The sequence below is a fragment of the Schistocerca americana genome, chromosome 2, assembly GCF_021461395.2.
Source record: "Schistocerca americana isolate TAMUIC-IGC-003095 chromosome 2, iqSchAmer2.1, whole genome shotgun sequence".
Taxonomy (NCBI): Eukaryota; Metazoa; Arthropoda; class Insecta; order Orthoptera; family Acrididae; genus Schistocerca; species Schistocerca americana.
Window position 1 is genome coordinate 1,071,685,838 of NC_060120.1, and position 72,089 is coordinate 1,071,757,926.

The 72,089-nt window shown below is 39.2% G+C and overlaps 1 protein-coding gene across 1 annotated transcript; it reads left to right on the top strand.

Annotated features, from left to right (window-relative positions):
* Positions 1-9,064: 9,064 nt before the first annotated feature.
* On the top strand, positions 9,065-43,118 carry LOC124594678 (piggyBac transposable element-derived protein 4-like). Its single transcript, XM_047133045.1, has 3 exons — positions 9,065-9,366; positions 41,206-41,399; positions 41,503-43,118. The coding sequence occupies exons 1-3, from the start codon at positions 9,065-9,067 to the stop codon at positions 43,116-43,118; spliced, it is 2,112 nt and encodes a 703-aa protein (XP_046989001.1).
* Positions 43,119-72,089: the final 28,971 nt, after the last annotated feature.

Below are 72,089 nucleotides of genomic sequence, written 5' to 3' on the forward strand. Positions count from 1 at the left end.
CCTCTCCTGTGAGTCCAGTTTTAGATTCCGATGCTTCACTTCAGGTTTACTGTATCCCTTGGACATTCTTATTGACGATGAAACACAGAAATTGCATCCGAATTTAATACAAAAGTCACAATGCCGACTTAAGTAAAAGAGGACTGACACTCCAACTTTCTATGATTATAAACTCTCCTGTGAGTCCAGTTTTAGATTCCGATGCTTCACTTCAGATTTACAGTACACCTTGGACCTTCTTATTGACGATGAAACACAGAAATTGCATCAGAATTGAAAACAAAAGGCACAATGCCGAATTAAATTCAAGAGGACTGACACTCTTACTTTCTATGATTTGAACCTGTCCTGTGAGTCCAGTTTTAGCTTCTGATGCTTCACTTCAGGTTTACTGAATCCCTTGGACCTGCTTATTGACGATGAAACACAGAAATTCCATCCGAATTCAATAAAAATGGCACAATTCCGACTTAAGTACAACAGGACTGATACTCTAATTTTCTATGATTTGATCCTCTCCTGTGACTCCAGTTTTAGATTACGATGCTTCACTTCAGGTTTACTGTACACCTTGGACCTTCTTATTGACGATGAAACACAGAAATTGCATCAGAATTTAATACAAAAGGCACAATGCCGACTTAAGTACAATAGGACTGACACTCTACTTTCTATGATTTGAACCTCTCCTATGAGTCCAGTTATTGATTCCGATGCTTCACTTAAGGTTTACTGTATCCCTTGGACATTCTTATTGACGATGAAACACAGAAATTGCATCCGAATTTAATACAAAAGGCTCAATGCCAACTTAAGTACAAGAGGACTGACACTCTAACTTTCTATGTTTTGAACCTCTCCTGTGAGTCCAGTTTTAGATTCCAATGCTTCACTTCAGGTTTACTGTATCCCTTGGACCATCTTATTGACGATGAAGTACAGAAATTGCATCCGAATTTAATACAAAATGCACAATGCCGACTTAAGTCCTAGGGGACAGACACTCTAACTTTCTATGATTTGAACCTCTCCTGTGAGTCCAGTTTTAGATCCGATGCTTCACTTCAGGTTTACTGTATTCCTAGGACCATCTTATTGACGATGAAACACAGAAATTGCATCTGAATTTAATACAAAAGGCACAACGCCGACTTATGTACAAGAGGACTGACACTCTAAATTTCTATGATTTGAACCTCTGCTGTGGGTTGAGTTTTAGATTTCGATGCTTTACTTCAGGTTTACTGTAAACCTTCGAACTTCTTATTGACGATGAAACACAGAAATTGCATCCGAATTTAATACAAAAGGCACAATGCCGACTTAAGTACAAGAGGACTGACACTCTAACTTTCTATGATTTGAACCTCTCCTGTGAGTCAGTTTTAGATTCCGATGCTTCACTTCAGGTTTACTGTATACCTTGGACCTTCTTATTGACGATGAAACACAGAAATTGCTTCCGAATTTAATACAAAAGGGACAATGCCGACTTAAGTACAAGAGTACGGACGCTCTAACTTTCTATGATTTGAACCTCTCCTGTGAGTTGAGTTGTAGATTCCGATGCTTCACTTCAGGTTTACTGTATACCTTAAACATTCTTATTGACGATGAAACACAGAAATTGCATCCGAATTTAATACAAAAGCCCAATGCTGACTTATGTGCAAGACGACTGACACTCTAACTTTCTATGATTTGAACCTTTCCTGTGAGACCAGTTTTAGATTCCGATGCATCACTTCAGGTTTACTGTATTCCTTGGAGCTTCTTGTTGACGATGAAACACAGAAATTGCATCCGAATTTAATACAGAAGGCACAATGCCGACTTAAGTCCTAGGGGACAGACACTCTAACTTTCTATGATTTGAACCTCTCCTGTGAGTCCAGTTTTAGATCCGATGCTTCACTTCAGGTTTACTGTATTCCTAGGACCATCTTATTGACGATGAAACACAGAAATTGCATCTGAATTTAATACAAAAGGCACAACGCCGACTTATGTACAAGAGGACTGACACTCTAAATTTCTATGATTTGAACCTCTGCTGTGGGTTGAGTTTTAGATTTCGATGCTTTACTTCAGGTTTACTGTAAACCTTCGAACTTCTTATTGACGATGAAACACAGAAATTGCATCCGAATTTAATACAAAAGGCACAATGCCGACTTAAGTACAAGAGGACTGACACTCTAACTTTCTATGATTTGAACCTCTCCTGTGAGTCAGTTTTAGATTCCGATGCTTCACTTCAGGTTTACTGTATACCTTGGACCTTCTTATTGACGATGAAACACAGAAATTGCTTCCGAATTTAATACAAAAGGGACAATGCCGACTTAAGTACAAGAGTACGGACGCTCTAACTTTCTATGATTTGAACCTCTCCTGTGAGTTGAGTTGTAGATTCCGATGCTTCACTTCAGGTTTACTGTATACCTTAAACATTCTTATTGACGATGAAACACAGAAATTGCATCCGAATTTAATACAAAAGGCACAATGCCAACTTAAGTACAAGAGGACTGACACTCTAACTTTCTATGATTTAAACATCTCCTGTGAGTTCAGTTTTGGATTCTGATGCTTCACTTTAGGTTTACTGTATCCCTTGGACCATCTTATTGACGATGAAGCACAGAAATTACATCTGAATTTAATACAAAAGGCACAATGCCGATTAAAGTACAAGAGGACTGACACTCTAACCTCCTATGAGTTGAACGTCTCCTCCGAGTACAGTTTTAGATTGCGATGTTTTACTTCAGGTTTACTGTATCCCTTGGACATTCTTATTGACGATGAAACACAGAAATTGCATCCGCATTTAAATCAAAAGGCACAATGGCGACTTAAGTACACGAGTACTGACAATCTAACTTTCTATGATTTGAACCTCTCCTGTAAGTCCATTTATAGATTCCGATGCTTCACTTCAGTTTACCTGTATTCCTTGAACCTTCTTATTGACGATGAAACACAGAAATTGCATCCAAATTTAATACAAAAGGCAGAATGCCGACTTAAGTTCAAGAGGACTGAGACTCTAACTTTCTATGATTTGAACCTCTCCAGTGAGCCCAGTTTTAGATTCCCATGCTTCACTTCAGGTTTACTGTAGAAATTGGATCTTCTTATTGACGATGAAACACAGATATAGCATCTGACTTTAATACAAAAGGCACAATGCAGACTTAAGTACAAGAGGACTGACACGCTAACTTTCTATGATTTGAACCTCTCCTGTGAGTCCAGTTTTAGATTTCGATTCTTCACTTCAGGTTTCCAGTAAACATTTTACCTTTTTATTGACGATGAAACACAGAAATTGCATCCGAATTTAATACAAAAGGCAAAATGCCGACTTAAGTACAATATGACTGACACTCTAACTTTCTATGATTTGAACCTCTCCTGTGAGTCTAGTTACAGTTTCCGATGCTTCGCGTCAGGTTCACTGTACCCCTTGGACCATTTTATTGACGATGAAACACAGAAATTGCATCTGAATTTAATACAAAAGGCACAATGCCGACTTATGTACAAGAGGACTGACACTCTAACTTTCTAAGATTTGAACGTCTCCTGTGAGTTTAGTTTTAGATTCCGATGCTTCACTTTAGGTTTACTTCATACCTTGGACCTTCTTATTTACGATGAAACACAGAAATTGCATCCGAAATTAATACAAAAGGCACAATGCCGACTTATGTACAAGAGGACTGACACTCTAACATTCTATGATTTGAACCTCTCCTGTGAGTCCAGTTTTAGATTCCGATGCTTCACTTCAGGTTTACTGTATCCCTTGGACATTCTTATTGACGATGAAACACAGAAATTGCATCCGAATTTAATACAAAAGTCACAATGCCGACTTAAGTAAAAGAGGACTGACACTCCAACTTTCTATGATTTTAACCTCTCCTGTGAGTCCAGTTTTAGATTCCGATGCTTCACTTCAGATTTACAGTATACATTGGACCTTCTTATTGACGATGAAACACAGAAATTGCATCCGAATTGTAAACAAAAGGCACAATGCCGACTTAAGTACAAGAGGACTGACACTCTCACTTTCTATGATTTGAACCTCTTCTGTGAGTCCAGTTTTTGATTCCGATGCCTCACTTCAGGTTTACTGTATCCTGTGGACCTTCTTGTTGACGATGAAACACAGAAATTGTATCGGAATTATATACTAAAGGCACAATGCCGACTTAAGTACAAGAGGGTGATACTCTAACTTTCTATGATTTGAACCTGTCCTGTGAGTCCAGTTTTAGCTTCCGATGCTTCACTTCAGGTTTACTGAATCCCTTGGACCTGCTTATTGACGATGAAACACAGAAATTGCATCCGAATTTAATAAAAATGGCTTAATTCCGACTTAAGTACAACAGGACTGATACTCTAACTTTCTATGATTTGAACCCCTCCTGTGACTCCAGTTTTAGATTCCGATGCTTCACTTCAGGTTTACTGTATCCCTTGGACCATCTTATTGACGATGAAACACAGAAATTGAATCAGAATTTAATACAAAAGGCACAATGCCGACTCAAGTACAATAGGACTGACACTCTAACTTTCTATGATTTGAACCTCTACTATGAGTCCAGTTATAGATTCCGATGCTTCACTTCAGGTATACTGTATCCTGCGATATTCGCTATTTTTGACTTCATTAAAACAGCAAATACGAGTAGTTAATACTTTCAGCCAGAAGGCAAATACTTGTCTATAAATAATGATTAATGTATAATGAGGAGTCGCATGGCGACTGTGGAATTTTCTAAATAATGTAATTCGTCGTCTTTGGGCGGCAAACAGAAAAATACGGATAGATATACGATCCTTCACTATTTTGTTCGAGGGAGAACAAATGAAGCCTTGAGCGCTAAGAAGACTTTTACTGTTTTTCTCGAGTAAGACGGACGCAGATTTGTGGCGGTCTGATCTAATTATTTTTACTAAATAAATAAAAACGTGTTCCGTCTAAGTTTTGAGTGAAGTGTAGGAAGAAGAACTGTTGTAACTTACCGTGACGAAGCACGAGCGACTCAAGAGGACAATGGCTATATAAAAGAGCGCTCAATGGACATGATACGGACATAAAAAATCTACCGTCATTGTAGTATTGAGCTTAAGGTACGATATATGTTTTAGTTATAATAAATATTTGTTCTGGGAATACTGAATCATTTAGCAGTGCTCATTCCTATTATCTCCTCAGTATTATTTTCATTTTAATTATGCATTTTGCTAATATTACAGACTCCAAGATCAGCAGTCCAATGTGCGTGTTACATTGATAAAAAGAAAACTGTTTTATCGTCTTCTTGCATCAGCTTTAATATTGAATTTCTCTTTTGTGTGATGTTACAGTTGTTTTTGTGCCCTTAAGAACTTTCTGGTCCCTTAGGAAATTGTTTTGTCATAACAATAACTTCACAACCGGGTATGATCGCATCTACGATCATGAAGTAATTAGAAAGACGATAACGCAATTTCTTATTCAACAGCACGCTAGTTGTGACTGCCTCAAGCCACGGGAAACCGCAAGTAAAAACTATTCACATCTCATAATGCAATATTTTATGACAATGGTCAATCCATGATTCTTACGCCAATTGTGATTGATAAAACAGTTAGTTAAATCTCAATTTCCAACTTTCCATTGAATAGCAACATCACTTCTATTTTGTAACATCACACTTGGCGCCCGAACAGGGACTTGACCAAAAATTAGTTCAAATTCTTGGAAAATTTTCTATGTGCTTGTGTTAATAAATGTTCTGTCGTTTCATGTACACATCGTATCTCTGTGAGAATAACGGTCAATAATGCAGTTTAATTACCGAGAGAAAAGAAAAGAAAAGAGACGTGAATTTGCTGAGACAACATAGCGGTATTCAAGCCATCAAAAAGTAAGTCAGAATTTTGCATACGCAGTGTAGTGCTTCAGTAGCAACGTTGCTTTTCCAAGTCGATCCACATCCTTTCTATCTCCTTCCCGCTATAGAAAATCTGCTTTATTTTATCTTTCAAAGTAAAATTCTTCGTAGTCTGATAATAGAAATTATTTCTCCCCATTGTTAGTATAGCTGTATTACATTTTCAACATGGTGGATAGTGTGTGCGATTTGCAGTGAAGAGCATCTTCATTCATTTGTCTGAAACGTTTAGGTTCCATCTTGTCTTCTCGCCAGATAGAATTTCATTTGTTGCTCACGCGAGAGCGGTGCTCTTAGCAGACTCACCACGTCACTGACAAACGACGAAAGCCTTGCGTAGGACGAGGTTTACTGACGAAAATGGCAGATAGTAAACAGAGACAGGTGACAGCAGAAGACGGGAGTGAAGACGTTAATAGTATTCCATACCCTTTACGATCGCGAACGGTAGGTTCCCGTGTGGAAACTGAACTAACCATGTCTGTAACAGGGGAAAGTGACCCTAAAGTCCAAATTCTTCCCGCTGCAGCTACAAATGACCTCGGTGCGTTAATGGAAATGCTGAAACAACAGTTTGACGCAGTAAATGAGACTATAAAAACACAAAATGAGACTGTTAACGCCCGATTAGATGCTGTAAGCGAATCAGTAAAAACACAAAATGAGACTGTTAACGCCCGATTAGATGCTGTAAGCGAATCAGTAAAAACACAAAATGAGACTATACAAACACAAAATGAGACTGTCAACGCCCGATTAAATGCTGTAAGCGAATCATTAAAAACACAGCTAGGCACAATCAAAACGGATCTGCATAATGAAATAACGGCTGAATTAAATACCCATTTGGGTGAGCTGCAAACTAAGATCAGTGATCAAATTCAGAAAATGCAGAAACAGGTGAAAAGTGAAATAGCTGAAGTATGTGAAACATTAAACACAAAAATTCAGGCAGCTACCAAAGAAATAAACTCAGTTAGAAATGCAGTATCTGACATTGAAGGTGTAGTGGAGGATCTGTCGAGGCAGATAGACTCAATCAATATTGAAGAACAGGTTAAGAGCACCGTGAAAGCACACGCGGAGGCATTGTCGGAACACTACAGTGAATGGATAAAGGGTAAAGATATTTTTATCGAAAAGAAGGTCAGGGAGGAGCTTAGGGAGACTGTCAAGGATGTAACTTACGAAATCTTAGCTGCTCCTGGTAAGTCGGGAGACACAGTAGTTTCTGAATTGGGACAGATTCGGAGGACACTCACACGGGATCTTCCCGAGTGGAAGCAGCAAGTAGTGGACGAAGTCAGAATGCTGAGAAACTGGGTAGAAAATCCGCACACGCATACGCAAACTATAGGGAACAACTATTTAGACGGTGACGAATGTCAGTCAACTCCTTATTGTTCACCGCCTGATTACATGCAAAGCAACAGTCCTGTTGAGTCCCGAGTAGGGAAACTAAATGATCCGCCCACAATTGTGAGTTTAATGCAAGAGGAAAGTGTGATTAAGCATCGCACTTTTCCTCTTTTTCATCCGCAGAAGCGAGAAATACACCCCATCGTGTTCCTAAAGAATTTTTCCGGCATATTTCCCAGGAGCTGGACAGACAGACTGCGTATTCAGTTCGTCACTGGCTTTATTTCTGGTGATGCAGCATTATGGGGAACGGAAATGGTAGACACGTGTAGGAATTATGAAGAGTTTGAGAAAATGTTCTTGGCAAAATTTTGGAGTAATGGGGTACAGCAAAGATTAAGGAAGGAGGTGTATGGTGCGGAAATTTTCAATGAGAAGCATGGAAGTCTCCGGCGATACTTCGAGAAGTATCTAGCAAAAATTAAATTCTGGGATTCTCCGATTTCTTCCAAGGACGTAATTATGATTCTCAAAAGCAAACTCCCTGTGTCTATTAGTGAGAAACTAGTAAATGTGTCCGAAGAAGACACTGATGCATTCCTTTCTGTGCTGGATTCCGTAGATTTAATTAGCGACGACGTGCGCTCCAAGGTTGGCAGCGGCAAATTCTTCCCTGGCAGCCAGCAGAATGCATCGCACGCGGACAACAATGCGCCGAAGGAGAGAGCGAGCTACTGCGACCGCTGTTGCCAACCTGCCAGCCGTTATGAAAACGCAAACGGCAATAACTTTAAATGGAAGCAGAAAACCAATTACAGTAATCAGCAGAGATACCACCCAATTTACAACCACCAGGTACAACATCAGTACGGAAACCCACCCTTTAATTCTGCGCCTGAGCAGTATGGAAATTCTCCACAAACGATTGGTAATTTTTCAAATGGGCCAGTGTACAATCAAAGTTATAGGTCGAAAAATAGCAAGTGGCATGGGCAAGGCGGAGGCCACCCAACACATCAGAACAACTTTTCACAGAATAGAGGACCGCGGAACAATTTTCAAACGGTACCAAATGCGAACTTTCCTTCACAAGGAAATGGTTCTGCCGGCAACCAAAAGATCGGGCGACAGCAGCCGTCTCAAGTATTTTATTCACAAGTGAATGCACCCAGTGGATTTTACCCCTCTACACCGGCATTTGTACCACATAACCAGCACCAATATGAAACGGAACAAACACTTAAGGCCATGAATGACAAACAGGTTAAACATCCTGCGGAAAATTAGAGGCAGCGCCTTTCAGCCTCCTAGAGGTCGCTGCCGGTTCCAGTGGGGGTACTAACGAATACTCTGATTCTGAGTATGTTAATGCGATACGGTACGACCATGAGACCGACTTACGAGATGACCTTGCCCCTGACCTAGAAGCTCAAGACATTAATGACATTTGTGATGAACAGGTCCAGGCTTCGATTAAGATTTCTATTGCCAACATTCCTGTCACAGCCATTGTTGATACAGGAGCAAACATCAATGTGATGTCATCATGTCTCTTCAGACAGGTGTCTTCTGTTTCAAAAGTTTTATCATTGCCGATTCAAGGTTGCTCCATATCGGGAGCGATTGGTCCATTGAAACAGAGAGTTAGTTTACAGATGCAGCTTCAACTGCAGATAGAATCTGTTTTGGTTTTTTGCCACTTTCTAATAGTAAAGAACTTGTCAGTTCCATGTCTCCTGGGGATGGAGTTTCTTCGACAAACAAAAGCAGTGATAGATATTGAATCTGGAATGTGTACCTTTATCGTAAATCAACAACAAGTTGTTGTTAACTTGTTAAGGAGTAAAGTGAAGGCAGTGTTGACATTGCATCAGGTTTGGAGACGACAGAGGACCGCCAAACCGTGCTTTGATCAGACAAATGACCTGAGTAAATGGGATGACATAAATGACAATAAGTATGAAGACTTACTTCCTGACACAGACGAGATCGATGCTAAAGCCAAGGAATCGACTGAACTCAGGGGGGAGCAGAAATATGAGTTGTTCCATTTATTAGTAAGTTACAAGAAAATCTTTTCAAAGAAACCAGGAGTAATAAAAGGGTTCGAGTATAAAATGGAAGTGCTTCCCCACTCAACGTTCTGCAAAGCAAGCTATTCAGTACCCTACGCCCGACGAGAAGCTGTAAAGCATGAGATTAGGAAAATGCTGTGTTGGGATGTTATCGAGTTATCGAATTCGCCGTACTCAAGTCCCTTGTTGTCCGTACTTAAACAGGACGGTAGTGTGAGACTAGTACTGGACGCCAGATCAATAAACAAAATAATTGTACCGATAAGGACTCGGCCTGAAGCACTTGAGGAGCACTTGCAAAAATTTCATGGCATTAGATTTTTGAGTACACTCGATTTAAGAAGTAGCTATTGGCAGGTGAAATTGGCCAAGGAATCCAGAAAATATACTGCTTTTATATTTGCCGGCCGCTCATATCAGTTTAAGGTCATGCCTTTTGGTTTAAATGTAAGCTCGGGAATATTTATTTCTGCTCTCGATTTTGTGTTAGGACCTGAACTTCTGGATGAGGTAACTGTTTATGTAGATGACGTGTTGATAGCCACTAAGAACTGGGAAGATCATTTAGCTATTCTACGAAAGGTGTTTCAGAGATTTCAAGAACATGGTGTTACAGCGAATCTGAAAAAGTCAAAATTTGGAAAACGTGAGGTAAAGTTTTTAGGTCATGTGATTACACCTGAAGGGATTAAACCCGACCCGGAAAAGTTGTCTGCGATTAAGAATTTCCCTACGCCGGTAACTAAGAGGCAACTAAGAGGATTTCTCGGTCTTTCGTCTTTCTTTCGACGATTTCTGTCTGGTCAAGTAATGAACAATCCCGCTTTGCACAATCTTCTGAAGAAAAGTACGCATTGGATTTGGACACCAGAGTGTCAGAAAGCTTTTCAGGCAATTAAAGATGGTCTTGTAAACAATAACATTCTCTGTCATCCACAAATGGACAAAGAATTTTGTATCACCTCAGACGCTTCGTTTGTTGGAATTGGATCTTGTTTGTTTCAGATTGAATTAGTAGACGAAACAGAGCAGATCAGAGTGATTAGTTTTGCGAGTAGGGTCTTAACAGAATGTGAAAAGTCCTATTCAGTTACTGAGCTGTAGGCACTTGCAGTTATTTGGTCCTTCAAGAGGTTTAATTATTACATTTTTGGCAGAAAGATAAAAGTGTTTACGGACCATCAAGCACTTTCGTATCTTTTGACCTGTAAATTACAACATCCGCGTCTGACCAGGTGGTGTTTATTTCTGCAAGAATACGATTTTGATATTGTGTATATAAAGGGCAAGGATAACATTATTGCAGACGCACTTTCTCGTTCACCAGAAGGTCTGCCTGAGACAAGTGAGTTGGTAGAACAGATGTCGAATTACAAAGTTCTTCTTATGCAGGATCCCATTCATAGAAAATATTTCTTGGAACTGTGCAAGCAAATCCAGACACTACAGACCACAGATCCTAAGTGGGGAAAAGTAATCAGACTTCTTCAAGAAAATCCAAACCATAAGTTGTCCAAATTCTTCAAGATTCATAATCAGGTATTATTTCATCGTACCTCTGTGTCATCAGACAACTGGCTTGTTTGTATACCTAGCAGTTTTGTCGAACGTCTTTTGTGGTATACCCACATTTCTTGGGGCCACTATGGTCCAGAGAAGTGTAAAAAGAAGATTGCTACTTACTGTTATGTGCCCAACCTACATCGTCGGATACACAAGTTGCTAAAATTCTGTGTCCTCTGCCAAAAGGCGAAAGCTCTGAATATTCCTACTTTAATTCCATTGAATCCGATCATCGCAGAAAGACCTAATCAGCTCATTAGCATTGACCTGGCTGGCCCTCTACCGATGGGTAGGGGAGGTGTCAAATACCTCGTTGCTGTTCTCGACAACTTCACTAAATACGTTCGAATGTATGTTATGAAGACATCTTGTGCTCCGCCTATTATACGCTGTCTTGAAAATGACTATTTCCCTCGATTCGGAGTCCCCGAATCTATACTTTCAGATAATGCATCCAACTTTACTTGCCGCAAATGGTGTGAGTTTTTGGCCCATCACAATGTCAAGCAGATCTTAATATCACGTTTTAGGCCTCAGTCGAATTTGACTGAGCGGATCTTCAAGGAGTTTAACAGATTTGTTCGGACGTACATTCCAGACAAGCAAACTCGTTGGGTTGATTTTGTGACACCTTTTGAGGAGATAGTTAATAATTTGCCACACACTTCCACAGGTTTTACTCCACACGAGTTGATGTCTCGAAAAAAGGAACAGAATGAGTGGGTTGATCCTCTTCCCAAGATACCTAGCCCTGAGGTAGATCTAGATGTCAAAATTCGAGAAGCTTTAAGTTCCATTACCACCAATGCTCAATTAAGGAAGAAAGGCTATGATAAAAAAGTAAACAAAGTTGTAAGTTACCATGTAGGTGAAAAGGTATTACTTAAGACTCATTTCAAGCCATCCTTAATATGTAAGAAAAATCGCAAGTGGCAACATATGTACCAAGGTCCTTACCTTATTTTAAGGAAACCGCACATAGGGAGTTATTTATTAACTGACCCGGCTACGGGGAGAGTAAAAGGCTTATTTCACCACCAAGACTTAAAGAAATTTTATAATGGTAGTGGTTAAATACTGTCGTGGAAATGAATTCTTGCTTACTGGAAATTTCCTTGTGTGAACTGTTAATGATAAGTATTGTGTTGAACAGCGCACTAACTACATGGTAACGGCTATTACATGTAAACTTTAAGTATTAAATGCTATGTATGAAAAAATTGTTTATAGTGATGGACATGAACCGATATTTCTTCAACAAGCTGAAGCAGGAAACTGGGGTTGCACCAAGAATTTCAATTTAATTTTAAGTTAGTATTAAAAAAAAAAAAATGCTTGCGAGGCGATTGCCCGGAGCTATATAAATATGTAAAGGTGAGAAATGGAGAAGGATGCGTAAATAAGCACTTCTCTCAAGGTACAAGAATATTTATAGATTTATTTTTAGTAATGTAAGTACTTGAAGTTCTGTAGTAAAAGCCCAAATTACCTGCTTAAAAAAAAAAAGGTACATGGTCAAACAGTCCAGACAGTGGACAGGAGTAGAAGAAATAGCTTAAAGTTCAGTTAAAGCGTGCTGTTAAATGGAAAAAACAAGTGGTAACCCGCATGTGTTCACGCAAGGAGACAAAAAGCTGTAGTAAACTAAGTAAGGTGAAATACAGTACAAATGGAGGCAAACCATGAAGCATCAATAATGTAGCGTAAGTACTCCACGAGGCCATTAATTGCTATGAAAGTAAACTATTTCCCTGTGATCTGAGCCCAATGTAAAGAGTATATGAGGAATGTTAGCTGACGAATTGATTTCAGTAGAATCAAGTTACTAAATAACCACACAGCAAGCCCCCTGTATCATAAATAAGTCCAAGTAAAGATCTTCAGAAGATTTGTAGTGTAATCTAGCGACCATTCAATACCCTAATTGAAGGGTAATCTAAAGAACAAGCAATGCAGTGATATTTAAACTTAATACTGACTATAACCAGAGTAAGACGTAGAAGTAGCAAAGCATGCTGTAATGAAAGAGGTTGAAATTTACATATGTGCCTATGTTCATTATGATAATTTTATTTACATGCAGATTTTATTGCAAAAATGTATCCTGAGACACTCCTCTTATGAAATCCATTTTCCTTGTGCCCGTTCCTTTCGATCCTGGTTCATTAACCCAGACCAAGGGTCGACTTGTAAAAGGCACGTGTGCTGCGAAGCAAAGCAGTGCTTATGAGAAATGAGACACGTAGCGTGATGAACTTCGCTAGCTTTGGTAATGTTTGTTATGGACCGGTTGCGTAAACCCAGTGAACTGTCGGTAATTCCATTCATGCAAAAAAAAATAGTAGACACGCGTTACCCTATTTTTTTTTTTAACAGAGAACGATTGCTGAGTACATGAAGCGAAGAGGGAGACCTATTGTTATCCAGTCTGCCCTCAAATATAAAAACAAATTTGGCAAGCAAAAAAAAAAAAGATTCAGCGTTAAATGCATACTCGTTAAGTAGTAGATATGCTGCGTGGCAGTAGAAAATGATCTTGGGTGCACTAAAGAATAAATGCAACGAGTGTTGCGAAACCTGTAGTTTTCATAATGAGGAGATGAGCACTTAAAAGAAAGTTTGAAAGAATATTTTTAGGTTCACTAGTGAAAGCAAATCTTGAGATATAAAGAGTCCATTCATAAAGCAGTTGTTCACTGGACTTAACAAAAGGAGTGACCATTAATTGTAAATATTAGCTCGTAAGTGATATTTTGTAAATAGTAGAATATAAGTCTTTCTATACCAGTGGAGGAAACGTGCAAAATTGATTGTTTTGTAAATGAACTCCATCGGCGAAGGAACTAAGCACGAATGCTGTGTGAAGATGCACACTAAAGTGCGACGTGCATAATAAAAATAACTGTTCACTGTATACTAGTGGTAGTGTTGTACGGCAAGTGTAAAAAAGAAGTCAAGGCTACGACAACAGGTGCAACGCAAAGTTCAGTGTTGTTCTAAGTGCAGCGACAGCTAAAACATTCGTCGTCACTTACCTGTGAGCCTCATGGGAGGCAGTTGACAGAGAAGTATGGAGGCTGCTTCAGTGTCTGGCTCCTCCGATGGAAAACGCGCGCGAGGTGTTTGTATCGATGCACTCGTGTGATACGAAGTTCACAAAAAAAAAGGAGCACTCGACGACCACCAGCTCTGTTACAGCCTGAGCGCGAACGGATACTGAGTGTTGGAGCTCACGCAACACTGTGCAGCCGCTGTGAGTGGCTGACGTGTGGGTGACGAAACAATCCAAACTTTAAACTGCTAACCGCCATGACTTCCATCGTACATACTGGAGGAAAGACATTTGTACACTTGTGTGACTACATTTTCATATGTAAATTATGCAATTTTCTTGAGTTAAAGTTAAGATGAGTGAGAAGTAGATTGTTAGATTACTCAGACCTTAAAGCCATTAATACCGGCACTCCTGAACACTGCTAAAATGAATTATAATCCTGTCTCTTGATGGACAAAGAAAATGAATGTGCACTATAGGAAGACCCTAAACTCCAGACCAGTCCCGATCCTTAATAAATGTATCCAATAGGTTATAAGTTATACTAATAATTTTCCACTTCTTCTGTTTCATATTGTAAATAAAAACCCGGGAAGCCACTTGAATTCCTGGCACCACAGTGGAAAGGACAGATGTACTGCATGATGAGCGCCGTAGACAGCTAACACAGAAAGTGAAAGCATCACGAAGTGTAGTGCTACGTTATTAAACTGTAATTGAACCACAATGAGTCAACAGATGCTCGAACATTGTCCACTCTAGTTTAGTGAAAATAAGCACTCACTGTACTCATGTATTAGTTGTTAAGCTCAAGAGAAAGTAATTTCTGAATTCTATCCCCTGAAGTGCGAAATGAACGTTCACTTATTGTTATAAGCAAATATGGACCAAACTTAAATATGCACATAAATGTTAATCTTGGTATTATGGAATGATGTGACTGACGAACAAAGAATGAAAAACTTTATTTTGAAAAATGATAAATATCTCATATATGTTTATAAATGTAATTTCAATTTATGTACATAGTACGCCAGTAACATTATGTAAATGTCACACCAAAAATCACGAATATCTCATGAGGACATGAGGATCGAGGTAATCCTTCGGCATTCCCTCTCTCCTCATGGGAGGCAATGCGATATTCGCTATTTTTGACTTCATTAAAACAGCAAATACGAGTAGTTAATACTTTCAGCCAGAAGGCAAATACTTGTCTATAAATAATGATTAATGTATAATGAGGAGTCGCATGGCGACTGTGGAATTTTCTAAATAATGTAATTCGTCGTCTTTGGGCGGCAAACAGAAAAATACGGATAGATATACGATCCTTCACTATTTTGTTCGAGGGAGAACAAATGAAGCCTTGAGCGCTAAGAAGACTTTTACTGTTTTTCTCGAGTAAGACGGACGCAGATTTGTGGCGGTCTTATCTAATTATTTTTACTAAATAAATAAAAACGTGTTCCGTCTAAGTTTTGAGTGAAGTGTAGGAAGAAGAACTGTTGTAACTTACCGTGACGAAGCACGAGCGACTCAAGAGGACAATGGCTATATAAAAGAGCGCTCAATGGACATGATACGGACATAAAAAATCTACCGTCATTGTAGTATTAAGCTTAAGGTACGATATATGTTTTAGTTATAATAAATATTTGTTCTGGGAATACTGAATCATTTAGCAGTGATCATTCCTATTATCTCCTCAGTATTATTTTCATTTTAATTATGCATTTTGCTAATATTACAGACTCCAAGATCAGCAGTCCAATGTGCGTGTTACATTGATAAAAAGAAAACTGTTTTATCGTCTTCTTGCATCAGCTTTAATATTGAATTTCTCTTTTGTGTGATGTTACAGTTGTTTTTGTGCCCTTCAGAACTTTCTGGTCCCTTAGGAAATTGTTTTGTCATAACAATAACTTCACAACCGGGTATGATCGCATCTACGATCATGAAGTAATTAGAAAGACGATAACGCAATTTCTTATTCAACAGCACGCTAGTTGTGACTGCCTCAAGCCACGCGAAACCGCAAGTAAAAACTATTCACATCTCATAATGCAATATTTTATGACAATGGTCAATCCATGATTCTTACGCCAATTGTGATTGATAAAACAGTTAGTTAAATCTCAATTTCCAACTTTCTATTGAATAGCAACATCACTTCTATTTTGTAACATCACAATCCCTTGGACATTCTTATTGACGATGAAACACAGAAATTGCATCCGAATTTAATACAAAAGGCACAATGCCGACTTAAGTACAAGTGGACTGACCCTCTAACTTTCTATGATTTGAACATCTCCTGTGAGTCCAGTCTTAGATCCGATGCTTCACTTCAGTTTTACTGTATTCCTAGGACCATCTTATTGACGATGAAATACAGAAATTGCATCCAAATCTAATACAAAAGGCACAATGCCGACTTAAGTACAAGAGGACTGACACTCTAACATTCTATGATTTGATCCTCTCCTGTGAGTCCAGTTTTAGATTCTGATGCTTCACTTCAGGTTTACTGTATCCCTTGGACCTTCTTATTGACGGTGAAACACAGATATTGCATCTGAATTTAATACAAAAGGCACAATGCCGGCTTAAGTACAAGAGGACTGACACTCTAACTTTCTATGATTTGAACCTCGCCTATGAGTCCAGTTTTAGATTCCGATGTTGCACTTCAAGTTTACTGTATCCCTTGGACCTTCTTATTGACGATGAAACACAGAAATTGCATCCGAATTTAATACAAATAGCACAATGCCGACTTAAGTACAAGAGGACTGACACTCTAACTTTCTATGATTTGAACCTTACCTGTGAGTCCAGTTTTAGATTCCGATGCTTCATTTCAGGTTTACTGTATCCCTTGGACCTTCTAATTGACGATGAAACACAGAAATTGCATCCGAATTTAATACAAAAGGCACAATGCCAACTTAAGTAAGCTGGAAGAACGTAAAGTACCTAGCGACTGGAAGAAAGCGCAGGTCGTTCCCATTTTCAAGAAGGGTCATAAATCAGATGCGAATAATTATAGGCCTATTTCGCTTACGTCAATCTGTTGTAGAATAATGGAACATGTTTTGTGTTCTCGTATCATGACGTTCTTAGATAATACAAATCTCCTTCATCATAACCAACATGGATTCCGCAAACAGAGATCATGTGAAACTCAGCTCGCCCTATTTGTCCAAGAAATTCACAGTGCCGTAGACACTGGCGAGCAGATTGATGCCGTATTCCTAGACTTCAGGAAGGCATTTGATACGGTTCCGCACTTACGTTTAGTGAAAAAAATACGAGCTTACGGAATATCGGACCAGGTTTGTGATTGGATTCAGGATTTCCTAGAAGAAAGAACACAACATGTCATTCTTAACGGTTCAAAATCTGCAGATGTAGAGGTAATTTCGGGAGTACCGCAGGGAAGCGTGATAGGACCTTTATTGTTTACAATATACATAAATGACTTAGTTGACAACATCGGTAGCTCCGTGAGGCTATTTGCAGATGACACGGTTGTCTACAAGAAAGTAGCAACATCAGAAGACTCGTACGTACTCCAGGAGGACCTGCAGAGGATTAATGCATGGTGCGACAGCTGGCAGCTTTCCCTAAACGTAGATAAATGTAATATAATGCGCATACATAGGGGCAGAAATCCATTCCGGTACGATTATGCCATAGGTGGTAAATCATTGGAAGCGGTAACGACCGTAAAATACTTAGGAGTTGGCCGTGCGGTTAAAGGCACTGCAGTCTGGAACCGCAAGACCGCTACGGTCGCAGGTTCGAATCCTGCCTCGGGCTTGGATGTTTGTGATGTCCTTAGGTTAGTTAGGTTTAACTAGTTCTAAGTTCTAGGGGACTAATGACCTCAGCAGTTGAGTCCCATAGTGCTCAGAGCCATTTGAACCATTTGAACTTAGGAGTTACTATCCGGAGCGATCTGAAGTGGAAAGATCACATAAAACAAATAGTGGGAAAAGCAGGCGCCAGGTTGAGATTCATAGGAAGAATTCTAAGAAAATGTGACTCATCGACGAAAGAAGTAGCTTACAAAACGCTTGTTCGTCCGATTCTTGAGTATTGCTCATCAGTATGGGACCCTTACCAGGTTGGATTAATAGAAGAGATAGACATGATCCAGCGAAAAGCAGCGCGATTCGTCATGGGGACATTTAGTCAGCGCGAGAGCGTTACGGAGATGCTGAACAAGCTCCAGTGGCGGACACTTCAAGAAAGGCGTTACGCAATACGGAGAGGTTTATTATCGAAATTACGAGAGAGCACATTCCGGGAAGAGATGGGCAACATATTACTACCGCCCACATATATCTCGCGTAGTGATCACAACGAAAAGATCCGAGAAATTAGAGCAAATACGGAGACTTACAAGCAGTCGTTCTTTCCACGCACAATTCGTGAATGGAACAGGGAAGGGGGGATCAGATAGTGGTACAATAAGTACCCTCCGCCACACACCGTAAGGTGGCTCGCGGAGTATAGATGTAGATGTAGATGTAGAAGTACAAGAGGACTGACACTCTAATTTTCTATGACGTGAACTTCTCCTGTCAGTACAGTTTTAGATTCCGATGCTTCACTTCAGGTTTACTGTATCCCTTGGACCTTCTTATTGACGATGAAACACTGAAATTGCATCCGAATTTGATACAAAAGGCACAAAGCCGACTTAAGTACAAGAGGACTGACACTCTAACTTTCTATGATTTGAACCCCTCCTGTGAGTTCACATTTAGACTCCGATGCTTCACTTCAGGTTTAGTGTATCCCTTGGACATTCCTATTGACGATGAAACACAGAAATTGCAACCGAATTTAATACAAAAGGCACAATGCTGACTTAAGTGCAAGAGGACTGACACTCTAACTTTCTATGATTTAAACCCCTCCTGTGAGTCCAGTTTGAGATTCCAAAGCTTCACTTCAGGTTTACTGTATCCCTTGGACCTTCTTATCGACGATAAAACACGGAAATTGCATCCGAATTTAATCCAAAGGCACAATGCCGACTTAAGTGCAAGAGGACTGACACTCTAAATTTCTATGATTTGTACCTCTCCTGTGAGTCCAGTTTTAGATTCCTATGCTTCACTTCAGGTTTACTGTATCCCTTGGACCTTCTTATTGATGATGAAACACAGAAATTGCATCCGAATTTAATACAAGAGAAACAATGCCGACTTAAGTACAAGAGGACTGACACTCCAACTTTCTATGATTTGAACCTCTCCTGTGAGTTCAGTTATAGATTCTGATTCTTCACTTCAGGTTTAATGTATCCCTTGGACATTCCTATTGACGATGAAACACAGAAATTGCATCCGAATTTAATACAAAAGGCACAATGCTGACTTAAGTGCAAGAGGACTGACACTCTAACTTTCTATGATTTGAACCTCTCCTGTGAGTCCTGTTTTAGATTCCGATGCTTCACTTCAGGTTTACTGTATACCTTGGACCTTCTTGTTGACGATGAAACACAGAAATTGCATCCGCATTTAATACAAAGGGCACAATGCCGACTTAAGTCCAAGAGGACACACACTCTAATTTTCTATGATTTGAACCTCTCCTGTGAGTCCAGTTTTAGATCCGATGCCTCCCTTTAGGTTTACTGTATTCCTAGGACCATCTTATTGACGATGAAACACAGAAATTGCATCTGACTTTAATACAAAAGGCACAATGCCGACTTAAGTACAAGAGGACTGACTCTCTAACTTTCTATGATTTAAACCTCTCCTGTGAGTCCAGTTTTTGATTCTGATGCTTCACTTCAAGTGAACTGTATACCTTGGTCCTTCTTATTGACGATGAAACACAGAAATTCCATCCGAATTTAATACAAAAGGCACAATGCCGACTTAAGTGCAAGAGAACTGACACTCAAACTTTCTATGATTTGAACCTCTCCTGTGGGTTGAGTTTTAGATTTCGATGCATCACTTCAGGTTTACTGTACACCTTGGACCTTCTTATTGACGATGAAACACAAAAATTGCATCCGAATTCAATACAAAAGGCACAATGCCGACTTAAGTACAAGAGGACTGCCACTCTAACTATCTATGATTTGAACCTCTCCTGTGGGTTGAGTTTTAGATTTCGATGCTTCACTTCAGGATTACTGTAAACCTTGGACCTTCTTATTGACGATGAAGCACAGAAATTGCATCCGAATTTAATACAAAATGCACAACGTCGACTTAAGTACAAGAGGACTGACACTCTAACTTTCTATGATTTAAACATCTCCTGTGAGTTCAGTTATGGATTCCGATGCTTCATTTAGGTTTACTGTATCCCTTGGACATTCCTATTGACGATGAAACACAGAAATTGCATCCGAATTTAATACAAAAGGCCCAATGCTGACTTATGTGCAAGACGACTGACACTCTAACTTTCTATGATTTGAACCTCTCCTGTGAGACCAGTTTTCGATTCCGATGCATCACTTCAGGTTTACTGTATTCCTTGGAGCTTCTTGTTGACGATGAAACACAGAAATTGCATCCGAATTTAATACAAAAGGCACAATGCCGACTTAAGTCCTAGAGGACAGACACTCTAACTTTCTATGATTTGAACCTCTCCTGTGAGTCCACTTTTAGATTCCGATGCTTCACTACCTTGGACCCTCTTATTGACGATGAAACACAGAAATTGCATCAGAATTTAATACAAAAGGCACAATGCCGACTTAAGTAAAGTGGACTGACACTCTAACTTTCTATGATTTGAACCTCTCCTGTGAGTCCAGTTTTTGATTCCGATGCTTCACTTCTGGTTTACTGTATATCTTGGACCTTCTTATTGACGATGAAACACAGAAATTGCATCCGAATTTAATTCAAAAGGCACAATGCTGACTTAAGTACAAGAGGACTGACACTCTAACTTTCTATGATTTGAACCTCTCCTGTGAGTCCAGATTTAGATTCCGTTGCTTCATTACAGGTTTACTGTATACCTTGGGCCTTCTTATTGACGTTGAAACACAGAAATTGCATCCGAATTTAATACAAAAGGCACAATGCCGACTTAAGTACAAATGGACTGACACTCTAACTTTCTATGATTTGAGACTCTCCTGTGAGTCCAGTTTTAGATCCGATGCTTCACTTCAGATTTACTGTATTCCTAGGACCATCTTATTGACGATGAAATACAGAAATTGCATCCAAATCTAATACAAAAGTCACAATGCCGACTTAAGTAGAAGAGGACTGACACTCTAACATTCTATGATTTGATCCTCTCCTGTGAGTCCAGTTTTAGATTCTGATGCTTCACTTCAGGTTTACTGTATCCCTCTGACCTTCTAATTGACGATGAAACACAGAAATTGCATCCGAATTTAATACAAAAGGCACAATGCCAACTTAAGTACAAGAGGACTGACACTCTAATTTTCTATGACGTGAACCTCTCCTGTCAGTACAGTTTTAGATTCCGATGCTTCACTTCAGGTTTATTGTATCCCTTGGACCTTCTTATTGACGATGAAACATTGAAATTGCATCCGAATTTAATACAAAAGGCACAAAGCCGACTTAAGTACAAGAGGAGTGACACTCTAACTTTCTATGATTCGAACCTCTCCTGTGAGTCCAGTTTTAGATTCCGATGGTTCACTTCAGGTTTGCTGTATCCCTTGGACCTTCTTATTGACGATGAAGCACAGAAATTGCATCCGAATTTAATACAAAAAGCACAATGCCGACTTAAGTTCAAGAGGACTGACACTCTAACTATCTATGTTTTTAACCTCTCCTGTGAGTTCAGTTATAGGTTCCGATTCTTCACTTCAGGTTCACTGTATCCCTTGGACATTCCTATTGACGATGAAACACAGAAATTGCAGCCGAATTTAATAGAGAAGGCACAATGCTGACTTAAGTGCAAGAGGACTGACACTCTAACTTTCTATGATTTGAACCTCTCCTGTGAGTCCTGTTTTAGATTCCGATGCTTCACTTCAGGTTTACAGTATACCTTGGACCTTCTTGTTGACGATGAAACACAGAAATTGCATCCGAATTTATTACAAAAGGCACAATGCCGACATAAGTCCAAGAAAACACACACTCTAACTTTCTATGATTTGAACCTCTCCTCTGAGTCCAGTTTTAGATCCGATGCTTCCCTTTAGGTTTACTGTATTCCTAGGACCATCTTATTGACGATGAAACACAGAAATTGCATCTGACTTTAATACAAAAGGCACAATACCGACTTAAGTACAAGAGGACTGATACTCTAACTTTCTATGAATTGAACCTGTCCTGTGAGTCCAGTTTTAGATTTCGATGCTTCACTTCAGGTTTACTGTATCCCTTGGACCTTCTTATTGAAGACGAAACACAGAAATTGCTTCCGAATTTAATACAAAAACACAATGCCGACCTAAGTACAAGAATACTGACACTCTAAATTTCTATGATATGAACCTCTCCTGTGCGTCCAGATTTAGATTCCGATGCTTCACTTCAGGTTTACTGTATACCTTGGACCTTCTTATTGACGATGAAACACAGAAATTGCATCCGAATTTAATACAAAAGGCACAATGCCGACTTAAGTACAGGAGGACTGACACTCTAACTTTCTATGATTTAAACTTCTCCTGTGAGTTGAGTTGTAGATTCCGATGCTTCACTTCAGGTGTACTGTATACCTTGGTCATTCTTATTGACGATGAAACACAGAAATTGCATCCAATTTAATACAAAAGGCACAATGCCGACTTAAGCACAAGAGGACTGACACTCTAACGTTCTATGATTTGATCCTCTACTGTGAGTCCAGTTTTAGATACCGATGCTTCACTTCAGGTTTACTGTATCCCTTGGATCTTATTGACGATGAAACACAGTAATTGCATCCGAATTTAATAAAAAAGGCACAATGCCGTCTTATGTACAAGAAGACTGACACTCTAACTTTCTATGATTTAAACCTCTCGTGTGAATCCAGTTTTAGATTCCGATGCTTCACTACAGGTTTACTGTATACCATGGACCTTCTTGTTGACGATGAAACACAGATATTGCATCCGAATTCAATACAAAAGTGACAATGCCGACTTAAGTACAAGAGGACGGATGCTCTAACTTTCTATGATTTTAACCTCTCCTGTGAGTTGAGTTGTAGATTCCGATGCTTCACTTCAGGTTTACTGTATACCTTAAACATTCTTATTGACGATGAAACACAGAAATTGCATCCGAATTTAATACAAAAGGCACAATGCCAACTTAAGTACAAGAGGACTGACACTAACTTTCTATGATTTGAACCTCTCCTGTGAGTCCAGATTTAGATTCCGTTGCTTCATTACAGGTTTACTGTATACCTTGGGCCTTCTTATTGACGTTGAAACACAGAAATTGCATCCGAATTTAATACAAAAGGCACAATGCCGACTTAAGTACAAGTGGACTGACACTCTAACTTTCTATGATTTGAACCTCTCCTGTGATACCACTTTTAGATTCCGATGCTTCACTACCTTGGACCCTCTTATTGACGTTGAAACACAGAAATTGCATCAGAATTTAATACAAAAGGCACAATGCCGACTTAAGTACAAGTGGACTGACACTCTTACTTTCTATGATTTGAACCACTCCTGTGAGTCCAGTTTTTGATTCCGATGCTTCACTTCAGGTTTACTGTATCCCTTGGACCTTCTTATTGACGATGAAACACAGAAATTGCATCCGAATTTAATACAAAAGGCACAATGCTGACTTAAGTACAAGGGGACTGACACTCTAACTTCCTTTGATTAGAACCTCTCCTGTGAGTCCAGTTTTAGATTCCGATGCTTCGCTTCAGGTTTACTGTATCCCTTGGACCATCTTATTGACGATGAAGCACAGAAATTGCATCTGAATTTAATACAAAAGGCACAATGCCGACTTAAGTACAAGAGGACTGACACTCTAACCTCCTATGAGTTGAACCTCTCCTCCGAGTACAGTTTTAGATTGCGATGTTTCACTTCAGGTTTACTGTATCCCTTGGACATTCTTATTGACGATGAAACACAGAAATTGCATCCGCATTTAATTCCAAAGGCACAATGGCGACTTAAGTACAAGAGGACTGACACTCTAAATTTCTATGATTTGAACCTCTCCTGTGAGTCCAGTTTTAGATTTCGATGCTTCACTTCAGGTTTACTGTATCCCTTGGACCTTCTTATTGAAGACGAAACACAGAAATTGCTTCCGAATTTAATACAAAAGGGACAATGCCGACTTAAGTACAGGAGGACTGACAATCTAACTTTCTATGATTTGAACCTCTCCTTTAAGTCCATTTATAGATTCCGATGCTTCACTTCAGTTTTCCTGTATTCCTTGAACCTTCTGATTGACGATGAAACACAGAAATTGCATCCAAATTTAATTCAAAAGGCAGAATGCCGACTTAAGTTCAAGAGGACTGAGACTCTAACTTTCTATGATTTGAACCTCTCCAGTGAGTCCAGTTTTAGATTCCCATGCTACACTTCAGGTTTACTGTATAAATTGGATCTTCTTATTGACGATGAAACACAGATATAGCATCTGACTTTAATACAAAAGGCACAATGCAGACTTAAGTACAAGAGGACTGACACGCTAACTTTCTATGATTTGAACCTCTCCTGTGAGTCCAGTTTTAGATTTCGATTCTTCACTTCAGGTTTCCAGTAAACCTTTTACCTTTTTATTGACGATGAAACACAGAAATTGCATCCGACTTTAATACAAAAGGCAAAATGCCGACTTAAGTACAATATGACTGACACTCTAACTTTCTATGATTTGAACCTCTCCTGTGAGTCTAGTTACAGTTTCCGATGCTTCGCGTCAGGTTTACTGTACCCCTTGGACCATCTTATTGACGATGAAACACAGAAATTGCATCTGAATTTAATACAAAAGGCACAATGCCGACTTAAGTACAAGAGGACTGACACTCTCACTTTCTATGATTTGAACCTCTTCTGTGAGTCCAGTTTTTGATTCCGATGCTTCACTTCAGGTTTACTGTATCCCTTGGACCTTCTTGTTGACGATGAAACACAGAAATTGCATCGGAATTATATACTAAAGGCACAATGCCGACTTAAGTACAAGAGGGTGATACTCTAACATTCTATGATTTGAACCTGTCCTGTGAGTCCAGTTATAGCTTCCGATGCTTCACTTCAGGTTTACTGAATCCCTTGGACCTGCTTATTGACGATGAAACACAGAAATTGCATCCGAATATAATTTAAAAAATGGCACAATTCCGACTTAAGTACAACAGGACTGATACTCTAACTTCCTATGATTTGAACCCCTCCTGTGAGTCCAGTTTTAGATTCCGATGCTTCACTTCAGGCTTACTGTATCCCTTGGACCATCTTATTGACGATGAAACACAGAAATTGCATCAGAAGTTAATACAAAAGGCACAATGTCGACTTAAGTACAATAGGACTGACACTCTAACTTTCTATGATTTGAACCTCTACTATGAGTCCAGTTATAGATTCCGATGCTTCACTTCAGGTTTACTGTATCCCTTGGACATTCTTATTGACGATGAAACACAGAAAATGCATCCGAATTTAATACAAAAGGCACAATGCCGACTTAAGTACAAGTGGACTGACACTCTAACTTTCTATGATTTGAACTTCTCCTGTGAGTCCAGTTTTAGATCCGATGCTTCACTTCAGTTTTACTCTATTCCTAGGACCATCTTATTGACGATGAAATACAGAAATTGCATCCAAATCTAATACAAAAGGCACAATGCCGACTTAAGTACAAGAGGACTGACACTCTAACATTCTATGATTTGATCCTCTCCTGTGAGTCCAGTTTTAGATTCTGATGCTTCACTTCAGGTTTACTGTATCCCTTGGACCTTCTTATTGACGGTGAAACACAGATATTGCCTCTGAATTTAATACAAAAGGCACAATGCCGGCTTAAGTACAAGAGGACTGACACTTTAACTTTCTATGATTTGAACCTCGCCTTTGAGTCCAGTTTTAGATTCCGATGTTGCACTTCACGTTTACTGTATCCCTTGGACCTTCTTATTGACGATGAAACACAGAAATTGCATCCGAATTTAATACAAATAGCACAATGCCGACTTAAGTACAAGAGGACTGACACTCTAACTTTCTATGATTTGAACCTTACCTGTGAGTCCAGTTTTAGATTCCGATGCTTCATTTCAGGTTTACTGTATCCCTTGGACCTTCTAATTGACGATGAAACACAGAAATTGCATCCGAATTTAATACAAAAGGCACAATGCCAACTTAAGTACAAGAGGACTGACACTCTAATTTTCTATGACGTGAACTTCTCCTGTCAGTACAGTTTTATTTTCCGTTGCTTCACTTCAGGTTTACTGTATCCCTTGGATCTTCTTATTGACGATGAAACACTGAAATTGCATCCGAATTTGATACAAAAGGCACAAAGCCGACTTTAGTACAAGAGGACTGACACTCTAACTTTCTATGAATTGAACCCCTCCTGTGAGTTCAGTTTTAGACTCCGATGCTTCACTTCAGGTTTAGTGTATCCCTTGGACATACCTATTGACGATGAAACACAGAAATTGCATCCGAATTTCATACAAAAGGCACAATGCTGACTTAAGTGCAAGAGGACTGACACTCTAACTTTCTATGATTTAAACCCCTCCTGTGAGTCCAGTTTGAGATTCCAAAGCTTCACTTCAGGTTTACTGTATCCCTTGGACCTTCTTATCGACGATGAAACACGGAAATTGCATCCGAATTTAATCCAAAGGCACAATGCCGACTTAAGTACAAGAGGACTGACACTCTAAATTTCTATGATTTGAACCTCTCCTGTGAGTCCAGTTTTAGATTCCTATGCTTCACTTCAGGTTTACTGTATCCCTTGGACCTTCTTATTGATGATGAAACACAGAAATTGCATCCGAATTTAATACAAGAGAAACAATGCCGACTTAAGTACAAGAGGACTGACACTCCATCTTTCTATGATTTGAACCTCTCCTGTGACTTCAGTTATAGATTCCGATTCTTCAGTTCAGGTTTGATGTATCCCTTGGACATTCCTATTGACGATGAAACACAGAAATTGCATCCGAATTTAATACAAAAGGCACAATGCTGACTTAAGTGCAAGACGACTGACACTCTAACTTTCTATGATTTGAACCTCTCCTGTGAGTCCTGTTTTAGATTCCGATTCTTCACTTCAGGTTTACTGTATACCTTGGACCTTCTTGATGACGATGAAACACAGAAATTGCATCCGAATTTAATACAAAAGGCACAATGCCGACTTAAGTCCAAGAGGACACACACTCTAACTTACTATGATTTGAACCTCTCCTGTGAGTCCAGTTTTAGATCCGATGCTTCCCTTAAGGTTTACTGTATTCCTAGGACCATCTTATTGACGATGAAACACAGAAATTGCATCTGACTTTAATACAAAAGGCACAATGCCGACTTAAGTACAAGAGGACTGACACTCTAACTTTCATTGATTTAAACCTCTCCTGTGAGTCCGGTTTTTGATTCTGATGCTTCACTTCAAGTGAACTGTATACCTTGGTCTTTCTTATTGACGATGAAACACAGATATTCCATCCGAATTTAATACAAAAGGCACAATGCCGACTTAAGTACAAGAGAACTGACACTCAAACTTTCTATGATTTGAACCTCTCCTGTGGGTGGAGTTTTAGATTTCGATGCATCCCTTCAGGTTTACTGTAAACCTTGGACCTTCTAATTGACGATGAAACACAGAAATTGCATCCGAATTCAATACAAAAGGCACAATGCCGACTTAAGTACAAAAGGACTGCCACTCTGACTATCTATGATTTGAACCTCTCCTGTGGGTTGAGTTTTAGATTTCGGTGCTTCACTTCAGGTTTACTGTAAACCTTGGACCTTCTTATTGACGATGAAGCACAGAAATTGCATCCGAATTTAATACAAAATGCACAATGCCGACTTAAGTACAAGAGGACTGACACTCTAACTTTCTATGATTTAAACATCTCCTGTGAGTTCAGGTTTGGATTCCGATGCTTCATTTAGGTTTACTGTATCCCTTGGACATTCCTATTGACGATGAAACACAGAAATTGCATCCGAATTTAATACAAAAGGCCCAATGCTGACTTATGTGCAAGACGACTGACACTCTAACTTTCTATGTTTTGAACCTCTCCTGTGAGACCAGTTTTAGATTCCGATGCATCACTTCAGGTTTACTGTATACCTTGGAGCTTCTTGTTTACGATGAAACACAGAAATTGCATCCGAATTTAATACAAAAGGCACAATTCCGACTTAAGTCCTAGAGGTCAGACACTCTAACTTTCTATGATTTGAACCTTTCCTGTGAGTCCAGTATTTGATTCCGATGCTTCACTTCTGGTTTACTGTATATCTTGGACCTTCTTATTGACGATGAAACACAGAAATTGCATCCGAATATAATTCAAAAGGCACAATGCTGACTTAAGTACAAGAGGACTGACACTCTAACTTTCTATGATTTGAACCTCTCCTGAGAGTCCAGATTTAGATTCCGTTGCTTCATTACAGGTTTACTGTATACCTTGGGCCTTCTTATTGACGTTGAAACACAGAAATTGCATCCGAATTTAATACAAAAGGCACAATGCCGACTTAAGTACAAGTGGACTGACACTCTAACTTTCTATGATTTGAGACTCTCCTGTGAGTCCAGTTTTAGATCCGATGCTTCACTTCAGATTTACTGTATTCCTAGGACCATCTTATTGACGATGAAATACAGAAAGTGCATCCAAATCTAATACAAAAGTCACAATGCCGACTTAAGTAGAAGAGGACTGACACTCTAACATTCTATGATTTGATCCTCTCCTGTGAGTCCAGTTTTGGATTCTGATGCTTCACTTCAGGTTTACTGTATCCCTTGGACCTTCTAATTGACGATGAAACACAGAAATTGCAACCGAAATTAATACAAAAGGCACAATGCCAACTTAAGTACAAGAGGACTGACACTCTAATTTTCTATGACGTGAACCTCTCCTGTCAGTGCAGTTTTAGATTCCGATGCTTCACTTCAGGTTTATTGTATCCCTTGGACCTTCCTATTGACGATGAAACACTGAAATTGCATCCGAATTTAATACAAAAGGCACAAAGCCGACTTAAGTACAAGAGGAGTGACACTCTCACTTTCTATGATTCGAACCTCTCCTGTGAGTCCAGTTTTAGATTCCGATGGTTCACTTCAGGTTTGCTGTATCCCTTGGACCTTCTTATTGACGATGAAGCACAGAAATTGCATCCGAATTTAATACAAAAAGCACAATGCCGACTTAAGTTCAAGAGGACTGACACTCTAACTTTCTATGATTTTAACCTCTCCTGTGAGTTCAGTTATAGATTCCGATGCTTCACTTCAGGTTTACTGTATACCTTGGGACCTTCTTGTTGACGATGAAACACAGAAATTGCATCCGAATTTAATACAAAAGGCACAATGCCGACTTAAGTCCAAGAGGACACACACTCTAACTTTCTATGAATTGAACCTGTCCTGTGAGTCCAGTTTTAGATTTCGATGCTTCACTTCAGGTTTACTGTATCCCTTGGACCTTCTAATTGAAGACGAAACACAGAAATTGCTTCCGAATTTAATACAAAAACACAATGCCGACCTAAGTACAAGAATACCGACACTGTACATTTCTATGATATGAACCTCTCCTGTGCATCCAGATTTAGATTCCGATGCTTCACTTCAGGTTTACTGTATACCTTGGACCTTCTTATTGACGATGAAACACAGAAATTGCATCCGAATTTAATACAAAAGGCACAATGCCGACTTAAGTACAGGAGGACAGACACTCTAACTTGCTATGATTTAAACTTCTCCTGTGAGTTGAGTTGTAGATTCCGATGCTTCACTTCAGGTTTACTGTATACCTTGGTCATTCTTATTGACGATGATACACAGAAATTGCATCCAATTTAATACAAAAGGCACAATGCCGACTTAAGCACATGAGGACTGACACTCTAACGTTCTATGATTTGATCCTCTCGTGTGAGTCCAGTTTTAGATTCCGATGCTTCACTTCAGGTTTACTGTATCCCTTGGACCATCTTATTGACGATGAAACACAGAAAGTGACCCGAATTTAATACAAAAGGCACAATGGCGACTTAAGTACAAGAGGACTGACACTCTAACTTTCTATGATTTGAACCTCTCCTCTGAGTTGACTTTTAGATATCGATGCTTCACTTCAGGTTTACTGTAAACCTTGGACCTTCTTATTGACGATGAAACACAGAATTTGCATCCGAATTTAACACAAAAGGCACAATGCCGACTTAAGTACAAGAGGACTGACACTCTAACTTTCTATGATTTGAACCTCTCCTGTGAGTCAGTTTAAGATTTTGATGCTTCACTTCAGGTTTACTGTATGCCTTGGACCGTCTTATTGATGATGAAACACAGAAATTGCATCCGAATTTAATCCAAGAGAAGCAATGCCGACTTAAGTACAAGAGGACTGACACCCTAACTTTCTATGATCTAACCGCTCCTGTGAGTCCGGTTTTAGATTCCGATGCTTTCACTTCAGGTTTACTGTATACCTTGGACATTCTTATTGACGATGAAACACAGAAATTGCACCCGAATTTAATACAAAAGGCACAATGCCGACTTAAGTACAAGTGGACTGACACTCTAATGTTCTATGATTTTAACCTCTCCTGTGATTCCAGTTTTAGATTCCGATGCTGCACTTCAGGTTTACTGTATCCCTTGGACCTTCTTATTGAAGATGAAGCACAGAAATTGCATCCGAATTTAATACAAATGGCACAATGCCGACTTAAGTACAAGAGGACTGACATTCTAACTTTCTATGATTTGAACCTGTCCTGTGAGTCCAGTTTTAGATTCCGATGCCTCACTTCAGGTTTACTGTATACCTTGGACCTTCTTATTGACGATGAAACACAGAAATTGCATCCGAATTTAATACAAAAGGCACAGTGCCGACTTAAGTACAAGAGGACTGGCACTCTAACTTTCTATGATTTAAACCTCTCCTGTGAGTTGAGTTGTAAATTCCGATGCTTCACTTCAGGTTTACTGTATACCTTGGTCATTCTTATTGACGATGAAACACAGAAATTGCATCCAATTTAATACAAAAGACACAATGCCGACTTAAGTACAAGAGGACTGACACTCTAACGTTCTATGATATGATTCTCTCCTGTGAGTCTAGTTTTAGATTCCGATGCTTCACTTCAGGTTTACTGTATCCCTTGGACCGTCTTATTGACGATAAAACACAGAAATTGCATCCCAAATTAATACAAAATGCACAATGCCGACTTAAGTACAAGAGGACTAACACTGTAATTTTCTATGATTAGAACCTTACCTGTGAGTCCAGTACTAGATTCCGATGCTTCATTTCAGGTTTACTGTATCCCTTGGACGTTCTAATTGACGATGAAACACAGAAATTGCATCCGAATTTAATATAAAAGGCACAATGCCGACTTAAGTACAAGAGGACTGACACTCCAACTTTCTATGTTTTGAAACTCTCCTCTGAGTCCAGTTTGAGATTCCGATGCTTCACTTCAGGTTTACTGTATCCCTTGGACCTTCATATTGACGATGAAATTCAGAACTTGCATCCGAATTGAATACAAAACGCACAATGCCGACTTAAGTACAAGAAGACCGACACTCTAACGTTCTATGATTTGAACCTCTCCTGTGAATCCAGTTTCAGATTCCGATGCTTCACTTCAGGTTTACTGTATCCCTTGGTCCTTATTATTGACGATGAAACATAGAAATTGCATCCGAATTTAATACAAAAGACACAATGCCGACTTAAGTACAAGAGGACTGACACTCCAACTTTCTATGTTTTGAACCTCTCCTCTGAGTCCAGTTTGAGATTCCGATGCTTCACTTCAGGTTTACTGTATCCCTTGGACCTTCTTATTGCCGATGAAACACTGAAATTGCATCCGAATTTAATACAAAAGGCACAATGCCGACTTAAGTACAAGAGGACTGCCACTCTAACTTTCTATGATTTAACCGCTCCTGTGAGTCCAGTTTTAGATTCCGATGCTTCACTTCAGGTTTACTGTATCCCTTGGACCATCTTATTGACGATGAAACACAGAAATTGACCCGAATTTAATACAAAAGGCACAATGGCGTCTTAAGTACAAGAGGACTGACACTCTAACTTTCTATGATTTGAACCTTACCTACGAGTCCACTTTTAGATTCCCATGCTTCATTTCAGGTTTACTGTATCCCTTGGACCTTCTAATTAACGATGAAACACAGAAATGGCATCCGAATTTAATACAAAAGGCACAATGCCGACTTAAGTACAAGAGGACTGACACTCTAACTTTCTGTGATTTGAACCTCTCCTGTGAGTCCAGTTTCAGATTCCGATGCTTCACTTCAGGTTTACTGTATCCCTTGGATCTTCTTATTGACGATGAAACACAGAAATTGCATCCGAATTTAATACAAAAGGCACAATGCCGACTTAAGTACAAGAGGACTGCCACTCTAACTTTCTATGATTTGAACCTCTCCTCTGAGTTGACTTTTAGATATCGATGCTTCACTTCAGGTTTACTGTAAACCTTGGACCTTCTTATTGACGATGAAACACAGAAATTGCATCCGAATTTAACACAAAAGGCACAATGCCGACTTAAGTACAAGAGGACTGACACTCTAACTTTCTATGATTTGAACCTCTCCTGTGAGTCAGTTTAAGATTTTGATGCTTCACTTCAGGTTTACTGTATGCCTTGGACCGTCTTATTGATGATGAAGCACAGAAATTGCATCCGAATTTAATCCAAGAGAAGCAATGCCGACTTAAGTACAAGAGGACTGAAACCCTAACTTTCTATGATCTAACCGCTCCTGTGAGTCCGGTTTTAGATTCCGATGCTTTCACTTCAGGTTTACTGTGTACCTTGGACATTCTTATTGACGATGAAACACAGAAATTGCACCCGAATTTAATACAAAAGGCACAATGCCGACTTAAGTACAAGTGGACTGACACTCTAACGTTCTATGATTTTAACCTCTCCTGTGATTCCAGTTTTAGATTCCGATGCTGCACTTCAGGTTTACTGTATCCCTTGGACCTTCTTGTTGAAGATGAAGCACAGAAATTGCATCCGAATTTAATACAAATGGCACAATGCCGACTTAAGTACAAGAGGACTGACATTCTAACTTTCTATGATTTGAACCTGTCCTGTGAGTCCAGTTTTAGATTCCGATGCCTCACTTCAGGTTTACTGTATACCTTGGACCTTCTTATTGACGATGAAACACAGAAATTGCATCCGAATTTAATACAAAAGGCACAGTGCCGACTTAAGTACAAGAGGACTGGCACTCTAACTTTCTATGATTTAAACCTCTCCTGTGAGTTGAGTTGTAGATTCCGATGCTTCACTTCAGGTTTACTGTATACCTTGGTCATTCTTATTGACGATGAAACACAGAAATTGCATCCAATTTAATACAAAAGGCACAATGCCGACTTAAGCACAAGAGGACTGACACTCTAACGTTCTATGATTTGATCCTCTACTGTGAGTCCAGTTTTAGATTCCGATGCTTCACTTCAGGTTTACTGTATCCCTTGGATCTTATTGACGATGAAACACAGTAATTGCATCCGAATTTAATAAAAAAGGCACAATGCCGTCTTATGTACAAGAAGACTGACACTCTAACTTTCTATGATTTAAACCTCTCGTGTGAATCCAGTTTTAGATTCCGATGCTTCACTACAGGTTTACTGTATACCATGGACCTTCTTGTTGACGATGAAACACAGATATTGCATCCGAATTCAATACAAAAGTGACAATGCCGACTTAAGTACAAGAGGACGGATGCTCTAACTTTCTATGATTTTAACCTCTCCTGTGAGTTGAGTTGTAGATTCCGATGCTTCACTTCAGGTTTACTGTATACCTTAAACATTCTTATTGACGATGAAACACAGAAATTGCATCCGAATTTAATACAAAAGGCACAATGCCAACTTAAGTACAAGAGGACTGACACTAACTTTCTATGATTTGAACCTCTCCTGTGAGTCCAGATTTAGATTCCGTTGCTTCATTACAGGTTTACTGTATACCTTGGGCCTTCTTATTGACGTTGAAACACAGAAATTGCATCCGAATTTAATACAAAAGGCACAATGCCGACTTAAGTACAAGTGGACTGACACTCTAACTTTCTATGATTTGAACCTCTCCTGTGATACCACTTTTAGATTCCGATGCTTCACTACCTTGGACCCTCTTATTGACGTTGAAACACAGAAATTGCATCAGAATTTAATACAAAAGGCACAATGCCGACTTAAGTACAAGTGGACTGACACTCTTACTTTCTATGATTTGAACCACTCCTGTGAGTCCAGTTTTTGATTCCGATGCTTCACTTCAGGTTTACTGTATCCCTTGGACCTTCTTATTGACGATGAAACACAGAAATTGCATCCGAATTTAATACAAGAGGCACAATGCTGACTTAAGTACAAGAGGACTGACACTCTAACTGTCTTTGATTTAAACCTCTCCTGTGAATCCAGTTGTAGATTCCGATGCTTCAGTTCAGGTTAACTGTATACCTTGGGCCTTCGTATTGACGATGCAACACAGAAATTGCATCCGAATTCAATACAAAGGTCACAATGCCGACTTAAGAACAAGGGGACTGACACTCTAACTTCCTTTGATTAGAACCTCTCCTGTGAGTCCAGTTTTAGATTCCGATGCTTCGCTTCAGGTTTACTGTATCCCTTGTACCATCTTATTGACGATGAAGCACAGAAATTGCATCTGAATTTAATACAAAAGGCACAATGCCGACTTAAGTACAAGAGGACTGACACTCTAACCTCCTATGAGTTGAACCTCTCCTCCGAGTACAGTTTTAGATTGCGATGTTTCACTTCAGGTTTACTGTATCCCTTGGACATTCTTATTGACGATGAAACACAGAAATTGCATCCGCATTTAATTCCAAAGGCACAATGGCGACTTAAGTACAAGAGGACTGACACTCTAAATTTCTATGATTTGAACCTCTCCTGTGAGTCCAGTTTTAGATTTCGATGCTTCACTTCAGGTTTACTGTATCCCTTGGACCTTCTTATTGAAGACGAAACACAGAAATTGCTTCCGAATTTAATACAAAAGGGACAATGCCGACTTAAGTACAGGAGGACTGACAATCTAACTTTCTATGATTTGAACCTCTCCTTTAAGTCCATTTATAGATTCCGATGCTTCACTTCAGTTTTCCTGTATTCCTTGAACCTTCTGATTGACGATGAAACACAGAAATTGCATCCAAATTTAATTCAAAAGGCAGAATGCCGACTTAAGTTCAAGAGGACTGAGACTCTAACTTTCTATGATTTGAACCTCTCCAGTGAGTCCAGTTTTAGATTCCCATGCTACACTTCAGGTTTACTGTATAAATTGGATCTTCTTATTGACGATGAAACACAGATATAGCATCTGACTTTAATACAAAAGGCACAATGCAGACTTAAGTACAAGAGGACTGACACGCTAACTTTCTATGATTTGAACCTCTCCTGTGAGTCCAGTTTTAGATTTCGATTCTTCACTTCAGGTTTCCAGTAAACCTTTTACCTTTTTATTGACGATGAAACACAGAAATTGCATCCGACTTTAATACAAAAGGCAAAATGCCGACTTAAGTACAATATGACTGACACTCTAACTTTCTATGATTTGAACCTCTCCTGTGAGTCTAGTTACAGTTTCCGATGCTTCGCGTCAGGTTTACTGTACCCCTTGGACCATCTTATTGACGATGAAACACAGAAATTGCATCTGAATTTAATACAAAAGGCACAATGCCGACTTAAGTACAAGAGGACTGACACTCTCACTTTCTATGATTTGAACCTCTTCTGTGAGTCCAGTTTTTGATTCCGATGCTTCACTTCAGGTTTACTGTATCCCTTGGACCTTCTTGTTGACGATGAAACACAGAAATTGCATCGGAATTATATACTAAAGGCACAATGCCGACTTAAGTACAAGAGGGTGATACTCTAACATTCTATGATTTGAACCTGTCCTGTGAGTCCAGTTATAGCTTCCGATGCTTCACTTCAGGTTTACTGAATCCCTTGGACCTGCTTATTGACGATGAAACACAGAAATTGCATCCGAATATAATTTAAAAAATGGCACAATTCCGACTTAAGTACAACAGGACTGATACTCTAACTTCCTATGATTTGAACCCCTCCTGTGAGTCCAGTTTTAGATTCCGATGCTTCACTTCAGGTTTACTGTATCCCTTGGACCATCTTATTGACGATGAAACACAGAAATTGCATCAGAATTTAGTACAAAAGGCACAATGTCGACTTAAGTACAATAGGACTGACACTCTAACTTTCTATGATTTGAACCTCTACTATGAGTCCAGTTATAGATTCCGATGCTTCACTTCAGGTTTACTGTATCCCTTGGACATTCTTATTGACGATGAAACACAGAAAATGCATCCGAATTTAATACAAAAGGCACAATGCCGACTTAAGTACAAGTGGACTGACACTCTAACTTTCTATGATTTGAACTTCTCCTGTGAGTCCAGTTTTAGATCCGATGCTTCACTTCAGTTTTACTCTATTCCTAGGACCATCTTATTGACGATGAAATACAGAAATTGCATCCAAATCTAATACAAAAGGCACAATGCCGACTTAAGTACAAGAGGACTGACACTCTAACATTCTATGATTTGATCCTCTCCTGTGAGTCCAGTTTTAGATTCTGATGCTTCACTTCAGGTTTACTGTATCCCTTGGACCTTCTTATTGACGGTGAAACACAGATATTGCCTCTGAATTTAATACAAAAGGCACAATGCCGGCTTAAGTACAAGAGGACTGACACTTTAACTTTCTATGATTTGAACCTCGCCTTTGAGTCCAGTTTTAGATTCCGATGTTGCACTTCACGTTTACTGTATCCCTTGGACCTTCTTATTGACGATGAAACACAGAAATTGCATCCGAATTTAATACAAATAGCACAATGCCGACTTAAGTACAAGAGGACTGACACTCTAACTTTCTATGATTTGAACCTTACCTGTGAGTCCAGTTTTAGATTCCGATGCTTCATTTCAGGTTTACTGTATCCCTTGGACCTTCTAATTGACGATGAAACACAGAAATTGCATCCGAATTTAATACAAAAGGCACAATGCCAACTTAAGTACAAGAGGACTGACACTCTAATTTTCTATGACGTGAACTTCTCCTGTCAGTACAGTTTTATTTTCCGTTGCTTCACTTCAGGTTTACTGTATCCCTTGGATCTTCTTATTGACGATGAAACACTGAAATTGCATCCGAATTTGATACAAAAGGCACAAAGCCGACTTTAGTACAAGAGGACTGACACTCTAACTTTCTATGAATTGAACCCCTCCTGTGAGTTCAGTTTTAGACTCCGATGCTTCACTTCAGGTTTAGTGTATCCCTTGGACATACCTATTGACGATGAAACACAGAAATTGCATCCGAATTTCATACAAAAGGCACAATGCTGACTTAAGTGCAAGAGGACTGACACTCTAACTTTCTATGATTTAAACCCCTCCTGTGAGTCCAGTTTGAGATTCCAAAGCTTCACTTCAGGTTTACTGTATCCCTTGGACCTTCTTATCGACGATGAAACACGGAAATTGCATCCGAATTTAATCCCAAGGCACAATGCCGACTTAAGTACAAGAGGACTGACACTCTAACTTTCATTGATTTAAACCTCTCCTGTGAGTCCGGTTTTTGATTCTGATGCTTCACTTCAAGTGAACTGTATACCTTGGTCTTTCTTATTGACGATGAAACACAGATATTCCATCCGAATTTAATACAAAAGGCACAATGCCGACTTAAGTACAAGAGAACTGACACTCAAACTTTCTATGATTTGAACCTCTCCTGTGGGTGGAGTTTTAGATTTCGATGCATCCCTTCAGGTTTACTGTAAACCTTGGACCTTCTAATTGACGATGAAACACAGAAATTGCATCCGAATTCAATACAAAAGGCACAATGCCGACTTAAGTACAAAAGGACTGCCACTCTGACTATCTATGATTTGAACCTCTCCTGTGGGTTGAGTTTTAGATTTCGGTGCTTCACTTCAGGTTTACTGTAAACCTTGGACCTTCTTATTGACGATGAAGCACAGAAATTGCATCCGAATTTAATACAAAATGCACAATGCCCACTTAAGTACAAGAGGATTGACACTCTAACTTTCTATGATTTAAACATCTCCTGTGAGTTCAGGTTTGGATTCCGATGCTTCATTTAGGTTTACTGTATCCCTTGGACATTCCTATTGACGATGAAACACAGAAATTGCATCCGAATTTAATACAAAAGGCCCAATGCTGACTTATGTGCAAGACGACTGACACTCTAACTTTCTATGTTTTGAACCTCTCCTGTGAGACCAGTTTTAGATTCCGATGCATCACTTCAGGTTTACTGTATACCTTGGAGCTTCTTGTTGACGATGAAACACAGAAATTGCATCCGAATTTAATACAAAAGGCACAATTCCGACTTAAGTCCTAGAGGTCAGACACTCTAACTTTCTATGATTTGAACCTTTCCTGTGAGTCCAGTATTTGATTCCGATGCTTCACTTCTGGTTTACTGTATATCTTGGACCTTCTTATTGACGATGAAACACAGAAATTGCATCCGAATATAATTCAAAAGGCACAATGCTGACTTAAGTACAAGAGGACTGACACTCTAACTTTCTATGATTTGAACCTCTCCTGAGAGTCCAGATTTAGATTCCGTTGCTTCATTACAGGTTTACTGTATACCTTGGGCCTTCTTATTGACGTTGAAACACAGAAATTGCATCCGAATTTAATACAAAAGGCACAATGCCGACTTAAGTACAAGTGGACTGACACTCTAACTTTCTATGATTTGAGACTCTCCTGTGAGTCCAGTTTTAGATCCGATGCTTCACTTCAGATTTACTGTATTCCTAGGACCATCTTATTGACGATGAAATACAGAAAGTGCATCCAAATCTAATACAAAAGTCACAATGCCGACTTAAGTAGAAGAGGACTGACACTCTAACATTCTATGATTTGATCCTCTCCTGTGAGTCCAGTTTTGGATTCTGATGCTTCACTTCAGGTTTACTGTATCCCTTGGACCTTCTAATTGACGATGAAACACAGAAATTGCAACCGAAATTAATACAAAAGGCACAATGCCAACTTAAGTACAAGAGGACTGACACTCTAATTTTCTATGACGTGAACCTCTCCTGTCAGTGCAGTTTTAGATTCCGATGCTTCACTTCAGGTTTATTGTATCCCTTGGACCTTCCTATTGACGATGAAACACTGAAATTGCATCCGAATTTAATACAAAAGGCACAAAGCCGACTTAAGTACAAGAGGAGTGACACTCTCACTTTCTATGATTCGAACCTCTCCTGTGAGTCCAGTTTTAGATTCCGATGGTTCACTTCAGGTTTGCTGTATCCCTTGGACCTTCTTATTGACGATGAAGCACAGAAATTGCATCCGAATTTAATACAAAAAGCACAATGCCGACTTAAGTTCAAGAGGACTGACACTCTAACTTTCTATGATTTTAACCTCTCCTGTGAGTTCAGTTATAGATTCCGATGCTTCACTTCAGGTTTACTGTATACCTTGGGACCTTCTTGTTGACGATGAAACACAGAAATTGCATCCGAATTTAATACAAAAGGCACAATGCCGACTTAAGTCCAAGAGGACACACACTCTAACTTTCTATGATTTGAACCTCTCCTGTGAGTCCAGTTTTAGATCCGATGCTTCCCTTTAGGTTTACTGTATTCCTAGGACCATCTTATTGACGATGAAACACAGAAATTGCATCTGACTTTAATACAAAAGGCACAATGCCGACTTAAGTACAAGAGGACTGATACTCTAACTTTCTATGAATTGAACCTGTCCCGTGAGTCCAGTTTTAGATTTCGATGCTTCACTTCAGATTTACTGTATCCCTTGGACCTTCTAATTGAAGACGAAACACAGAAATTGCTTCCGAATTTAATACAAAAACACAATGCCGACCTAAGTACAAGTGGACTGACACTCTAATGTTCTATGATTTTAACCTCTCCTGTGATTCCAGTTTTAGATTCCGATGCTGCACTTCAGGTTTACTGTATCCCTTGGACCTTCTTATTGAAGATGAAGCACAGAAATTGCATCCGAATTTAATACAAATGGCACAATGCCGACTTAAGTACAAGAGGACTGACATTCTAACTTTCTATGATTTGAACCTGTCCTGTGAGTCCAGTTTTAGATTCCGATGCCTCACTTCAGGTTTACTGTATACCTTGGACCTTCTTATTGACGATGAAACACAGAAATTGCATCCGAATTTAATACAAAAGGCACAGTGCCGACTTAAGTACAAGAGGACTGGCACTCTAACTTTCTATGATTTAAACCTCTCCTGTGAGTTGAGTTGTAAATTCCGATGCTTCACTTCAGGTTTACTGTATACCTTGGTCATTCTTATTGACGATGAAACACAGAAATTGCATCCAATTTAATACAAAAGACACAATGCCGACTTAAGTACAAGAGGACTGACACTCTAACGTTCTATGATATGATTCTCTCCTGTGAGTCTAGTTTTAGATTCTGATGCTTCACTTCAGGTTTACTGTATCCCTTGGACCGTCTTATTGACGATAAAACACAGAAATTGCATCCCAAATTAACACTCTAAGCGCCAAGCCCGTAAAATTTACGGGCCTGGGATCGCGCGAAAATCACCAAGCCCGTAAAATTTACGGGCCGCTACATTTAATTTCATTCAAAACACTGCAACGTTATTTCTACGGGTTTGGCCAGCGCTATACGTTTTTCAGATGTTTATTAACAAAATGCGTCCATAGATGTCACGGCAGCGCTGTAATTCATGTTAAAACTTATCTTTGCGTTCTCAGTCTGTATATCATTCAGTTGTTTGTCATCATGTTTCGGCGCGGTTTATCAGACGCAGAAATTGCGGATTTGATCAATCATAGCGACACTCTGGATAATGTAGAGAGTGATTCAGACGATTCTGAATGCAATGGTGTGTTTGAAGGTACGTATTTCCGAATTTTCCACGTAATTGTGCAGTACGCACATATCTGTTGAACATGTGTAAACGATGTATGTAGTTACACATAATGTGATATTCTTTTTAGAAGACGAGATTGATGACAGTTTGTCTTCAGATGAAGACGAGAATGATGTTGAAGGTGTTGCTTCAAATCCAGCAGCTGTGCCGTATCCGAAAGACAGTGAGTGGACTGCAGTTGACACCTACCGACCTCTGCCTGTCAACACGACACCCAGGCAGATACTAGTGGATATTGATGAGTCGAGTTCTGTACTGGATTGCAGTAAAGTGTTCCTTACTGACAGTGACGTAAATGAACTCAAGAGACAGACAAATTTGTATGCATCACAGACAATACAGAAGAAAAGAAGAGGAAATAATCTGAAGCCCCATTCAGTTTTGAGTTCGTGGAAGCCAGTGACTATAAGTGAGATGAGGCGTTTCTTGGGTATTATTTTCCACATGTGTGTTTCGAAAAAGCCAAAAATTGCGGACCATTGGAGCACTAATCCTGTTCTTAGTTGTAACTTTTGTCCCCATGTCATGAGCCGTTTGCGTTTCACTCAGATACTGTCATGCTTGCATCTTGTTGACAATTCAAATCAGAAAAAACCAGGCGAAGATGGATTTCATCCACTTTACAAAGTTTTGCCATATTATAATAATTTGAAGGAGCGATGTATCCAGGCATATCGTCCCTCAGAAAAAGTGACAATTGATGAAGGAATTTGCCCATTTCGAGGTCGTGTGAGTTTCCGTGTTTACATGCAAAATAAGCCTCATAAGTATGGACTGAAAGTATATGCTGTTGCTGAAGCCAGTAGTGGCTATGTTGTAAATTTTGAAGTTTATGCTGGTAAGCATATTGTTGACAATTCTTCGTCTGCGGTTATTTTGCGATTGTTGTCTGACAGCAGCTTGCTGAACAAAGGCCACACTGTGTATTTAGATCGATTTTATTCCAGTCCAGAGCTATTTCAGCAACTGGCAGAGAAAGGCACTGGAGCTGTTGGTACTGTGAACAAATCCAGGAAAGGATTGCCTAAAGATTTAGTATCTGCTAAGCTGAAAAAGGGCGAAATGTCTTTTCGGCGTAAAGATAATGTATTGGCAATGAAGTGGAAAGATAAGAGAGATGTGTATACATTGTCTACAAGGCATCAAGCAACATTTGGTACGCATACTAAGAGAAATGGGTCTGTAGTATTGAAACCACTTCAGGTACTTGATTACAACCTCAATAAAATTGGAGTGGATATTGGAGACCAACGCCTGCAGTACAATCCGTTCCAGCACAGAACTGTGAAATGGTGGCGAAAATTATATTTCCATTTGCTGCTTATGGGAGTATCAAATGCATTTTGGCTGTACAATGCAGTGCACAGGAAGAAAATTACAATAACAGACTTTATAACAGTGCTTGCAGTTCAGCTTGTTGAAGACGACACACTTGAATTCATTCCAAGAAATGAAGGAACTGTAGGTCGGCTAACAAAGAGACATTTTTTGCAGCACATACCTGCAACTACTAAGAAGTATGCTGCTCGTGTGTGTCACGTGTGCAGTTCCAGGAGCAAGAAACAGAGTGGCAAGGCTTCTCGCAAAGAGACACGATACGAATGTGAACAGTGTGGCGTTGCACTCTGCCTGGAACCTTGCTTTAAAATTTTCCACACTAAAAAACAATATGATTCTGTGTGAAATTTATATGTAATACTGTATACTATCAGAAACATGTAATGTAGTGCCACAATTTTGGTTAAAAATAAATCACAATTGTATTCCCTTATTCGTATGACTTTTTCTAAATTCTTAAAACATCTAAGTGATTTCTATAACTGTACCTTAAAGCTGTGCATTGTAAAGTAGTTTCTTTCACTCAGAATTAAAGTAGAAATGTGCAGCTTCAAGATGGTACCAAATTTGCCACAATCCAAACAGTAGATTTGATGCAGTAATTTTTTTAATATTGGTAAAATTGCCCGGTTTCTAGGGACGGGTGCATAAAATAGGCCTGGTACAGAGAGTGTTAATACAAAATGCACAATGCCGACTTAAGTACAAGAGGACTAACACTGTAATTTTCTATGATTAGAACCTTACCTGTGAGTCCAGTACTAGATTCCGATGCTTCATTTCAGGTTTACTGTATCCCTTGGACGTTCTAATTGACGATGAAACACAGAAATTGCATCCGAATTTAATATAAAAGGCACAATGCCGACTTAAGTACAAGAGGACTGACACTCCAACTTTCTATGTTTTGAAACTCTCCTCTGAGTCCAGTTTGAGATTCCGATGCTTCACTTCAGGTTTACTGTATCCCTTGGACCTTCATATTGACGATGAAATTCAGAACTTGCATCCGAATTGAATACAAAATGCACAATGCCGACTTAAGTACAAGAAGACCGACACTCTAACGTTCTATGATTTGAACCTCTCCTGTGAATCCAGTTTCAGATTCCGATGCTTCACTTCAGGTTTACTGTATCCCTTGGTCCTTATTATTGACGATGAAACATAGAAATTGCATCCGAATTTAATACAAAAGACACAATGCCGACTTAAGTACAAGAGGACTGACACTCCAACTTTCTATGTTTTGAACCTCTCCTCTGAGTCCAGTTTGAGATTCCGATGCTTCACTTCAGGTTTACTGTATCCCTTGGACCTTCTTATTGCCGATGAAACACTGAAATTGCATCCGAATTTAATACAAAAGGCACAATGCCGACTTAAGTACAAGAGGACTGCCACTCTAACTTTCTATGATTTAACCGCTCCTGTGAGTCCAGTTTTAGATTCCGATGCTTCACTTCAGGTTTACTGTATCCCTTGGACCATCTTATTGACGATGAAACACAGAAATTGACCCGAATTTAATACAAAAGGCACAATGGCGTCTTAAGTACAAGAGGACTGACACTCTAACTTTCTATGATTTGAACCTTACCTACGAGTCCACTTTTAGATTCCCATGCTTCATTTCAGGTTTACTGTATCCCTTGGACCTTCTAATTAACGATGAAACACAGAAATGGCATCCGAATTTAATACAAAAGGCACAATGCCGACTTAAGTACAAGAGGACTGACACTCTAACTTTCTGTGATTTGAACCTCTCCTGTGAGTCCAGTTTCAGATTCCGATGCTTCACTTCAGGTTTACTGTATCCCTTGGATCTTCTTATTGACGATGAAACACAGAAATTGCATCCGAATTTAATACAAAAGGCACAATGCCGACTTAAGTACAAGAGGACTGCCACTCTAACTTTCTATGATTTGAACCTCTCCTCTGAGTTGACTTTTAGATATCGATGCTTCACTTCAGGTTTACTGTAAACCTTGGACCTTCTTATTGACGATGAAACACAGAAATTGCATCCGAATTTAACACAAAAGGCACAATGCCGACTTAAGTACAAGAGGACTGACACTCTAACTTTCTATGATTTGAACCTCTCCTGTGAGTCAGTTTAAGATTTTGATGCTTCACTTCAGGTTTACTGTATGCCTTGGACCGTCTTATTGATGATGAAACACAGAAATTGCATCCGAATTTAATCCAAGAGAAGCAATGCCGACTTAAGTACGAGAGGACTGAAACCCTAACTTTCTATGATCTAACCGCTCCTGTGAGTCCGGTTTTAGATTCCGATGCTTTCACTTCAGGTTTACTGTGTACCTTGGACATTCTTATTGACGATGAAACACAGAAATTGCACCCGAATTTAATACAAAAGGCACAATGCCGACTTAAGTACAAGTGGACTGACACTCTAACGTTCTGTGATTTTAACCTCTCCTGTGATTCCAGTTTTAGATTCCGATGCTGCACTTCAGGTTTACTGTATCCCTTGGACCTTCTTATTGAAGATGAAGCACAGAAATTGCATCCGAATTTAATACAAATGGCACAATGCCGACTTAAGTACAAGAGGACTGACATTCTAACTTTCTATGATTTGAACCTGTCCTGTGAGTCCAGTTTTAGATTCCGATGCCTCACTTCAGGTTTACTGTATGCCTTGGACCTTCTTATTGACGATGAAACACAGAAATTGCATCCGAATTTAATACAAAAGGCACAGTGCCGACTTAAGTACAAGAGGACTGGCACTCTAACTTTCTATGATTTAAACCTCTCCTGTGAGTTGAGTTGTAGATTCCGATGCTTCACTTCAGGTTTACTGTATACCTTGGTCATTCTTATTGACGATGAAACACAGAAATTGCATCCAATTTAATACAAAAGGCACAATGCCGACTTAAGTACAAGAGGACTGACACTCTAACGTTCTATGATATGATTCTCTCCTGTGAGTCTAGTTTTAGATTCCGATGCTTCACTTCAGGTTTACTGTATCCCTTGGACCGTCTTATTGACGATAAAACACAGAAATTGCATCCCAAATTAATACAAAATGCACAATGCCGACTTAAGTACAAGAGGACTAACACTGTAATTTTCTATGATTAGAACCTTACCTGTGAGTCCAGTATTAGATTCCGATGCTTCATTTCAGGTTTACTGTATCCCTTGGACGTTCTAATTGACCATGAAACACAGAAATTGCATCCGAATTTAATATAAAAGGCAAAATGCCGACTTAAGTACAAGAGGACTGACACTCCAACTTTCTATGTTTTGAACCGCTCCTCTGAGTCCAGTTTGAGATTCCGATGCTTCACTTCAGGTTTACTGTATCCCTTGGACCTTCTTATTGAAGACGAAACACAGAAATTGCTTCCGAATTTAATACAAAAACACAATGCCGACCTAAGTACAAGAATACTGACACTCTAAATTTCTATGATATGAACCTCTCCTGTGCGTCCAGATTTAGATTCCGATGCTTCACTTCAGGTTTACTGTATACCTTGGACCTTCTTATTGACGATGAAACACAGAAATTGCATCCGAATTTAATACAAAAGGCACAATGCCGACTTAAGTACAGGAGGACTGACACTCTAACTTGCTATGATTTAAACTTCTCCTGTGAGTTGAGTTGTAGATTCCGATGCTTCACTTCAGGTTTACTGTATACCTTGGTCATTCTTATTGACGATGATACACAGAAATTGCATCCAATTTAATACAAAAGGCACAATGCCGACTTAAGCACAAGAGGACTGACACTCTAACGTTCTATGATTTGATCCTCTCGTGTGAGTCCAGTTTTAGATTCCGATGCTTCACTTACGGTTTACTGTATCCCTTGGACCATCTTATTGACGATGAAACACAGAAATTGACCCGAATTTAATACAAAAGGCACAATGGCGACTTAAGTACAAGAGGACTGACACTCTAACTTTCTATGATTTGAACCTTACCTACGAGTCCACTTTTAGATTCCCATCCTTCATTTCAGGTTTACTGTATCCCTTGGCCCTTCTAATTAACGATGAAACACAGAAATGGCATCCGAATTTAATACAAAAGGCACAATGCCGACTTAAGTACAAGAGGACTGACACTCTAACTTTCTATGATTTGAACCTCTCCTCTGAGTTGACTTTTAGATATCGATGCTTCACTTCAGGTTTACTGTAAACCTTGGACCTTCTTATTGACGATGAAACACAGAAATTGCATCCGAATTTAACACAAAAGGCACAATGCCGACTTAAGTACAAGAGGACTGACACTCTAACTTTCTATGATTTGAACCTCTCCTGTGAGTCAGTTTAAGATTTTGATGCTTCACTTCAGGTTTACTGTATGCCTTGGACCGTCTTATTGATGATGAAACACAGAAATTGCATCCGAATTTAATCCAAGAGAAGCAATGCCGACTTAAGTACAAGAGGACTGACACCCTAACTTTCTATGATCTAACCGCTCCTGTGAGTCCGGTTTTAGATTCCGATGCTTTCACTTCAGGTTTACTGTATACCTTGGACATTCTTATTGACGATGAAACACAGAAATTGCACCCGAATTTAATACAAAAGGCACAATGCCGACTTAAGTACAAGTGGACTGACACTCTAACGTTCTATGATTTTAACCTCTCCTGTGATTCCAGTTTTAGATTCCGATGCTGCACTTCAGGTTTACTGTATCCCTTGGACCTTCTTATTGACGATGAAACACAGAAATTGCATCCGAATTTAATACAAAAGGCACAGTGCCGACTTAAGTACAAGAGGACTGGCACTCTAACTTTCTATGATTTAAACCTCTCCTGTGAGTTGAGTTGTAGATTCCGATGCTTCACTTCAGGTTTACTGTATACCTTGGTCATTCTTATTGACGATGAATCACAGAAATTGCATCCAATTTAATACAAAAGGCACAATGCCGACTTAAGTACAAGAGGACTGACACTCTAACGTTCTATGATATGATTCTCTCCTGTGAGTCTAGTTTTAGATTCCGATGCTTCACTTCAGGTTTACTGTATCCATTGGACCGTCTTATTGACGATAAAACACAGAAATTGCATCCCAAATTAATACAAAATGCACAATGCCGACTTAAGTACAAGAGGACTAACACTGTAATTTTGTATGATTAGAACCTTACCTGTGAGTCCAGTATTAGATTCCGATGCTTCATTTCAGGTTTACTGTATCCCTTGGACGTTCTAATTGACGATGAAACATAGAAATTGCATCCGAATTTAATATAAAAGGCACAATGCCGACTTAAGTACAAGAGGACTGACACTCCAACTTTCTATGTTTTGAACCTCTCCTCTGAGTCCAGTTTGAGATTCCGATGCTTCACTTCAGGTTTACTGTATCCCTTGGACCTTCTTATTGAAGACGAAACACAGAAATTGCTTCCGAATTTAATACAAAAACACAATGCCGACCTAAGTACAAGAATACTGACACTCTAAATTTCTATGATATGAACCTCTCCTGTGCGTCCAGATTTAGATTCCGATGCTTCACTTCATGTTTACTGTATACCTTGGACCTTCTTATTGACGATGAAACACAGAAATTGCATCCGAATTTAATACAAAAGGCACAATGCCGACTTAAGTACAGGAGAACTGACACTCTAACTTGCTATGATTTAAACTTCTCCTGTGAGTTGAGTTGTAGATTCCGATGCTTCACTTCAGGTTTACTGTATACCTTGGTCATTCTTATTGACGATGATACACAGAAATTGCATCCAATTTGATACAAAAGGCACAATGCCGACTTAAGCACAAGAGGACTGACACTGTAACGTTCTATGATTTGATCCTCTCGTGTGAGTCCAGTTTTAGATTCCGATGCTTCACTTCAGGTTTACTGTATCCCTTGGACCATCTTATTGACGATGAAACACAGAAATTGACCCGAATTTAATACAAAAGGCACAATGGCGACTTAAGTACAAGAGGACTGACACTCTAACTTTCTATGATTTGAACCTTACCTACGAGTCCACTTTTAGATTCCCATGCTTCATTTCAGGTTTACTGTATCCCTTGGACCTTCTAATTAACGATGAAACACAGAAATGGCATCCGAATTTAATACAAAAGGCACAATGCCGACTTAAGTACAAGAGGACTGACACTCTAACTTTCTGTGATTTGAACCTCTCCTGTGAGTCCAGTTTCAGATTCCGATGCTTCACTTCAGGTTTACTGTATGCCTTGGACCGTCTTATTGATGATGAAACACAGAAATTGCATCCGAATTTAATCCAAGAGAAGCAATGCCGACTTAGGTACAAGAGGACTGACACCCTAACTTTCTATGATCTAACCGCTCCTGTGAGTCCGGTTTTAGATTCCGATGCTTTCACTTCAGGTTTACTGTATACCTTGGACATTCTTATTGACGATGAAACACAGAAATTGCACCCGAATTTAATACAAAAGGCACAATGCCGACTTAAGTACAAGTGGACTGACACTCAAACGTTCTATGATTTTAACCTCTCCTGTGAATCCAGTTTTAGATTCCGATGCTGCACTTCAGGTTTACTGTATCCCTTGGACCTTCTTATTGAAGATGAAGCACAGAAATTGCATCCGAATTTAATACAAATGGCACAATGCCGACTTAAGTACAAGAGGACTGGCACTCTAACTTTCTATGATTTAAACCTCTCCTGTGAGTTGAGTTGTAGATTCCGATGCTTCGCTTCGGGTTTACTGTATACCTTGGTCATTCTTATTGACGATGAAACACAGAAATTGCATCCAATTTAATACAAAAGGCACAATGCCGACTTAAGTACAAGAGGACTGACACTCTAACGTTCTATGATATGATTCTCTCCTGTGAGTCTAGTTTTAGATTCCGATGCTTCACTTCAGGTTTACTGTATCCCTTGGACCGTCTTATTGACGATAAAACACAGAAATTGCATCCCAAATTAATACAAAATGCACAATGCCGACTTAAGTACAAGAGGACTAACACTGTAATTTTCTATGATTAGAACCTTACCTGTGAGTCCAGTATTAGATTCCGATGCTTCATTTCAGGTTTACTGTATCCCTTGGACGTTCTAATTGACGATGAAACACAGAAATTGCATCCGAATTTAATATAAAAGGCACAATGCCGACTTAAGTACAAGAGGACTGACACTCCAACTTTCTATGTTTTGAACCTCTCCTCTGAGTCCAGTTTGAGATTCCGATGCTTCACTTCAGGTTTACTGTATCCCTTGGACCTTCATATTGACGATGAAATTCAGAACTTGCATCCGAATTTAATACAAAATGCACAATGCCGACTTAAGTACAAGAAGACCGACACTCTAACGTTCTATGATTTGAACCTCTCCTGTGAATCCAGTTTCAGATTCCGATGCTTCACTTCAGGTTTACTGTATCCCTTGGTCCTTCTTATTGACGATGAAACATAGAAATTGCATCCGAATTTAATACAAAAGACACAATGCCGACTTAAGTACAAGAGGACTGACACTCCAAGTTTCTATGTTTTGAACCTCTCCTCTGAGTCCAGTTTGAGATTCCGATGCTTCACTTCAGGTTTACTGTATCCCTTGGACCTTCTTATTGCCGATGAAACACTGAAATTGCATCCGAATTTAATACAAAAGGCACAATGCCGACTTAAGTACAAGAGGACTGCCACTCTAACTTTCTATGATTTAACCGCTCCTGTGAGTCCAGTTTTAGATTCCGATGCTTCACTTCAGGTTTACTGTATCTCTTGGACCATCTTATTGACGATGAAACACAGAAATTGACCCGAATTTAATACAAAAGGCACAATGGCGACTTAAGTACAAGAGGACTGACACTCTAACTTTCTATGATTTGAACCTTACCTACGAGTCCACTTTTAGATTCCCATGCTTCATTTCAGGTTTACTGTATCCCTTGGACCTTCTAATTAACGATGAAACACAGAAATGGCATATGAATTTAATACAAAAGGCACAATGCCGACTTAAGTACAAGAGGACTGACACTCTAACTTTCTGTGATTTGAACCTCTCCTGTGAGTCCAGTTTCAGATTCCGATGCTTCACTTCAGGTTTACTGTATCCCTTGGATCTTCTTATTGACGATGAAACACAGAAATTGCATCCGAATTTAATACAAAAGGCACAATGCCGACTTAAGTACAAGAGGACTGCCACTCTAACTTTCTATGATTTGAACCCCTCCTCTGAGTTGACTTTTAGATATCGATGCTTCACTTCAGGTTTACTGTAAACCTTGGACCTTCTTATTGTCGATGAAACACAGAAATTGCATCTGAATTTAACACAAAAGGCACAATGCCGACTTAAGTACAAGAGGACTGACACTCTAACTTTCTATGATTTGAACCTCTCCTGTGAGTCAGTTTAAGATTTTGATGCTTCACTTCAGGTTTACTGTATGCCTTGGACCGTCTTATTGATGATGAAACACAGAAATTGCATCCGAATTTAATCCAAGAGAAGCAATGCCGACTTGAGTACAAGAGGACTGACACCCTAACTTTCTATGATCTAACCGCTCCTGTGAGTCCGGTTTTAGATTCCGATGCTTTCACTTCAGGTTTACTGTATACCTTGGACATTCTTATTGACGATGAAACACAGAAATTGCACCCGAATTTAATACAAAAGGCACAATGCCGACTTAAGTACAAGTGGACTGACACTCTAACGTTCTATGATTTTAACCTCTCCTGTGATTCCAGTTTTAGATTCCGATGCTGCACTTCAGGTTTACTGTATCCCTTGGACCTTCTTATTGAAGAAGAAGCACAGAAATTGCATCCGAATTTAATACAAATGGCACAATGCCGACTTAAGTACAAGAGGACTGACATTCTAACTTTCTATGATTTGAACCTGTCCTGTGAGTCCAGTTTTAGATTCCGATGCCTCACTTCAGGTTTACTGTATACCTTGGACCTTCTTATTGACGATGAAACACATAAATTGCATCCGAATTTAATACAAAAGGCACAGTGCCGACTTAAGTACAAGAGGACTGGCACTCTAACTTTCTATGATTTAAACCTCTCCTGTGAGTTGAGTTGTAGATTCCGATGCTTCACTTCAGGTTTACTGTATACCTTGGTCATTCTTATTGACGATGAAACACAGAAATTGCATCCAATTTAATACAAAAGGCACAATGCCGACTTAAGTACAAGAGGACTGACACTCTAACGTTCTATGATATGATTCTCTCCTGTGAGTCTAGTTTTAGATTCCGATGCTTCACTTCAGGTTTACTGTATAACTTGGACCGTCTTATTGACGATAATACACAGAAATTGGATCCCAAATTAATACAAAATGCACAATGCCGACTTAAGTACAAGAATACTAACACTGTAATTTTGTATGATTAGAACCTTACCTGTGAGTCCAGTATTAGATTCCGATGCTTCATTTCAGGTTTACTGTATCCCTTGGACCTTCATATTGACGATGAAATTCAGAACTTGCATGCGAATTTAATACAAAATGCACAATGCCGACTTAAGTACAAGAAGACCGACAATCTAACGTTCTATGATTTGAACCTCTCCTGTGAATCCAGTTTCAGATTCCGATGCTTCACTTCAGGTTTACTGTATCCCTTGGTCCTTCTTATTGACGATGAAACATAGAAATTGCATCCGAATTTAATACAAAAGACACAATGCCGACTTAAGTACAAGAGGACTGACAGTCCATTTTTCTATGTTTTGAACCTCTCCTCTGAGTCCAGTTTGAGATTCCGATGCTTCACTTCAGGTTTACTGTATCCCTTGGACCTTCTTATTGCCGATGAAACACTGAAATTGCATCCGAATTTAATACAAAAGGCACAATGCCGACTTAAGTACAAGAGGACTGCCACTCTAACTTTCTATGATTTAACCGCTCCTGTGAGTCCAGTTTTAGATTCCGATGCTTCACTTCAGGTTTACTGTATCCCTTGGACCTTCTTATTGAAGATGAAACACAGAAATTGCATCCGAATTTAATACAAAAGGCACAATGCCGACTTAAGTACAAGAGGACTGGCACTCTAACTTTCTATGATATGTACCTGTCCTGTGCGTCCAGTTTAAGATTCCGATGCTTCACTTCAGGTTTACTGTATACCTTGGACCTTCTTATTGACGATGAAACACAGAAATTGCAACCAAATATAATACAAAAGGCACAATGCCGACTTAAGTGCTAGAGGACTGACACTCTATCATTCTATGATTTAAACCTCTCCTGTGAGTTGAGTTATAGATTCCGATGCTTCACTTCCGTTTTACTGTATACCTTGGTCATTCATATTGACGATGAAACACAGAAATTGCATCCGAATTAAATACAAAAGGTACGATGCCGACTTAAGTACAAGAGGACTGACACTCTAACGTTCTATGATTTGAACCTCTCCTATGAGTCCAGTTTTAGATTCCGATGCTTCACTTCAGGTTCACTGTATCCCTTGGACCTTCTTATTGACGATAAAGCACAGACATTGCATCCGAATTAAATACAAAAGGCACAATGCCGACTTAAGTACAAGAGGACTGACACTATAACTTTCTATGATTTGAACCTGTCCTGTGATTTGAGTCGTAGATTTCGATGCTTAACTTCAGGTTTACTGTAAACTTTGGACGTCCTTATTGACGATGAAACACAGAAATTGCATCCGAATTTAATACAAGAGGCATAATGCCGACTTAAGTACAAGAGGACTGACACTCTAACTTTCTGTGATTTAAACCTCTCCTGTGAGACCAGTTTTAGATTCCGATGCTTCACTTCAGGTTTACTGCATACCTTGAACCTTCTTATTGACGATGAAACATAGAAATTGCATCCGAATTTAATACAAGAGGCACAATGCCGACTTAAGTACAAGAGGACTGACACTCTAACTATCTATGATTTAACCGCTCCTGTGAGTCCATTTTCAGATTCCAATGCTTTCTCTTCAGGTTTTCTGTATACCTTGGACCTTCTTATTGACGATGGCGCGCAGAAATTGCATCCGAATTTAATACAAAAGGCACAATGCCTACTTAAGTACAAGAGGACTGATACTCTAACTTTCTATGATTTAAACTTCTCCTGTGAGTCCAGCTTTAGATTCCGATGCTTCAATTCAGGTATCCTGTAACCCTTGTACCTTCTTATTGACTATGAAACACAGAAATTGCATTCGAATTTAATACAAATGGCAGAATGCCGACTTAAGTACAAGAGGACTGGCACTCTAACTTTCTATGATTTGAACCTCTCCAGTGAGTCCAGTTTTAGTTTCCGATGCTTCACTTCAAGTTTACTCTATAACTTGGACCTTCTTATTGACGATGAAATACAGAAATTGAATCCGAATTTAATACAAAAGGCACAATGCCGACTTAAGTACAAGAGGAGTGACACTCTAACTTTTTCTGATTTGACCCTCTCCTGTGAGTACAGTTTTAGATTCACATGCTTCACTTCAGGTTTAATGTATCCCTTGGTCCTTTTATTGACGATGAAACACAGAAATTGCATCCGAATTTAATACAAAAGGCACAATGCCGACTTAAGTACAAGAGGACTGACACTCTAACTTTCTATGATTTAAACCTCTCCTGTGAGGCCCGTTTTAGATTCCGATGCTTCACTTCAGGTTTACTGTATACCTTGGTACGTCTTATTGATGATGAAACACAGAAATTGCATCCGAATTTAATACAAAAGGCACAATGCCGACTTAAGTACAAGAGGCCCGCCACTCTAACTTTCTGTGATTTGAACCTGTCCTGTCAGTCCAGTTTTAGATTCCGATGCTTCACGTCAGGTTTGCTCAATACCTTGGACCTTCTTATTGACAATGAAATACAGAAATTGCATCCGAATATAATACAAAAGGCACAATGCCGACATAAGTACAAGAGGACTGACACTGTAACGTTCAATGATTTGAACCTCTCCTGTGAGTCCAGTTTTAGATTCCGATGCTTCACTTCAGGTTTATTGTATCCCTAGGTCCTTCTTATTGATGATGAAACACAGAAATTGCATCCAATTTAATACAAAAGGCACATGGCCTACTTAAGTACAAGAGGACTACCACACTAACTTTCTATGATTTGAACCTCTCCTGTGAGTCCAGTTTGAGATTCCGATGCTTCACTTCAGGTTACAGTACACCTTGGACCTTCATATTGTCGATGAAACACAGAAATTGCATGCGAATTTAATACAAAAGGCACAATGCCGACTTAAGTACAAGAGGACTGCCACTCTAACTTTCTATGATTTGAACCCCTCCTCTGAGTTGACTTTTAGTTTCGATGCTTCACATCAGGTTTACTGAAAACCTTGGACCATCTTATTGACGATGAAACACAGAAATTGCATCCGAATTTAATACAAAAGGCACAATGCCGACTTAAGTACAAGAGGACTGACACTCCAACTTTCTATGTTTTGAACCGCTCCTCTGAGTCCAGTTTGAGATTCCGATGCTTCACTTCAGGTTTACTGTATCCCTTGGACCTTCTTATTGCCGATGAAACAATGAAATTGCATCCGAATTTAATACAAAAGGCACAATGCCGACTTAAGTACAAGAGGACTGCCACTCTAACTTTCTATGATTTAACCGCTCCTGTGAGTCCAGTTTTAGATTCCGATGCTTCACTTCAGGTTTACTGTATCCCTTGGACCTTCTTATTGAAGATGAAACACAGAAATTGCATCCGAATTTAATACAAAAGGCACAATGCCGACTTAAGTACAAGAGGACTGACACTCTAACTTTCTATGATATGTACCTCTCCTGTGCGTCCAGTTTAAGATTCCGACGCTTCACTTCAGGTTTACTGTATACCTTGGACCTTCTTATTGACGATGAAACACAGAAATTGCATCCGAATATAATACAAAAGGCACAATGCCGACTTAAGTACTAGAGGACTGACACTCTAACGTTCTATGATTTGAACCTCTCCTGTGAGTCCAGTTTTAGATTCCGATGCTTCACTTCAGGTTCACTGTATCCCTTGGACCTTCTTATTGAAGATGAAGCACAGACATTGCATCCGAATTAAATACAAAAGGCACAATGCCGACTTAAGTACAAGAGGACTGACACTATAACTTTCTGTGATTTGAACCTGTCCTGTGAGTTGAGTTTTAGATTTCGATGCTTCACTTCAGGTTTACTGTAAACTTTGGACGTCCTTATTGACGATGAAACACAGAAATTGCATCCGAATTTAATACAAGAGGCATAATGCCGACTTAAGTACAAGAGGACTGACACTCTAACTTTCTGTGATTTAAACCTCTCCTGTGAGACCAGTTTTAGATTCCGATGCTTCACTTCAGGTTTACTGCATACCTTGAACCTTCTTATTGACGATGAAATATAGAAATTACATCCGAATTTAATACAAAAGGCACAATGCCGACTTAAGTACAAGAGGACTGACACACTAACTATCTATGATTTAACCGCTCCTGTGAGTCAATTTTCAGATTCGAATGCTTTCTCTTCAGGTTTTCTGTATACCTTGGACCTTCTTATTGACGATGGCGCGCAGAAATTGCATCCGAATTTAATACAAAAAGAACAATGCCGACTTAAGTACGAGAGGACTGACACTCTAACTATCTATGATTTGAACCTCTCCTGTGAGTCCAGCTTTAGATTCCGATGCTTCACTTCAGGTATCCTGTATACCTTGTACCTTCTTATTGGCTATGAAAGACAGAAATTGCATCCGAATTTAATACAAAAGGCACAATGCCGTCTTAAGTACAAGAGGACTGGCACTCTAACTTTCTATGATTTGAACCTCTCCAAAGAGTCCAGTTTTAGTTTCCGATGCTTCACTTCAGGTTTACTCTATACCTTGGACCTTCTTATTGACGATGAAATACAGAAATTGAATCCGAATTTAATACAAAAGGCACAATGCCGACTTAAGTACAAGAGGAGTGACACTCTAACTTTTTATGATTTGACCCTCTCCTGTGAGTACAGTTTTAGATTCTGATGCTTCACTTCAGGTTTAATGTATCCCTTGGCCCTTTTATTGACGATGAGACACAGAAATTGCATCCGAATTTAATACAAAAGGCACAATGCCGACTTAAGTACAAGAGGAATGACACTCTAAATTTCTACGATTTGAACCTCTCCTGTGTGTCCAGTTTGAGTTTCCGATTCTTCACTTCAGGTTTACTGTATCCCTTGGACCTTCTTAATGACGATGAAACACAGAAATTGCATCCGAATTTAATACAAAAGGCACAATGCCGACTTAAGTACAAGAGGACTGTCACTCTAACTTTCTAAGATTTGGACCTCTCCTCTGAGTTGAGTTTTAGATTTCGATGCTTCACTTCAGGGTTACTGTAAACCATGTACCTTCTTATTGACGATGAAACACAGAAATTGCATCCAGAAATAATACAAAAGGCACAATACCGACTTAAGTACAAGAGGACTGACACTCTAACTTTCTATGATTTAAACCTCTCCTGTGAGGCCAGTTTTAGATTCCGATGCTTCACTTCAGGTTTACTGTATACCTTGGTACGTCTTATTGATGATGAAACACAGAAATTGCATCCGAATTTAATACAAGAAGCACAATGCTGACTTAAGTACAAGAGGACTGACACACTAACTTTCTATGATTTAACCGCTCCTGTGAGTCCAGTTTTAGATTCCGATGCTTTCACTTCAGGTTTACTGTATACCTTGGACATTCTTATAGACGATGAAACACAGAAATTGCACCCGAATTTAATACAAAAGGCACAATGCCCACTTAAGTAAAAGAGGACTGACACTCTAACGTTCTATGATTTGAACCTCTCCTGTGAGTCCAGTTTTAGGTTCCGATGCTTCTTTTCAGGTTTACTGTATCCCTTGGACCTTCTCATTGACGATGAAGCACAGAAATTACATCCGAATTTAATACAAAAGGCACAATGCCGACTTAAGTACAGGAGGACTGACACTATAACTTTCTATGATTTGAACCTGTCCTGTGAGTCCAGTTTTAGATTCCATTGCTTCACTTCAGGTTTACTGTATACCTTGGACCTTCTTATTGACGATGAAACACAGAAATTGCATCCGAATTTAATACAAAAGGCACAATGCCGACTTAAGTACAAGAGGATTGACACTCCAACTTTTTATGATTGACACCTCTCCTGTGAGTAGAGTTGTAGATTCCGATGCTTCACTTCATTTTTACTGTATACCTTTTTCATTCTTATTGACGATGAAACACAGAAATTGCATGCGAATTTAATACAAAAGGCACAATGCCGACTTAAGTACAAGAGGACTGCCACTCTAACTTTCTATGATTTGAACCTCTCCTCTGAGTTGACTTTTAGTTTCGATGCTTCACATCAGGTTTACTGAAAACCTTGGACCATCTTATTGACGATGAAACACAGAAATTGCATCCGAATTTAATACAAAAGTCACAATGCCGACTTAAGTACAAGAGGCCTGCCACTCTAACTTTCTGTGATTTGAACCTCTCCTGTCAGTCCAGTTTTAGATTCCGATGCTTCACGTCAGGTTTGCTCAATACCTTGGACCTTCTTATTGACAATGAAATACAGAAATTGCATCCGAATATAATACAAAAGGCACAATGCCGACATAAGTACAAGGGGACTGACACTGTAACGTTCAATGATTTGAACCTCTCCTGTGAGTCCAGTTTTAGATTCCGATGCTTCACTTCAGGTTTATTGTATCCCTAGGTCCTTCTTATTGATGATGAAACACAGAAATTGTAATCAATTTAATACAAAAGGCACAATGCCGACTTAAGTACAAGAGGACAGACACACTAACTTTCTATGATTTGAACCTCTCCTGTGAGTCCAGTTTGAGATTCCGATGCTTCACTTCAGGTTTACAGTACACCTTGGACCTTCTTATTGTCGATGAAACACAGAAATTGCATGCGAATTTAATACAAAAGGCACAATGCCGACTTAAGTATAAGAGGACTGCCACTCTAACTTTCTATTATTTGAACCTCTCCTCTGAGTTGACTTTTAGTTTCGATGCTTCACATCAGGTTTACTGTAAACCTTGGACCATCTTATTGACGATGAAACACAGAAATTGCATCCGAATTTAATACAAAAGGCACAATGCCGACATAAGTACAAGAGGTCTGACACTCTAACTTTCTATGATTTAAACCTCTCCTGTGAGACCAGTTTTAGGTTCCGATGCTTCACTTCAGGTTTACTGTATACCTTACACCGCCTTATTGATGATGAAACACAGAAATTGCACCCGAATTTAATGCAAAAGCCTCAATGCCGACATAAGTACAAGAGGACTGACACTCTAACGTTCTATGATATGGTCCTCTCCTGTGAGTCCAGTTTTAGATTCCGATGCTTCACTTCAGGTTTACTGAATAATACAAATACTTATTGACGATGAAACACAGAAATTGCATCCGAATTTAATACAAAAGGCACAATGCCGACATAAGTACAAGAGGACTGACACTCCAACTTTCTATGTTTTGAACCTCACCTCTGAGTCCAGTTTGAGATTCCGATGCTTCACTTCAGGTTTACTGTATCCCTTGGACCTTCTTATTGCCGATGAAACACTGAAATTGCATCCGAATTTAATACAAAAGGCACAATGCCGACTTAAGTACAAGAGGACTGCCACTCTAACTTTCTATGATTTAACCGCTCCTGTGAGTCCGGTTTTAGATTCCGATGCTTCACTTCAGGTTTACTGTATCCCTTGGACCTTCTTATTGAAGATGAAACACAGAAATTGCATCCGAATTTAATACAAAAGGCACAATGCCGACTTAAGTACAAGAGGACTGACACTCTAACTTTCTATGATATCTACCTCTCCTGTGCGTCCAGTTTAAGATTCCGACGCTTCACTTCAGGTTTACTGTATACCTTGGACCTTCTTATTGACGATGAAACACAGAAATTGCATCCGAATATAATACAAAAGGCACAATGCCGACTTAAGTACTAGAGGACTGACACTCTATCATTCTATGATTTAAACCTCTCCTGTGAGTTGAGTTATAGATTCCGATGCTTCACTTCAGGTTTACTGTATCCCTTGGACCTTCTTATTGAAGATGAAACACAGAAATTGCATCCGAATTTAATACAAAAGGCACAATGCGCGCTTAAGTACAAGAGGAGTGACACACTAACTTTTTATGATTTGACCCTCTCCTGTGAGTACAGTTTTAGATTCTGATGCTTCACTTCCGGTTTAATGTATCCCTTGGCCCTTTTATTGACGATGAAACACAGAAATTGCATCCGAATATAATACAAAAGGCACACTGCCGACTTAAGTACAAGAGGAATGACACTCTAAATTTCTACGATTTGGACCTCTCCTGTGTGTCCAGTTTGAGATTCCAATTCTTCACTTCAGGTTTACTGTATCCCTTGGACCTTCTTAATGACGATGAAACACAGAAATTGCATCCGAATTTAATACAAGAGGCACAATGCCGACTTAAGTACAAGAGGACTGACACTCTAACGTTCTATGATTTGAACCGCTCCTAAGAGTCCAGTTTTAGATTCCGATGCTTCACTTCAGGTTAATTGTATCCCTTGGTCCATCTTACTGACGATGAAACACAGAAATTGCATCCGAATTTAATACAAAAGGCACAATGCCGACTTAAGTTCAAGAGGACTGACACACTAACTCTCTATGATTTGAACCCCTGCTGTGAGTCCAGTTTGAGATTCTGATGCTTCACTTCAGGTTTACTGTATCCCTTGGACCTTCTTATTGACGATGAAACACAGAAATTGCATCCGAATATAATACAAAAGCACAATGCCGACTTAAGTACAAGAGGACTGCCACTCTAACTTTCTATGATTAGAACCTCTCCTCTGTGTTGAGTTTTAGATTTCGATGCTTCACTTCAGGTTTACTGTAAACCTTGGACCATCTTATTGACGATGAAACACAGAAAATGCATCCGAATTTAATACAAAAAGCACAATGCCGACATAAGTACAAGCGGACTGACACTTTAACTTTCTATGATTTTAATCTCTCCTGTGAGAAAAGTTTTAGATTCCGATGCTTCACTTCAGTTATACTGTATACCTTGGACCGTCTTATTGATGATGAAACACAGAAATTTCATCCGAATTTAATACAAGAGGCACAATGCCGACTTAAGTACAAGAGGACTTACACACTAACTTTTTATGATTTAACCGCTCCTGTGAGTCCAGTTTTAGATTCCGATGCTTTGACTTCAGGTTTACTGTAAACCTTGGACATTCTTATTGACGATGAAACACAGAAATTAACCCGAATTTAATACAAAAGGCACAATGCCGACTTAAGTACAAGAGGACTGACACTCTAACGTTCTATGATTTGAACCTCTCCTGTGAGTCCAGTTTTACATTCCGATGCTTCACTTCAGGTTTACTGTATCCCTTGGACCTTCTTATTGACTATGAAGCACAGAAATTGCATCCGAATTTAATACAAAAGGCACAATGCCGACTTAAGTACAAAGGGACTGACACTCTAACATTCTATGATTTAAACCTGTCCTGTGAGTCCAGTTTTAGATTCCGATGCTTCACTTCAGGTTTACTGTATCCCTTGGACCATCTTATTGAAGATGAAACTCAGAAATTGCATCCGAATTTAATACAAAAAGCACAATGGCGACTTAAATACAAGAGGACTGACACTCTATCTTTCTATGATGTGAACCTCTCCTGTGTTTCCAGTTTTAGATTCTGATGCTTCACTTCAGGTTTAATGTATACCTTGGACCTTCATATTTACGATGAAACACAGATATTGCATCCGTATTTAATACAAAAGGCACAATGACGACTTAAGTACAAGAGGATTGGCACTCCAATTTTCTATGATTTAAACCTCTCCTGTGAGTTGAGTTGTAGATTCCGATGCTTCACATCAGGTTTACTGTATACCTTGGTCATTCTTATTGACGATGAAACACAGATAATGAATCCAATTTAATACAAAAGGCACAATGCCGGCTTAAGTAGAAGTGGACTGACACTCTAAGGTTCTATGGTATGATCCACTCCTGTGAGTCCAGTTTTAGAATCCGATGCTTCACTTCAGGTTACTGTATCCCTTGGACCTTCTTATTGACGATGAAACACAAAAATTACATCCGAATTTAATACAAAAGGCACAATGCCGACTTAAGTACAAGAGGACTGACACTCTAACTTTATATGATCTGAGCCTCTCCTGTGAGTTGAGTTTTGGATTTCGATGCTTCACTTCAGGTTTGCTGTAAACCTTGGACCTCCTTATTGACGATGAAACACAGAAATTGCATCCGAAATTAATACAATAGGCACAACGCAAACTTAAGTACAAGAGGACTGACACTCTAACTTTCTATGATTTGAACCTCTCCTGTGAGTCCAGATTTAGATTCCGATGCTTCACTTCAGGTTTACACTATACCTTGGACCTTCTTATTGACGATGAAATACAGAAATTGCATCCGAATTTAATACAAAAGGCACAATGCCGACATAAGTACAAACTGCCACTCTAACGTTCTATGATTTGAACCTCTCCTGAGAGACCAGTTTTAGATTCCGATGCTTCACTTCAGGTTAACTGTATCCCTTGGTCCGTCTTATTGACGGTGAAACACAGAAATTGCATCCGAATTTATTACATAAGGCACAATGCCGACTTAAGTACAAGAGGACTGACACTCTAACTCTCTATGATTTGAACCCGTCCTGTGAGTCCAGTTTGAGATTCCGATGCTTCACTTCAGGTTTACTGCATCCCTTGGACCTTCTTATTGACGATGAAACACAGAAATTGCATCCCAATTTAATACAAAAGCACAATGCCGACTTAAGTACAAGAGGACTGACACTCTAACTTTCTATGATTTGAACGTCTCCTCTGAGTTGAGTTTTAGATTTCGATGCTTCACTTCAGGTTTACTGTAAACCTTGGACCATCTTATTGACGATGAAACACAGAAATTGCATTCGAATTTAATACAAAAGGCACAATGCCGACATAAGTACAAGCGGACTGACACTCTAACGTTCTATGATATGATCCACTCCTGTGAGTCCAGTTTTAGAATCCGATGCTTCACTTCAGGTTTACTGTATCCCTTGGACCTTCTTATTGACGATGAAACACAAAAATTACATCCGAATTTAATACAAAAGGCACAATGCCGACTTAAGTACAAGAGGACTGACACTCTAACTTTATATGATCTGAGCCTCTCCTGTGAGTTGAGTTTTGGATTTCGATGCTTCACTTCAGGTTTGCTGTAAACCTTGGACCTCCTTATTGACGATGAAACACAGTAATTGCATCCGAACTTAATACAATAGGCACAACGCAAACTTAAGTACAAGAGGACTGACACTCTAACTTTCTATGATTTGAACCTCTCCTGTGAGTCCAGATTTAGATTCCGATGCTTCACTTCAGGTTTACACTATACCTTGGACCTTCTTATTGACGATGAAATACAGAAATTGCATCCGAATTTAATACAAAAGGCACAATGCCGACATAAGTACAAGAGGACTGCCACTCTAACGTTCTATGATTTGAACCTCTCCTGAGAGACCAGTTTTAGATTCCGATGCTTCACTTCAGGTTAACTGTATCCCTTGGTCCGTCTTATTGACGGTGAAACACAGAAATTGCATCCGAATTTATTACATAAGGCACAATGCCGACTTAAGTACAAGAGGACTGACACTCTAACTCTCTATGATTTGAACCCGTCCTGTGAGTCCAGTTTGAGATTCCGATGCTTCACTTCAGGTTTACTGCATCCCTTGGACCTTCTTATTGACGATGAAACACAGAAATTGCATCCCAATTTAATACAAAAGCACAATGCCGACTTAAGTACAAGAGGACTGACACTCCAACTTTCTATGATTTAACCGCTCCTGTGAGTCCATTTTTAGATTCCGATGCTTCACTTCAGGTTTACTGTATCCCTTGGACCTTGTTATTGAAGATTAAACACAGAAATTGCATTCGAATTTAATACAAGAGGCACAATGCCGACTTAAGTACAAGAGGACTGACACTCTATCTTTCTATGATGTGAACCTCTCCTGTGCTTCCAGTTTTAGATTCTGATGTTTCACTTCAGGTTTACTGTATACCTTGGTCATTCTTATTGACGATGAAACACAGATATTGAATCCAATTTAATACAAAAGGCACAATGCCAGCTTAAGTAGAATAGGACTGACACTCTAACGTTCTATGATATGATCCACTCCTGTGAGTCCAGTTTTAGATTCCGATGCTTCACTTCAGGTTTACTGTATCCCTTGGACCTTCTTATTGACGATGAAACACAAAAATTGCATCCAAATTTAATACAAAATTCACAATGCCGACTTAAGTACAAGAGGACTGACACTCTAACTTTATATGATCTGAGCCTCTCCTGTGAGTTGAGTTTTAGATTTCGATGCTTCACTTCAGGTTTACTGTAAACCTTGGACCTCCTTATTGAGGATGAAACACAGAAATTGCATCCGAACTTAATACAAAAGGCACAATGCAAACTTAAGTACAAGAGGACTGACACTCTCTCTTTCTATGATTTAAATCTCTCCTGTGTGACCAGTTTTAGATTCCGATGCTTCACTTCAGGTTCACTGCTTACCTTGGACCTTCTTATTGACAATGAAACACAGAAACTGCATCCGAATTTAATACAAAAAGGCACAATGCCGACTTAAGTACAAGAGGACTGACACTCCAACTTTCTATGATTTAACCGCTCCTGTGAGTCCATTTTTAGATTCCGATGCTTTCTCTTCAGGTTTCCTCTATACCTTGGACCTTCTTATTGACGATGAAGCACAGAAATTGCATCCCAATTTAATACAAAAGCACAATGCCGACTTAAGTACAAGAGGACTGACACTCTAACTTTCTATGATTTGAACCTCTCCCCTGAGTTGAGTTTTCGATTTCGATGCTTCACTTCAGGTTTACTGTAAACCTTGGACCATCTTATTGACGATGAAACACAGAAATTGCATCCGAATTTAATACAAAAGGCACAATACCGACATAAGTACAAGCGGACTGCCACTCTAACTTTCTATGATTTAAACCTCTCCTGTGAGACCAGTTTTAGATTCTGATGCTTTACTTCAGGTATACTGTATACCTTGGACCGTCTTATTGATGATGAAACACAGAAATTGCATTCGAATTTAATACAAGAGGCACAACGCCGACTTAAGTACAAGAGGACTGACACACTAACTTCATATGATTTAACCGCTCCTGTGAGTCCAGTTTTAGATTCCGATGCTTTGACTTCAGGTTTACTGTAAACCTTGGACATTCTTAATGACGATGAAACACAGAAATTGCACCCGAATTTAATACAAAAGACACAATGCTGACTTAAGTACAAGAGGACTCACACTCCAACGTTCTATGATTTGAACCTCTCCTGTGAGTCCAGTTTTAGATTCCGATGCTTCACTTCAGGTTTACTGTATCCCTTGGACCTTCTTATTGACGATGAAACACAGAAATTGCATCCGAAGCTAATACAAAAGGCACAATGCCGACTTAAGTACAAGCGGACTGACACTCTAACTTTATATGATCTGAGCCTCTCCTGTGAGTTGAGTTTTAGATTTCGATGCTTCACTTCAGGTTTACTGTAAACCTTGGACCTCCTTATTGACGATTAAACACAGAAATTGCATCCGAATTTAATACAAAAGGCACAATGCCGACTAAAGTACAAGAGTACTGACATTCTAACTTTCTATGATTTAAACCTCTCCTGTGAGACCAGTTTTAGATTCCGATGCTTCCCTTCAGGTTTACTGCATACCTTGGACCTTCTTATTGACGATGAAACACAGAAATAGCATCCGAATTTAATACAAAAGGCACAATTCCGACTTAAGTACTAGAGGACTGACACTCTAACTTTCTATGATTTAACCGCTCCTGTGAGTCCATTTTTAGATTCCGATGCTTCACTTCGGGTTTACTGTATCCCTTGGACCTTCTTACTGAAGGTTAAACACAGAAATTGCATCCGAATTTAATACAAAAGGCACAATGGCGACTTAAATACAAGAGGACTGACACTCTATCTTTCTATGATGTGAACCTCTCCTGTGCTTCCAGTTTTAGATTCTGATGCTTCACTTCAGGTTTACTGTATACCTTGGACCTTCTTATTGACGATGAAACACAGAAATTACATCCGAATTTAATACAAAAGGCACAATGACGACTTAAGTACAAGAGGATTGGCACTCAAACTTTCTATGATTTAAACCTCTCCTGTGAGTTGAGTTGTAGATTCCGATGCTTCACATCAGGTTTACTGTATACCTTGGTCATTCTTATTGACGATGAAACACAGATATTGAATCCAATTTAATACAAAAGGCACAATGCCGGCTTAAGTAGAAGAGGACCGACACTCTAACGTTCTATGATATGATCCACTCCTGTGAGTCCAGTTTTAGATTCCGATGCTTCACTTCAGGTTTACTGTATCCCTTGGACCTTCTTATTGACGATGAAACACAAAAATTGCATCCGAATTTAATACAAAATTCACAATGCCGACTTAAGTACAAGAGGACTGACACTCTAACTTTATATGATCTGAGCCTCTCCTGTGAGTTGAGTTTTAGATTTCGATGCTTCACTTCAGGTTTACTGTAAACCTTGGACCTCCTTATTGACGATGAAACACAGAAATTGCATCCGAACTTAATACAAAAGGCACAATGCAAACTTAAGTACAAGAGGACTGACACTCTCTCTTTCTATGATTTAAATCTCTCCTGTGTGACCAGTTTTAGATTCCGATGCTTCACTTCAGGTTCACTGCTTACCTTGGACCTTCTTATTGACAATGAAACACAGAAACTGCATCCGAATTTAATACAAAAAGGCACAATGCCGACTTAAGTACAAGAGGACTGACACTCAAACTTTCTATGATTTAACCGCTCCTGTGAGTCCATTTTTAGATTCCGATGCTTTCTCTTCAGGTTTCCTCTATACCTTGGACCTTCTTATTGACGATGAAGCACAGAAATTGCATCCCAATTTAATACAAAAGCACAATGCCGACTTAAGTACAAGAGGACTGACACTCCAACTTTCTATGATTTGAACCTCTCCTCTGAGTTGAGTTTTCGATTTCGATGCTTCACTTCAGGTTTACTGTAAACCTTGGACCATCTTATTGACGATGAAACACAGAAATTGCATCCGAATTTAATACAAAAGGCACAATGCCGACTTAAGTACAAGAGGACTGACACTCTAACTTTCTGTGATTTGAACCTCTCCTGTGAGTCCAGTTTTAGATTCCGATGCTTCACTTCAGGTTTACACTATACCTTGGACCTTCTTATTGACGATGAAATACAGAAATTGCATCCGAATTTAATACAATAGGCACAATGCCGACATAAGTACAAGAGGACTGACACTCTAACGTTCTATGATTTGAACCTGTCCTGAGAGACCAGTTTTAGATTCCGATGCTTCACTTCAGGTTAACTGTATCCCTTGGTCCGCCTTATTGACGGTGAAACACAGAAATTGCATCCGAATTTAATACATAAGGCACAATGCCGACTTAAGTACAAGAGGACTGACACTCTAACTCTCTATGATTTGAACCCCTCCTGTGAGTCCAGTTTGAGATTCCGATGCTTCACTTCAGGTTTACTGTATCCCTTGGACCTTCTTATTGACGATGAAACACAGAAATTGCATCCCAATTTAATACAAAAGCAATATGCCGACTTAAGTACAAGAGGACTGACACTCTAACTTTCTATGATTTGAACCTCTCCTCTGAGTTGAGTTTTAGATTTCGATGCTTCACTTCAGGTTTACTGTAAACCTTGGACCTCCTTATTGACAATTAAACACAGAAATTGCATCCGAACGTAATACAAAAGGCACAATGCAAACTTAAGTACAAGAGGACTGACACTCTCTCTTTCTATGATTTAAATCTCTCCTGTGTGACCAGTTTTAGATTCCGATGCTTCACTTCAGGTTTACTGCTTTCCTTGGACCTTCTTATTGACGATGAAGCACAGAAATTGCATCCGAATTTAATACAAAAGGAACAATTCCGACTTAAGTACAAGAGGACTGACAATCTAACTTTCTATGATTTAAACCTGTCCTGTGAGTCCAGTTTTAGATTCCGAAGCTTCACTTCAGGTTTACTGTATCCCTTGTACCTTCTTATTGACAATGAAACACAGAAATTGCATCCGAATTTAATACAAAAGCACAATGCCGACTTAAATACAAGATGACTGACACTCTATCTTTCTATGATATGAACCTCTCCTGTGCTTCCAGTTTTAGATTCCGATGCTTCACTTCAGGTTTACTGTATCCCTTGGACTTTCTTATTGACGATGAAATACAGAAATTGCATCCGAAGCTAATACAAAAGGCACAATGCCGACTTAAGTACAAGCGGACTGACACTCTAACTTTCTATGATTTGAATCTCTCCCGTGAGTTGAGTTTTAGATTTCGATGCTTCACTTCAGGTTTACTGTAAACCTTGGACCTCCTTATTGACGACTAAACACAGAAATTGCATCCGAATTTAATACAAAAGGCACAATGCCGGCTTAAGTACAAGAGGACTGACATTCTAACTTTCTATGATTAAAACCTCTCCTGTGAGACCAGTTTTAGATTGTGATGCTTCCCTTCATGGTTACTGCATACCTTGGACCTTCTTATTGACGATGAAACACAGAAATAGCATCCGAATTTAATACAAAAGGCACAATTCCGACTTAAGTACAAGAGGACTGACACTCTTTCTATGATTTAACCGCTCCTGTGAGTCCATTTTTAGATTCCGATGCTTTCTCTTCAGGTTTTCTGTATACCTTGGACCTTCTTATTGAGGATGAAGCACAGAAATTGAATCCGAATTTAATACAAAAGGCATAATGCCGACTTAAGTACAAGAGGACTGACACTCTAACTCTCTATGATTTGAACCTTTCCTGTAAGTCCAGTTTGAGATTCCGATTCTTCACTTCAGGTTACCTATATTCCTTGAATCTTGTTATTGACGATGAAACACAGAAATTGCATCCAAATTTAATACAAAAGGCACAATGCCGACTTAAGTACAGAGGACTGACACTCTAGCTTTCAATGAATTGAACCTCACCTGTGGGTCTAGTTTTAGATTCCCATGCTTTACTTCAGGTTTACTGTATACCTTGGACCTTCTTATTGACGATGAAACACAGAAATTGCATACGAATTTAATGTAAAAGGCACAATGCTGACTTAAGTACAAGAGGGGACACTCTAAATTTCAATGACTTTAACCTCTCCTGTAAGTCCTGTTTTAGATTCCGATGCTTAAGTTCAGGTTTCCTGTATACCTTGGACCTTCTTATTGATGATGAAGCACAGAAATTGCATCCGAATTTAATACAAAAGGCACAATGCCGACTCAAGTACAAGAGGACTGACACTCTAACTTTCTATGATTAGAACCTCTCCTGTAAGTCCAGTATGAGATTCCGAATCTTCACTTCAGGTTACCTGTATTCTTTTAGCCTTCTTATTGACGATGAAACACAGAAATTGCATCCAAATTTAATACAAAAGGCACAATGCCGACTTAAGTACAAGAGGACTGACACTCTAACTTTCTGTGATTTGAACCCTCTCCTGTGAGTCCAGTTTTAGATTCCGATGCTTCATTTCAGGTTTACACTATACCTTGGACCTTCTTATTGACGATGAAATACAGAAATTGCTTCCGAATTTAATACAAAAGGCACAATGCCGACATAAGTACAAGAGGACTGACACTCTAACATTCTATGATTTGAACCACTCCCGAGAGTCCAATTTTAGATTCCGATGCTTCCCTTCGTTTTACTGTATACCTTGGACATTCCTATTTCCGATGAAAGACAGATATTGCATCCGAATTAAATACAAAAGGCACAATGCCGACTTAAGTACAAGAGGACTGACACTCTAACATTCTATGATTTGAACCTCTTATGTGAGTCCAGTTTTAGATTCCGATGCTGCACTTCAGGTTTACTGTATCCTTTGGACCTTCTCATTGAAGATGAAAGACAGAAATTGCATCCGAATTTAATACAAAAGGCACAATGCCGACTTAAGTACAAGAGGACTGACACTCTAACTTTCAATGATTTGAACCTCTCCTGTGAGTCCAGTTTTAGATTCCGATGCTTCACTTCAGGTTTACTGTATCCCTTAGACCTTCTTATTGACGATGAAACACAGAAATTGCATCCGAATTTAATACAAAAGGCACAATGCCGACTTAAGTACAAGAGGATTGGCACTCCAACTTTCTATGATTTAAACATTTCCTGTGAGTTGAGTTGTAGATTCCGATGCTTCACATCAGGTTTACTGTATACCTTGGTCATTCTTATTGACGATGAAACACAGATATTGAATCCAATTTAATACAAAAGGCACAATGCCGGCTTAAGTAGAATAGGACTGACACTCTAACGTTCTATGATATGATCCACTCCTGTGAGTCCAGTTTTAGATTCCGATGCTTCACTTCAGGTTTACTGTATCCCTTGGACCTTCTTATTGACGATGAAACACAAAAATTGCATCCGAATTTAATACAAAATTCACAATGCCGACTTAAGTACAAGAGGACTGACACTCTAACTTTATATGATCTGAGCCTCTCCTGTGAGTTGAGTTTTAGATTTCGATGCTTCACTTCAGGTTTATTGTAAACCTTGGACCTCCTTATTGACGATGAAACACAGAAATTGCATCCGAACTTAATACAAAAGGCACAATGCAAACTTAAGTACAAGAGGACTGACACTCTCTCTTTATATGATTTAAATCTCTCCTGTGTGACTAGTTATAGATTCCGATGCTTCACTTCAGGTTCACTGCTTACCTTGGAAATTCTTATTGACAATGAAACACAGAAACTGCATCCGAATTTAATACAAAAAGGCACAATGCCGACTTAAGTACAAGAGGTTTGACACTCCAACTTTCTATGATTTAACAGCTCCTGTGAGTCCATTTTTAGATTCTGATGCTTTCTCTTCAGGTTTCCTCTATACCTTGGATCTTCTTATTGACGATGAAGCACAGAAATTGCATCCCAATTTAATACAAAAGCACAATGCCGACATAAGTACAAGAGGACTGACACTCTAACTTTCTATGATTTGAACCTCTCCTCTGAGTTGAGTTTTCGATTTCGATGCTTCACTTCAGGTTTACTGTAAACCTTGGACCATCTTATTGACGATGAAACACAGAAATGGCATCCGAATTTAATACAAAAGGCACAATGTCGACATAAGTACAAGCGGACTGACACTCTAACTTTCTATGATTTAAACCTCTCCTGTGAGACCAGTTTTAGATTCTGATGCTTCACTTCAGGTATACTGTATACCTTGGACCGTCTTATTGATGATGAAACACATAAATTGCATTCGAATTTAATACAAGAGGCACAATGCCGACTTAAGTACAAGAGGACTGACACACTAACTTCATATGATTTAACCGCTCCTGTGAGTCCAGTTTTAGATTCCGATGCTTTGACTTCAGGTTTACTGTAAACCTTGGACATTCTTAATGACGATGAAACACAGAAATTGCACCCGAATTTAATACAAAAGACACAATGCTGACTTAAGTACAAGAGGACTGACACTCCAACGTTCTATGATTTGAACCTCTCCTGTGAGTCCAGTTTTAGATTCCGATGCTTCACTTCAGGTTTACTGTATCCCTTGGACCTTCTTATTGACGATGAAACACAGAAATTGCATCCGAAGCTAATACAAAAGGCACAATGCCGACTTAAGTACAAGCGGACTGACACTCTAACTTTATATGATCTGAGCCTCTCCTGTGAGTTGAGTTTTAGATTTCGATGTTTCACTTCAGGTTTACTGTAAACCTTGGACCTCCTTATTGACGATTAAACACAGAAATTGCATCCGAATTTAATACAAAAGGCACAATGCCGTCTAAAGTACAAGAGTACTGACATTCTAACTTTCTATGATTTAAACCTCTCCTGTGAGACCAGTTTTAGATTCCGATGCTTCCCTTCAGGTTTACTGCATACCTTGGACCTTCTTATT

Coding starts and splice junctions, on each gene's coding strand:
- LOC124594678 (XM_047133045.1), top strand. CDS start 9,065: ATGGAGTTTCTTCGACAAACAAAAGCAGTGATAGATATTGAATCTGGA. Junction 9,367..41,205: donor GGGGAGCAGAAATATGAGTT/GTTCCATTTATT, acceptor ATGCGTCCATAG/ATGTCACGGCAGCGCTGTAA. Junction 41,400..41,502: donor ATGCAATGGTGTGTTTGAAG/GTACGTATTTCC, acceptor TATTCTTTTTAG/AAGACGAGATTGATGACAGT.